At 42.2% G+C, this 72,089-nt stretch overlaps 3 protein-coding genes across 3 annotated transcripts in view; 1 reads left to right on the forward strand and 2 right to left on the reverse strand.

Moving 5' to 3' along the window:
• Positions 1–8,946: 8,946 nt before the first annotated feature.
• Positions 8,947–33,598, forward strand: LOC309670348 (lutropin-choriogonadotropic hormone receptor; the record flags this gene model as incomplete). The annotated part of the gene is made up of 11 exons (XM_082481248.1): positions 8,947–9,116; positions 16,840–16,911; positions 19,808–19,882; positions 22,042–22,116; positions 22,682–22,756; positions 22,851–22,928; positions 25,621–25,689; positions 26,348–26,422; positions 27,641–27,826; positions 29,729–29,809; positions 32,356–33,598. The coding sequence occupies 11 exons, from the start codon at positions 8,947–8,949 to the stop codon at positions 33,596–33,598; spliced, it is 2,199 nt and encodes a 732-aa protein (XP_082337374.1).
• Positions 33,599–39,841: 6,243 nt separating this feature from the next.
• Positions 39,842–52,004, reverse strand: GTF2A1L (general transcription factor IIA subunit 1 like; the record flags this gene model as incomplete). Its single annotated transcript, XM_082480295.1, has 9 exons — positions 39,842–39,949; positions 41,891–41,980; positions 42,749–43,045; positions 44,578–45,176; positions 46,406–46,499; positions 47,714–47,769; positions 49,427–49,550; positions 49,847–49,948; positions 51,984–52,004. 9 exons carry the CDS (start codon positions 52,002–52,004, stop codon positions 39,842–39,844), a joined length of 1,491 nt encoding a protein of 496 aa, XP_082336421.1.
• Positions 52,005–62,809: 10,805 nt separating this feature from the next.
• STON1 (stonin 1) overlaps positions 62,810–72,089 on the reverse strand; it is a gene marked incomplete at its 3' end in the record, with an annotated part of 11,876 nt that continues 2,596 nt past the window's right edge. The window contains exons 2-3 of the mRNA XM_082480294.1: positions 63,228–63,430; positions 62,810–62,884 (exon numbers count right to left, since the gene is read on the reverse strand). Of these exons, the coding sequence (XP_082336420.1) occupies positions 62,810–62,884; positions 63,228–63,430 (278 nt within the window). The remainder of the gene's footprint in view (positions 62,885–63,227; positions 63,431–72,089) is intronic.

The raw sequence follows: 72,089 nt of genomic DNA on the forward strand, positions 1-72,089 counted from the left end.
CTGATGAGCCTGAGAAAACTTCATTTCGTGCACAGTAGGCTACACTTAGCGTAGGAACAAACAGGAGCATAGCCTGATGAGAAAATAAGTAGTCAAGTGCCTTGTGACAGTGTGGCATCTGCTGTGCCGGGGAGTGGGGTGGTGACTCCCACGGCCCGAGCACCCTCTAGTGGCACCCACCGCCCTCCCAGCCCGGTACTCGCCGCCACCACCTCCTCCAAACACCAACATCAAGCGGTTTGCCCTAGCTTTCTAACAGGTATCTAGTAAGCACAAATATTTTGGGAATAGTACCAATGCCAGCAAAGAGCTAATTAAGGAGTTGCAACCGTTTTTGCAGCTATCGCAAGCTTGTCCCAGGAAAGTTTTGCCATTGCCTTCCATGGGGTCAAGAGTCAAAACCCTTCACACGCACACGCAGCCCCTAACCAGCGCACCCTCTCCCTGCTAATTAGGGGAGGACCATTCACACAGAGCATAGCCCTGGAGTAAGTGATCAAGCTCTCGTTTGGTGCTAACCAAAAGGAAAGGGGGGTCCATACCAGTTCTGACTTCCAAGTAAGCAAACCCTGAGAAACTAAGGGAAACGGTGAAGTCAGCTGGAGAAGACAGTACAGGGATTTAAGTGGAAACTTTTTTCATTCTTCAATCAAACAATATCTGGAATTCCCACTTCAGACACAAAAAAAAACTTGCAGAGAATCGTTCCAGACATAACTGGGTGAACACCCATCTTAGAAGGATATTAGCAATAATAAATACAAGGAATGGCAATAACACCACATCAGCAAAGACCCCTCGGCTAACTTCAGTGAGAAATTATAGACAAAAATAAGAGCAGCCAAAAGTTACAGCAACCTAAACCACAGAAGAAAAATTAGCTCTTACCTTCCTTTCTGCGAGGCAGCAGCTTACAGGTGCTCAAGCCCCAGCCAGGAGCTTCCCCATTCATCTGGAATATGGGAGGCACGAATCCAAACCCCCTTGGAGCAGGAAAGGGGCCAAACCCAGGCTCCCTTCCCCTTGTAGGCAGCAGTGCTTCTTTCTCCTGCGGAAACTCTTTAAAAAAATGCCAACCAGCTCGCAAGGGTTTCTTCCAAATAATAGATGTAGGGATTTGCAGCTCTGGATCCTGAATGGATGCAGCTGTTTGCCTTCAGCAGCCCCCCTCCAGTGTGAGCTGGGCTTCATAGTCATGCCTCTGCCCAGAGCTCCCCGGCATGCTCTGCATGGCTCTTTATACAGCTTGCATAATTTGGGACGACTTTTTTGGAGGTGCCTAATTCTTTCCATAAGCTTTACAAGAAGCTTACAGACCAAACTTCGGAGACGGATGCTGCTGCAGTGGTCAGATAGGTAAAAGCTAGGCAGACAAGTTTGGTATCGGCCCCAGCTCGTCAACCTCAGGTGATACTATTGACTTTTGCAAAAACATGTCACAGCTGAACCCAGTTAAGGCATAGAAGAATTAGGGTCAGTCACCTCCTGGGCCTGTTCCTAAGCGTTACACTAACTCCTTATCCACACTAGTGAAGCACTTCTGAAGAAAAAAAAAAGAAAAAAAAAAAAAAAAAGAGGAGTATGAGGTTAATCACAAATAAACTGACAGTGCCTGTCATTTAGAACTTGATTCCAATCTCACTTCATGTTGGTGTAAATCAAAATGTCTTTCATTTTTCCTGTATTTCTGCCAGTAATCATTAAAAGGTTTTACAAAACAAACTTTCTTTAAGGCTACTAGGCACTGTATACTCAGGGAGATGGTCTGGTTGTCAAGATGGTTTAAAACATTCATCTTTCTGGATTTTGGCCTCACAATGCACACATCTCCTCCAAAAACATAACGTCTGCTCTAGCTCATTACCTAAACAGCTGACAAACTCCATTAATTTGACGTTGAGTTGGGGAAAAGCAAGCTGTACACTTTGTAAGTCGCATAAGGACAAGCAGAAAACATTCCTACACGCTTTATCAGTATTAAAGCATTTTCTGACCAATGGCCAATTACACAACGTCCTGCACCCTTGGAGAGAATCACCCTTGGAAATACTGACCTTGAAATAATGCAACCCTACTGGATGTCAGTGGGAGAGGTAAGAAAGCGAACAAGCTGAGGGTGGCTAACACTATTCCTTTCTGAAATGAACACTAAGATTTGGAATTATTTTCCCTTATAAGTCTACATATATTTCTCTATCTCAAGAATTTCTACTTTAAGGAACTCCCAGAAAAATATGTATTAACTGCTTTCCAACCCGCTCCATAATGTTTATAAAAAATTAGAGTTTTTTTAATCAATATAGTATGGGCAGTTCTAATTTTTTTTTATCAGCAGATTGTGTGCTATCATTTTTATAGACTGATCTTGTATTAACTGTTAAACCAATCTTTAATTATTGAAATTACTGCAGTCTTTTTAGACTCTCTCCTATCCATCTCTGCATTGTGGGAATCGCACAAGCTCGCCTGCAAGTGAAACTAGATGTAATTGCCGCCCTTTTGAACCTGAAAGTCCATGAAATACTTGAACCCAAAATCTCAGGATCTAGGCAGCATGCCATTATTTTTCATGCAGTATTCAAATATCATGGGAATGGCAAAGTGTAGAAACCCCAGTGGAATTTTACCAATCTGGCCACATCTAGTGTTAGAATCAAAAATACCCATTCTGCTTAGGACCGTTAAAAAGAGATCAAATATGCCATAGATACTGTTTTTCCAGGGTGACGTGCCAAAGCACAGAGTCAGTAAGAGCATACACACAGATAAAATGAACAAGGTCAGGTGCAAAACTACTTCTTACCTTATGAACTTCTGAAGTCACATTTTGATCTCATTTGCAGCAATGTTAATCCAGAGTTCAATCAAATTCAAATTTATGCTGTTATAAACGAGAGCAGAATTTGGCTCTTAAATTACAGCAGCTAAGTACAACAGATTTTGTTTCCCTTGGAGTGTTTTTAAGCTCCTGATAAAGAGACAGCTTTTATGTCTTTTAATAATCCCTTCTTCCTCAATTCGACGAGGTAAGCATCAAACACGCACTCAGAAGTGCAGGGCTTCCTTCATTTCTCATGATGGCTTTAATGTATTTTAAAATACTTTCTAAATCAGTGCATAATACATGCTAAAAGCGACAGAGGAACCAGCCTCAGACTTGATTGCGAATGGCTGTACCACCCTCTTTTGACATTTTGAGACAACAGACAAAAGACAAGTAAGAATGTGAAAGAGAGTCTTCGGAAGAGGGACGGAAAAACTACACCGTACTTAATTATTGCATTTACGATCCGACTGACATACGGATTACTGGATCAAAGACCACGGGTTTTGCCATCTAGCGAGTAAAGCTTACAACTCATCCTCCGCTTCAAACCTTATCCAGGCTTTAGGCTTTTGCAGTCTAATGTGTACACATACAAATTCCCAGCCTGCCTTTTCAGCTCCGTGCCCCTTCCAGGCACTCAGACGTTCTCGCAAACAAGAAACCCCACCCGCCTCGTTTAAAACCTGCAAGCGTGTGCTCACAAACAGTTATAAACAAGTAAGGCTTAACTGATGCATGCCAGGCAACTAATAGGACGGCCCAAGGGAGAAAAATCCCCGCTCCCTCGGCTCTCCTAATTTCCTTCCACCCTCCACGGCAGCTCTGGTCCCACTGCTGAGCACCCCCCCCTCCCCGGGTTAACTCTCCATGGCGCCCGCAGCCTCCACACCAGGACGTGTAACGCTCACAAGATGGGTCGCGGTCCTCTCACTCATAAAGACACGCGCACTAACCGTACGACAATATAGCCATGAAGAACCGACGGCTCCAGCGCTACGTTGAAAGCACGTAGAGTAAAGCGCTGGGGCAGAGTGACACTCGTACAAACAGCCGACCAGAGCCAGACTCTCTTCCAACTGCTCACGGAGGAGCCACGGGCTTCTTTCCCCCTCAGCATCCTGCCTCCAGGCTTCACTGGAGGCAAATCACGGGTTTATGTGCCCTGGCCAAAGCCCTGCCCAGAAGTTTAGTAATTTCTTTTTTTTTTGTCAGGAGCCGCCACAGACCATCGCGCAAGACTGCCAAGCAAACTGGGAAGAGCGAATCGATAATTAATTGGCTAAATAACAGAGACCCGCTTTCTATAAACAAACTCTCCCATTAATCAGTAGTTAGGAGGATGGATGCGGTCCAAAGTTAGTTACTACTTGCTGCTTTGTGACTATAGTGACATATTTTACAATAATGTCTTTACGAATGCATTTCTTTTTGGCGTTCTGGGCCTGGTTAAGGCAAAAGAAAGCGAAGCATTAAAAATGCGATAAAAAATAAAGTAATAGAAAGGAGCAGAAGGTTTGTGTTAAATTTGAAGCAGTATTTGACTAAGCTGGCTCAATCACTGTCAGCTCTAATTCAGCTGTAATTACCATAGTTCAGCACACTGAGCAGTTTATTAGCAGGACTACAACAACTGCTCTGGGACGTCTTGGACAAGGCAAAGTTAAGCTATAGGATACAAAATAATGAGCCATTTTAGGTTTAGTTCACTATAGAGTACACCGAAGAGCACTTCGGCTTTCCAATACCACAGGGAAAAAAAAAAAAAAAAACCAACCCAAACCACGCAGAAAGAAGCAGTTCATCTGTTTTATCTGGTAATTCAGTGAACGAGAAGCACCTCAGAGCTGAGCACGAGCTCCTGCGATGCCACACTGCCTGTTACCTCCACGCCCTTCTTGGTACCACGTCCACCCTTAGGATGAAGTATGCACTCAGGAACAACAGGGTATGAATTACCATTGCATCGTTATAAGTCTGTCTGCATGAAGGAGTCTGAAGCCAAGGCAGCATAATTCATCGTGACAGATGTATGCAGCATCAGACATTTCGAACGGAGTTGGGGTGGAAGAAATACTGGAGCATCTGCGGGCTGCTCTGCTCTTCAGGCAGAAAGCACAATCCATGGCAGCGTACATGCCCGCTGTTATCTTCGGGAAACTAGAAAAGCATATGGTATAGCAGATGCTGCACTATGATTTCCCCCCTCGGACTCTGTTAAGGGCATTCAGCTAATTGTAACGCCGTAATTAGCTGTGTTCTGTATCTCAAAAGCAATTTTTTCTACACATGAGTATTCCGCTGGCACTACTTCTCCGAGGAACTGTAAAAAGGCATGTTAAGGTTAACAAACGGAGGAAGAGAGGGGAAGATCGTAATTTAGAATAACTGGCCTAAACTGGGTCTACCAGGAGTGCAACTCATGGATTGCTCCGGAGCAAAGTGGGCCGACGGGTTCCAGCCCTGCTGTTAGATGTCAGAGCGAGAAGCCTTGTACCAGCTCCTCTGAGCCCAATCTCTCAGTCCTTGCTCCGTCAACCCCCCCGCCTCAGATCAGGGGGAGATCCGATGGAGCGAGGACCGACCGCGGGGTTTTCCTGTTTACATTTTTCGCCCCTGCAGAACAAACCTGCAACCCACAGCTGCAGCCCTGGCGGCTGTTATCGCTCCGGCAAATTTCTGCCTGCAGAAGGGCTCACGTACGCTTCTGCACGGCGGCCTTGAGGCAAGGATTCGGGAAAGCGCTCCAACATGTGTAAAGCGATCCCTGCATATGCCAGCGCTGGAGCAGAGGACTAACATCAGGCGGATCTTTAATTCCCCGTGACTTCAGTCAAACTTCAGCACATCAAAGTGAAGCTCCTGCTTAAGTACGGCCACAATAAAGATGGTTCCCTGAACAGTAAAATATGTGCAGTGCCACTCACTATGATTGTATAGCCATGTATGAATGGAGGTGTAAAACTATTTGTATGTGTAGTTACAGAGACATATAAGGTTCCTCCATGTATGAGCTGCTGGTACTCCTGCATATCTGAATTTAGCTTAAGACCATGTGCATATACGCCTATACTTGTGCATAATTACTGCCTTATTTTCGACAGATATTAACTCAAAACCAGATGTGCAAGACTTCCAAGTGACTGTGTCTGTCTATCAGAAATAGGTTTTTGTTTAAAATTCTAATTTAAGTATGTTAAAAAAAAAATAGAGCATGAAAACCTTTTTATATACACAGCTAACATCTCTCAGCGATAGTTTCTGGGGAGGGAGTTTCAGGGATAGGTACCCTTTCAGGGGGGTAAATCTGATTCTCCCTACAATGTGTACAAGATTCCCTGTGACAGCTTAGGTGAATTAGTGGACTGAATGCAGATCAATGGGCTGAACGCAATTAAGGATGTATTATTGTTACAGATTATTAAATGCTTTTTTCAGTTATACTGCAAATATACTCTGTACACGCGAGAGCATAAGGATGCAAAAAACAAAAAACTGATGCATAATTACATGGCTAATTGTGATGCTCTCCTGTCCTCTGATGAACTTGCTGGAAGGGGGAAGAGAAGGCTCAGAAATCTTATAGACCTTGTTATGGGCACAAACCTACCCTCCGGTGAGCCTTAGGTCACAAAACACCTCACGGCCACTGGCACTTTACTTTGAGGACAAAATAGTGTAGGTAAGGAAAGAGAAATGCCTATACAGCCTGTGGTAGGTCGGCAAAGATGTGACGGCAGCTCATACCCAAATCAGCTTCAAGCTAGTCGGCTCCAGTAGGACACCTGCAGCAGGTATCTCAGCCCCGAGGTGTGACCAGCCACTTACACGTGACGCAGGCACAGCAGTGCCACCGCTCCGGCACTCCTGGCAGGCACTGCACTGAGAAGAGCAGTCAAGTCCCCAAACACCACATGCTGCTCTACCACCCTCGTTAATAATATCATCAAAGGCGTCTGAGCATCAGCGAAATTCTGCAAACCACCAAATGCTGCAGATAAAGCAGGCAGGACTCTTTGCCAGGCAAAGAGTGACAGCAGGTGTCACTCGGCAGTGCTGCTCCCCATGCGCTTCCAAGCTGGTTTGTCAAATGAATTCTTTTATAGAGACGCGCTGTTTGGCCTGACTTTGGGAGTCAAGGCAGCTCCGTGGACAGATGAGCTATCTGGCAGCAGGGAGTTTGCTTCCTGACGTCAAGTCTGCACGCAGCCGATTCAGGAACCGAACTGCTTCTCAGGAACCAGCAGCTTGGCAGGAGGAGTCTCGAGAAGGGACTTTCTTGCTTGCCTTCTGGCTGCCTCCTTCCCAAACAAATGTCTATAAGCACATATAAATAACACAAGAATATACCCAGATTTTTCCTCACTGATTGTTCCTCATGTAGGAAACCAAGCTGCAGGACCCCAGATACCTGCTAAGGTGTACCATACAGACAGACCTCAAGGAACGTGCACTTCACATGAGCAGGTCCTCACAAAGGCACAAAGTTATCCTGCATTTGTCAGCTGTCACAGTTCAGTTGGTCCCTCGCTCTCACAACCTCACCACTTTCCTTGATTTCAAAGGTGATGGGGGGGAGGGGAGCGGGGGGGACAGATCACGGTAAAGGCACATGCTAGCTGGAATTAGGTAGACCATCCATCAGAATAACCCTGCTGCAGTGGTGGAGAAAAAGAGTATGCCAAGCATAGCAGGATAAAGTGATGGAGTGCACCTCCTAACCACTGCAAGGTCAGAATAAGAGCTAACATCAGTATCAGTTAAAATGGAGCAGATGATGCTGAAGGAAGAAGGTTGAGCAGACGACAGCTCTCCCCAGAGGGACAATAAAGCAGGGCTTTGCCACCCTACCCTTCTGCGCAAGATTTGGTTCCAATTCTCAATCCGGATGGACACAGACCATGCTGTTGACACCAGACCGCAGGAGTTGCTTAGCGCTTGATATCTCCAAACCCCCTACAAGAATACAGGGATGCCCCTGGACCATACACATCTCACATGCCTCATTCCTGTCTCACGTTTTAGTCCAAATCTGTAAAAGGCTTTACTATTTGATTCCATTATTTTAAATCTACAACTGGAAGAATCACCTCAGGCAAAACCTGTGTTGTACCGGGTCATTCCCTCCTTTACTCTCTGACTTTTTCCTGGATACACTTGAAGACAGAGGCAGCTTTCGATGATGTACCCATACCCTTATACTTAGTTCACAAATCCTGCTCTGGGGAGCAATTGTCTTTTTTGGTGCATTGCTCCATCAGTCACCATAAATAGGGTCCTGATTGCTGACTATAGTTGTAGTAATAAATAATAATAACAACAGCAATAATGATAGTTACATGGACAAGAAGCCCTTACAAAATGAATGGACCCTTGTGAAGATAAGTAGCCCTGAGAACATGATTATTTCTTCTGCACTAAGGGTATAATTGATCACAAAGTAAGAAGTCAGGCACCCTGAAATGCCTCTTTGGTCACCCAGCAGGCAAATTACGATCCTTCATCAGCGATACAGTAACTGTGCGTGGAACCTTAAGAGAGCATTTGACAGGGACATTTGTATCCCAACCATTCCCATCCACTAACGAGGCTGCTATATCTGCACAATAAGCATTTACACCATTAAGGGAACTGGGATACATCCACCGCCAGACACAAACTCCCGAAGCAGCTGATAGCCAAACGGCAGTTTCCAGGCCCCACACCTCCACCTTCTCAGCCTCTCCTCAGCCCGCACGCAGAGTTGGGTACGCGCTTTGCACCGACACCACCTGCCCGAGTAACCCCTCTGGGGACGGAGAGCATCCCTGCTGCTCCCCAGGGGACCGTGGGGTCGGAGCCGGTTGCAGAGCCCCCGAAACTCCGAGGGAAGTTTCCGCCGCCCCCGGGTCGGCTTTGCATCCAACTTCTCCAGCCAACATCCCGCCGAGGCCGCCTGCTCCTCCGCCAAACCCCGGGCGGCCGAGGTGCGGGCGCGGCTCCCCCGCGGCGGAGGGGCGGAGGGCGGCGATCCCGTCCCGGGGGCGGGAGGAGCCGACGGGCTGCCCGGCCGCGTCTCGCCGGCGGCCGGAGGCGAGAGGAGGGAGAGAGAGGCGAGAGGAGAAGCGTAGGCGCCGCCGGCCATGGTGCCCACGCTGCCGCCCCTCCTGCTGCTGCTGCTGCTGCTGCCGCCGCCGCTCCTGCCCCCCGCCGCCGCCGTCGCCGCCCGCTGCCCGCACCGCTGCGCCTGCAGCCAGGGCGCCCTGCGCTGCCCGCCGCCGCCGCCGGGGGCGCGCCCCGCGCCCGCCCGCGCGTAAGTACCGCGGGGCGCCTCGGGGGGTGTAAGGAGGGAGGGGGGGGAGCGGGTCGGGAAGGAGCGGTGCTCGTCCTGGCGCGGACCATCGCTCACTCGTCCCGCGGCGGGAGTTTCGGAGCATCCCTCTCTCGCCCCGCGGCGGGAGTTTCGGAGCATCCCTCTCTCGCCCCGCGGCGGGAGTTTCGGAGCATCCCTCGCTCGCCCCGCGGAGGGAGTTTCGGAGCATCCCTCGCTCGCCCCGCAGAGGGAGTTTCGGAGCATCCCTCGCTCACTCCGCGGAGGGAGTTTCGGAGCATCCCTCTCTCACCCCGCGGAGGTAAGAAGGGTCGGTGGTGGACCTGGGGCTGAAGTTTTACTGGGGCTTTGAAGCCCGCCGTGCGCGGCCCCGGGAGGCTGAAAGCGTGGCAAGGACCCCGCGGCAGCAGTGTTTTCCTTGGGAAGAGGACGCACACCCTTTCGGGAGGTTTTTCTCGATGGGAAAAGTGTCACACTGTCGAAACCACATGCCAGCAGCCTCGATGACAGGGAGAAGTGGTACAGCCGTCCGAACTTGCTGCTTTCTCCCACCATGGCAGGAGGCAAAAGGCAGCCTTTTCTATTCCACAAACAGCGCCTTGAAGTGCTGTAGAGAACTGTAAAGAAACCTGACTGAAAGGTTGATATTTGGTCTTAAACCTTCTGTCAGTTCTGGGGTTTGTTTGTTTTTTCCTTTCACAAATCTGACAGACTTCTCACAACCTCTTGTCCCAAAGCTTGTGCAATTTAATGCCCCCAATATTAAACCATCCAAACCTTCCCAGCAGCGCTCGTTGCCTTCTTTTCGAGGTCCAACACATTGACAAGTTAGTGGCTAATCTTTTTTCCCTCTCCGGTAGTAAAAAAGCTGCTGAGAGTTTTGACAGCTGTTGGGATCTCTGTAGGGTGGTCCATCATATCTTTCTGCCTAATGGTACTCTGGGAATTAGGATCAAATGATAACAACAGGGAATCACAGGCTCCCACCCCATGCTCCGAGCTAGCTTTAGTAGACCAGACCAAATACTTGATATACGTAGGTATTCAAGTGTTGTTGTGTCGTTTACAGGCTCAATTCCAGCACTGATCTAAACAATCATGGCGTCAAAATATGGAGTTAGACAAACAACAGGCAGCATAGTTGCCATTTCTCAGGTCCCTCGGTTATCTGTGCATGAATTGAGCTGGGGTTTTCTTATTATGTGCCTTTTGGTAACAAAGCCTGTGTTTTCTATTTTCATCTGACTTGTTTGTAAATTTAACATGCTCTTGAAATTCCCCAGGGATGATACTACCCCCGATCTCCTCTTTCCTTTCTCCCTAGCTCCAGAATAGATAGATAGGAGCAAGAAATACTAGTTTGTATTAATCTAGAGCCATGTGAATCATTCCTCCAAAGTCAGCTTTTAGAAAAAATCTCTGTCCTGAATTTGTTTCCTCCCTATTTCCCAATGTTACCTTAGTGTCAGAGAAAGCACAGCCCATGGGTGCTGGAGAGACTCTCCATAGTTATTGCAACAAGCACGTTTCTTCCCCATTGGTCATACCACACGCAGAGCAGACAGTGGATTGCTCACATTGAGGATCCCTGCAGCAGCAGAAACAAATGGGGAAGTCAGTTTTTGCAGGGATTTAGCATGTTTATTAGGATGATGCACATCACAGCCCAGAGAGGTTATCAAAAGCTCTAAACTTCTGTGATTTTCTTTTCTTTCTTTTTTCATTTACTCTTTTATTTTTCCTTTTTCCATCTGTCACCTCAACAAGAAACCACATCCTAACCTCAGTGATCAGGTTAAGACAGATAATGGGCTTATGGATGCTGCCAGTGATGCTTCACTCAGATCAACAGGACTGGATGATGGGCAAAAATAAGGGAAGAATTTTTTCCTTCAATCTTTAATATAACATTTAATCTTTATGATTGTTCACAAAGTCCAGCTATTAGGCTGGCTGTAGACACCAACTTTATAGTCAGAAAAGAGTTCAAACAAGAGTCTGCTCAATACTGTACAGAGAAAATATTTACACTCAGATGTCAAAAAAAAAAAATCCCTTTGTCTTTCAGTCTGCATTTGCACAGACATGTCCAACTCCTTCTCCTTCCAGGCCACATCCAACCTGATTTATATTGAATCTGAAACTATACTATTAATTTTCCATTTCTTTATATTTTGGGTTTTTTTTTTCCCAGAAAGCGTACATTCATCATACACTTACAAAGCTGTACTGATGAATGTAGTCTCTAAGCCTACAAGTGTGCATGTAGTCTCAGTATTTTTTTAGTTCTTATTCAACATCTTTTGCTTTCCTTTCACCTCTTCCTTTGATTTTCATCCTAGTGTCTTCTTACCCACTTCGCTGCTGTTTTCCACTCTCACTTTTTCTGCCCTTCCCTTACTCTCTTACTCATACCGCTTTTCCAGCTTTGTCATTTTACTGATGACTTCTGTTTTTCCATACCTCAACAGTATCTTTTTAGCTCTCTTCTCCCCCTGCACAGCTCTGTGTATGAGAGACAAAAGCAAGAGAAAGTTACTTTTGTCCCCCGATAGTCACATCTGTACCTGTCTACACCAGGGGAATTGCAGGGTAGGGCTTGCAAGTGCACTAATGATTTGGGGGAAAAAAACGCTGCTCCAGGTTGTTGCAACACAGTTCCTGGGGTGCCCGCATCCTTACACTGTGCCACTATAACACAGACCAGACCTGAGAAGTCCTTCTTACTCATATGGTCAGTCAAGAAAATAAACACCAATGTGTAACTCCAGCTATACCTGAGTAATTCAAGCCCTGATGCTGTAATGAGCTGTGCTTCCAAATGTACTTTTGATAATTTGTTTTTTTTTTTTTTTTATCCGAGTTATTCTTGCCAGTTCATACTATTGCTGGAAGAGTTTTTCAAAATGGTTAGACTTCCAACAAGTTGCAGAATGATGTGTTTTATACAGTCTTGAATTGACCATATTTTTCTCAGGCTCCTGGTTTTAATTTGGACATTACACAAACACTATAGAAACTTCATTATCCAACACCTTCCTATGCCATTTTGGCTATAGCAGCAATGTGTCTTCTTAGTCTCAGCAGAAAAATAATCTTTAATACACCTTGTATTCTGAAACAAAACATTATTTTTCTTTTTGTGAAGTCTCATACATACTTTTGGGTTTGTTTTTTTTAGCAAAGTCTAAATGGATAGGCACGCAACTCCACCTGCACAGTAATGGGCACTGGATATCAAATATGCTTCTGCCCCTTCAAAAATCTTATTTCATAGCGGGGTCCACTTTGCTGTGTCTGGGTGCGTGCCCCCGTATGTAAGATCTCTGCTGTAGGGTGAGTGGCTCGTGATTAGTATCAGCCACCAAATCCAAAGCCTTGGGGCAAAAGCCTGAACAAATAAACATTTCTACCATGTCTTCACTGTGGGCATATTTGGCTCTTTGGGACTGACAGAGGAATTCAGGTGCAGGGCCAAAGCGTCTTTCATAAGAGGTAATGTATCACCCATCATCACCTAGTGGAAAGTACTCTGGCTGCTTGTGTGACAAATCCAGCATCATAGTTCGCATTTCAGGTAGATAATGCCTGATATACAGGGCTTTACAAGTCAATGCAAACACTTTATACTGCCCCCAGAAGCTGATAAAACCCCTGGGAAAATGGTGGGGTTTCAGTCTTAGTTTAAATCAATATTCCCACTTTTTTCTGATTTAAATCCAAGGACATGGCAGAATAAAACGTTTGCCATTCTCAGCAAGGGTCTACCTTGTGTGTTCACCTTTTTGGCATTAGAAAGATGGGCAATCCTATAAAATAGAGACACCAAAATATAACAGACAACCCAGCAACAGTAGTACATTCATACCTATTGCTGTAGGGCCGGTGTTTTGTTTTGTTTTTTATTTAATATTTCAACGAATCGCTTTTTGCAAAAGGCCAATTCTCTAATATAGAGATTTTCTCCAGTCGTGTGAGTGGGCTTTGGCTTTAATTCCTCGTCTGCAGGACTGCAGGTGGTCCTGCAGTCTTTGGGCATCTAGACCTCCCAAAAACTTCCCTTGGAGCTTGAGTCTATGTGGTAGTGCAGGAGCAGAAGCTTATCTTTTAGCAGATAAAAATTGTTGTCAAGTTGCCTCTGCCATATCCCAGAAGCAGGAGAAGGACTATAGTGGTTTTATGTTACTGTATCCTTGGGATAGACCATGAACATTTTCTAAAGAGCTCTAACTGCTCCATCTACACAGGGGAAACAGAAAGTGGTTCGCTCTCATGGTCCCTACTGGCCCCGGTATTCCTAGTAACAGAAAGACAACCATCCCTGTGAAAAATCCACTCTAAATTTATGATTTCAGAACAATAACAAAAAAAAAAAAAAAAGGCAAACCAACCAAAAAACAAAACAGGAAACAAACACTAGCTGTAGAGAGAAGGACAGTACTTTAGCAACCAGACAAGGCCAGGATTTGGTCAAGTCTAGGCGCTGTTCCTGCCTGTCTTGATGTTCTTGGATAGTCTTACAGGTATTTAGCCTGGCCACTTCAAACCTTACTGCCTAGAACGACGTACCTTGAAAACCTAGCACGATTTATAGAAATGCTAAGGGCTTGCAAATGCCAAAAAGGCTGGCTGGTCTTTTCTGCCCATCCTTTCTCCGCGGATGAAAAGTCCCACAATTATCTGGAGCCGCAGCATTGTCAGCTGCTGAACGGCAGGAGGGAGTACAAGTGTACAAGTTGTGGTGTACTAACAATGAAAGAAACATTACAGTTTGTCTCAAAAGTGCAGAAGTTCATCCTTTAACTAACAACACTCTTTCAAACTGGTGTTGGAAACTTGTATTAAAGATGGATGCTTCCCACCTTTCATGAACTACAGAAGTCAGGCTAGCAGCACGGGCAAGTTAGATGTTTAAAAGCTTTGTAGCTTTGTAACCCCCAGTTTGTTCTTTCCTTTTTTTTTTTGTCAAAAGCTTCCTCAGCTCCGAGAGATGACTAACTGGTCACATCTGAGCGCCACAATCTGAGTGCTATCAGAAAGAAATCAATATTTAATTCCTGCCCAGTACCTGCTTTGAGTTTCGTTGTGTGCTATCAAAGACATCAGTCATGTTCAGTAGCAGAGACTTCAACGCACGAGATAAGGCCTGGCTTTACTCAGCACTTGGGAAAGAATTAAGCCTGCAAGAAGCAATTCAGAACTCTTGTTAACCTAAATGCTTATACATATACACAGGCTGGATTGTGCTTAGCAAGCGAAAGGATCTTCTTCAAAATGTTGTAAGTATAGAAAGAGACATCTAAATGGACATGTTTCCCTTTAACACAGGCAGGTTTTGTGATACAAACCACAAAGGTAAAGTGGGCAAGAGTAGGGATGGGAACATTTACCTTTTGGGTGAATTTAAGGTGTCTTTATCGATGTGGAAGTGTCTATGTCAGGGGAGTTGGAACTCGATGATCTTCAAGGTCCTTTCCAACCTAAACCATTCTATAATTCTAGGTGTGCTACACCAGTATTTTGAGGCTTAAGAGAGAAGGCTGATTATGAATTGCCTTTTTCCTTTGTTCTTCCTGTTTTGTGAGATGCTTGATGGGACGAGGCAATGTCAATGCAGATGAGTACACAGTTCCAGCTATCGAGGTGAATTCACGAGAATTAAAAAACAAAACCCAATGAAGCTGAAATACAGAATGGATTAAGTGCCGTCGTGCGGTTTAACTACAGTACATATTAAAAGTGCTGGGTCATCCTACTTAAATTTAATCACATAGCTGAGGTGGCTGAGCTCAGAACACTGCTGCCAAAGGCTTTCTGCAGGCAGGGGGAGCGGGTCAGTCCAAGCCACGCACTGTGGCAATTTACAGCCACCACGCCGCTCACCGGCACGTCACAGAGAGGTAGGAGGCTCTTGGGCCGAAGGTGATTTTGACGGAATTAAAAGCCAAGACCTGGTTTTATTCTTTGCGCTTTCAGTCGCATTTCTATTTCTTTTGTAAATGATAATATTTTCTGCAAACAGTTTCCCAAAAGGTATGTTTTGTTTTCCAGGCAGCCCCAGCCGGTGGTGCAGTTATGAGAGGTTCCTGCTGCCAGCGCTATAGAGCAGGAATTTCTCAGCTTCTACTTTTTACTTCTTCCTGAAGTTCTCTCCCTTTTTTGGCTCAGAGTATCGAGCCCTACTGCACGTTATCTCTACCTGCCTGTCCCCTCAGGGCCAAATAAATTTTTCAAGACACATGACTACATTTCATTTCATTCCTAGGTCAGGCTGGACGGGGCTCTGAGCAACCTCATCTAGTTGAAGATGCCCCTGCTCATTGCAGGGGGGGTGAACTAGATGACCTTTAAAGGTCCCTTCCAACCCAAACTATTCTGTGATTTCTGATTTAACCAAACCTCACACACAACACAACACGCCAGCATTCATCTAGAGACAGGTGTGACCCAATCACAGTGGCGTCTAAAACATATATATCCTTACAACATCCCTTTTAGGTAAGGAAGCATTATTATTCCCAGTTTGCTGACAGGGAGTCGAGGTGCAAGGAAACGAAATTATTTGCCCCAAATCATACGGACTATTTGCAACATAGCTAGGAATTGTCTGCCAGGCTCCTTAGTACCCCCAGATTCGTAACCCTAAGAGACACGTATGTGTGACAGCCTGCCATTATATTGTGTAGGTATGACATGTGTGTATACATACAAAAAATACATTTTTATATATATATATAAAAGTTGATAAACATTTTTAATTGCCTTCACCTAAAGGATTATGACAACAAAGCAAAAAAGTGGGTTATATGAATAGCACGGAAACATTTCAGTCAAAAAACCTTGGGGGGGGAGGGGTTTAAGGATGGGAAACAAATGTTTCTGACTAGATATTTGTAATTATAAAGCAAAATGGAGCAATTATCTGTTTGCACAAAGATAACGTCTTGAAATATGTTAAATATTTTCCTATGGCCATTATCGGGGAGAGTGCGGTCATGGCTAGATAAATTGGCTGGTAAAAGTACTGCGATTCAGATGTGGAGTAGAATGGTAAAATGAAGATCTGTCTCCCACATCATTATTAACTTCTCAGTCAGAGTAACTAAAAAATTAAAAAGGAAAATACACACTTGCTTTTAATCAACTAACTACACTGATGCAATTTGTGTAAAAAAAAAAACAAAACAAAACAAAACAAACACACCGTATCAGGCCTGATTTGGATTTCTTCTACACTTGTACGCAGCCAGAGCATTGCCAGTGAATTCGGGGTGCCACACTGCAATATTACAGGGATACTGCTGGGAGGAGAATGTGGTCCAGCGAATGCAAAGATACTGTTTTATAGAGAAAGCTTTACGTGAAAACCACTTTTTATGAGGAACTAACTTGAAATAGCCTATAGCTTCCTTTGACTGTGAATGTAGCAGCTCACTTCCATCAGGCTATTAATTTACTTAATACATTATGATTCTTATTGATTTGGTGGTGATTAGTCTCAAATTTACGCTGTTGAGGAACTGACCAAAGATCCTTTGAAGTCCATTTAGCTGAGATCAATGGTAAATGGATCAGGCCCAAGAGGTACAGAGAACCGCAGGCAAATAATATGCTTTATTGTTTTTCTCCCTACCGTAATGGTACAATCCGTAAACAAGGAAAGCCCATGCCTTACAATCCTTTCCTCCCTCTCTTCTTTTTTCAGATCGTTTACTCATCTCCCTGTAAAAGTAATCCCATCACACGCATTTGAAGGACTTCGAGATGCCTTCATCATGTAAGTTGACAACATTTTCCATAGGTTTTTCCTTACTTTCTTGTTAGACATTCTATCATAAACCTCCATCCCAAACAACATCTTTTCACAATAATGTGAAAATGTGTTGCTAAAACACACTATTGGGGAAGAAAAACACTGGGGAAGGATACACATAGCATCTCTTCTAAGCAGCATATAAAAGATTCTTTGAAAAGGTGTGATTTATAACAGTTGTTTAACAGATCACATAATGAAATATTAATCACGTCAGAGAGAACTGGATAAAGCTTAATAGCTGATGATAGGAGCTTTTGATTGGCAGAGGAGACAGATTTCTGTCACCAAACATTACCACCGCAATGATAGCTACGGCATTCTGCGATTATGCATTTACATAATACCCAAATAAGATATTTCTTTGGCATTTTGCACCGAGAGATAAGCTTGGCAGGGGATCAGTAGGACTGAACCCTTTCTTGGAACCCTTTTTTGGTTTACAAGTGCTGTAATTTTGCACACCAGGTCCATGTTGCTTCCCCCCCGCTCAGCTTGGTACCTGTTTTAGGCTAGGTAGACCTGTTTCGAGGTTAGACCTGTTTCAAGGACTCCGGTCATAAGGCTCATCTGACCACTCTTGCCCTTATTTCTGGTTTTCTTCCAGCTGAAAGATGGCATGCTTGAGCCTCCATTACTTATTATTTTTTATTTTGTCTGCATTGAGTGGTCTAAAAGGATGAAGCTGATGACACACCGGTGCAATGCAGAACAGGGGAATGACCTCCCCAAGAATCTAAGCAGCAGCACAAGTAATGCCACTTCCTTTTCAAGGTGCACTTTTTATACTTCGCTTCACCTATGAAAAACACATAGTGCACCTGATATTAATATATATATTAGATGTTACATAATTTATTTTCAAGGAAACAAAAAGAGAAATTAGAAACCCTTTCGTGGTGCATTCTTGAAGGCAAAGACTTGAAGGATGAGGGTAATGCCAGTGCTTGAATAGACTCAACTGGGCTGGTTTAGCTTCTAGTGCCCAAAGGTTAAACAATTTTGGCCAAATTATAAACTTATGTGTTCCTGTAGCTCTAGCAAGTAGAAAATAAGCTAAATTCTGCTGCACATATTCCACTGCAATAAAGTATTATAGTACAATCCAATGACGCTGTATTCTTGCATTCACTTGCATCTTAATGATTAATGAGAATTTATCATTTTCAGATGGGAGACCGACTTAAATCTACAGTTCCTCCTACCTGTAGGACTTGAGGCTAAACTTTCCCAAACTGCATGCATATACTGTTCTTCACAGAGAATTTTTTGTTCATTGACATTTTCCCTTCCATAAAGAGAATTTAATTGATTTCCTTGCATCCTTTTAATGTATCTCTCCAAATTAACAGCTTAGAAATCGATGTATTTGTCTGAAAGTAAATCTATAGAACACTTCATAGTTTTATTGGGATTTAGTGTTACTTTGAAAAATGCATATTTTTAAATAATAAATCTCTAAATCATCTATTTGGCAACTCATCACCAACTGCAAATCAGATGACAAATTATTCTTACTGCCATAACTCATTCAAACATATGTAAATAGGGAGCCAGCAGCAGACAGGAGGGAGCCCATGGAAGGACCATGTTTCAGACCCCAAACCTGAAAGAGTCTAAGTTCTACGAGCAGTCACTGATCCCTCCCAGCCCATGAGCCTCTGAGGATCAGGCGCTCAGCAGACCACTTGTTCTATATCCATCTTTCATTTATGCAATTCCAAAAATAACAGTCTCACTGAATTCTGATTATGGAAAAAATCATGAATATTTCGGTAAGAAATACAGACATGTTTAATATAAGATTTCTAGTGTGCATCCCCCTTTGCCACTACAAATGAAGAAAAGATTCATTCTGGTTTCAGGGGTTTTATATCAACACCAATAGGAATTGTTTTCTCATAATTATAATTGAAATAAGATAACTCTCAGGACAGTGACAATACTGAGTCTGATTTTGTAGATGCATTCCAGTTGCTTAGAAAAGATTCTTTTCCTGACAGTGTATAATCTTGCATTTAGTTTGTGTACCCTTCCAGTCAATTCTGTCAAGAGAAAACACTGTTATGAAGACCTTTCCCCTATACATGCATCAATATATACTATTTACTTTCAGGCGTCAATTTTGTGTAGCCCCATTAATCTTAACCTAGCAGGCATCTAACAAGCATCAACTAAGTGGATCCTTTTTCTTTCTCTATATTCAGCATTGGTTATTCCTAAGTACATGTGCGGAATAAGAGCATCAGTATATCAAAATCTGACAGTGCCTACAAAAAGTCATGTTGGTTGGTGTAATGATGAAAAAGAGCCACTTCCTTTCAGTTTGCATGCATGTAATGGAAATGGCATTTAAATCTGAAAATTATTCATAAAGTGCACTATATGCATATTTGTGTATTTCTGCATCTGTGGATTAGATGACCATCACCCTGACTTAATAATAGTGTATGAAGCACCGTGAACATTATCTACATCCTTGCCCATGCAAATAAACTCACTAAGTGGGACTAACGATAGGAGAAAAAGGCTCACAGGCTTGGGCTCACTCCGTTTACATTAGTTCTGGCCCTTAGTCGCTACCTTACCTACAATTTACTGAGAAAATGGAGATTGGCTGTTACGGAGATATTTATTCCAAAGCGTTGGCATACCCCTGTGCCAAGACAGCAAAAGGCTGGTCTCTGCCAAACCCTACCGGCACCCGCTCTCAAGAGCTGCTGACAAACAAGAATTGGGGGGGGGGGGGAGAGGGGAGGTTGAACAACTGGGTATAAAAGGAGGAAATAGAAAGTAGAAAGCTGATTTCTGGTATCTTTTCCGTTAATGCATTGCTTTGTGTCTGCCTTTTTCGTTATAGTGAAATCTCTCAGACCGACTCCCTGGAGAGAATAGAAGCGAGCGCATTTGACAGCCTTCCCACATTGTCCGAAATGTAAGCATCAGTTAAAGAAAGGCACCCACATTGTGATTTAGGATCATCAAGGAGTAAAGAGTCTGCAGAGAAATATTCTTGGACCAAATCTTTCTCCGTTACTTCGGTTGGCTTTGGATTAGATCTATGAGGAGAAACATGTCTCTCCAAAGTACCATATAAAATAGCGAGCACTCTGTAAGGTGTAGCCTTGGAGATCTAAATCATGCAAAGACATCCATGCGTAGAAAGTCCCAATGCTCTCAGTGAGCTCAACGACAGGAGTGGAGCGGTGTCTCTACTTCTACCAGCACTGTCGAGCTTTCTAAGCTGGGAAATAATTCAAGATGACAACAGATGAGAAAAATCTTCCTTTTTGAAGATGCAGTTTTTCAAGTCCTACAGTATTTAAATACAGCTGCTTAGTATGCATAGCTCTTCTTTCGAGCGCTGAAATATTACTCAAACAGAACATGTACTGATTTTAAACTTGACCTGCATAGCACAGGCATCTGAGAGAGAGAGTTAAAGCAATGACTAGGAGAATGCTCTGAAATATTTAGTGAAATTGGAAACTATAAATCTGATTCAATATCTCATTACTGCCTTTTTCGCACAGCATGATCAGCAAGTGCCTTAAAAATGGTGCAACTGAGTGAAGACAAATAAGTCTTTTTTTTTTTTTTTTTTTTTCCCTTTTACATGAACTCTATTGAAGCCAGTTACTTGCTCACCAAGCAAGAGAGAGAGAGTTATCCACCTCTGATTGGGTCCAACTTCCACTAGACTCAATGGCGGGTTTAGGGAAAGAATAACAGATTTGATTATGGATAGTTTGTCATTTGCCAAAACCAAAAAGCTAAGCAAGACCATTAAAGAGCTACAGGAGGCTTGCAAGAAAACCTGTTTGAGTCCTTGAATGCTCTTCAGGACTCAGACTGTAAGGGCTTAATGTCCCCAGATGCACTCAAGACCATTTTCAATGGATGATCAGGGTAGGAGGGTTCAATGGCATTCTTGATTTGAATTCTTGTTGCAATTTCATATGCTAAAACCTTTGAATTTTGTAAATCATGCATAGGGAGGGAGCTGGACTACAGCTATTGGGCTTTTATGCAAGCATACATGTTTACCAGATAGTATAGCTGCAGAAAGTGCCCCTTGATTGAGAGGGTCTGTGCCATTTTTGGGGCAACCACTAGCAAACAATATTTCATAGAATCACTTAGGTTGGAAAAGACACTTAAGATCAGAGTCCAACCATAAACCTAACACTGCCAAGTCCACCACTAAACCATATCCCTAAGCACCACATCTACACGCCTTACCTCCAGGGATGGTGACTCAACCACTTCCCTGGGCAGCCTGTTCCGATGCTCGACAACCCTTTTGCTGAAGAAATTTTTCCTAATATCCAATCTAAACCTCCCCTGGCACAACTTGAGGCCATTTCCTCTCGTCCTATCACTTGTTACCCGGAAAAAGAGACTGATACCCACCTCTCACATACTTATCTCCATCTCCCAGTTTACACCGATCTAAGCAGGCATCTAGCCACTGCTCTAATAAAGACCATGGCGCACTAAGAGGTTAAACCATGTCAGGAACTGCCTTTCCTGGCTAGGCAGAGCATCAGTAATATGACGGATACAAGGTATGATGCAAAGGGATCCGATTGCAGGGCAAGGACCAGCCACACACACACATGCACAGAGCTCAGGCTCCTCGCTCAGCCCCACCTCCAGGACCACCAGGTGGAGGCACAGTCATCGTGACAGTAGCATGCTCGTGCCTCTGAGCCCATGCTGTAAATCTGAAGCCGAGTGCATTAGGCATGCCATGAGCACAGAACATGTATCCCAAAGAACCAGCAGACGACGGCAAAATGCTAAGTCCCACCAGTGACCAGGATATCCACACCAGATCATCTCAGCTCAGTGAACCATGAGAATTCAGGAGCTGTTATCTTTTGTCAGCTACCTAACAATTACAGGCCATTTTTATTACCAGTAGTGCTTCAAAATGCACTAGTGGTATATTTTTAGGAAGTTTAACAGCAGGAGAGCCTTGTGTGATATTCTGCACTTGACTGTTTTCTGACAAGGCCAATCACTAGCAAAGTTCAGAACCCTCCCAAATGTATAACAATTATAATACTAGGTTCTTTTCCCTCATTACAGATTAATCCTGAACACAAAAAATCTGTTGCATATCGAGGACGGAGCGTTCAGAAACCTTCCAAGGCTAAAATACTTGTAAGAAAGCATTCTGTTTCTTTTCTGTTTGCCTGTTGGGTTTGTTTTGTTGGTTTTTTTTCCTCTAAAAGAGTGGACAAATTACAAAAAGGAGTATAAGGAAAAAAAAAAGTTTTTCATGCATTACAGTACACTGAAAGTACATACATCATTTACGATAGCTTTAATGGGCAGTTAACCAATAGCAAGGTCGTTCAATAGGCAAGAAAATAAAGTAACCCAGGGCAGGGCAGTAATGGACAAAACAGTAGTGAAGTCTGCAAATTAGTTCTGTTAAGTGCTTGTTTCTAGAATAAAGCTTTCAGCTAGACAAGATACCATGCGAAAAGGGTAACTAAAATCTATTCCTTGTGCTTAATGTAGAGAGAACAGGACACTGCTTGAGGATGCTACAAAACTTAATTTTTACAGGTCTTACAAACACAATTGGAGCCTAGTTAGAAAGTATGGTATTTGTCACTCGCATTTAAATACATCATTAAACTCGTACCTACCAAGTTGGCTTCTTGTTGCATCCCCTCTGGTAATCTTTTCTCCTGCAAATAGGAATTATGCTTTTCTCTAGGAGCATTTGTAACACTGGAATAAGACAATTTCCAGATCTGACACAGATCTTCTCATTAGAAGCTCATTTCATTTTGTAAGTAGAGACCCAGCCTAACCCAGCTGTGAGTCTTTCCCATCTTGTTCCTGGATCACTGACAAAAATACTTTTTTTTTTTTTCCTCCCAAAGGGAGCTCTGTGATAACTTGCGTATGACAACTATACCACAAAATGCTTTCCAGGGGATGAACAATGAATCGCTAACACTGTAAGTAAAATAGTCCTAGCTCCGGTTCCTTCTGTGAGGATAACACTTCTGCTGAGGACAGCAGCTCAACTTTATAAAAACCTTGCAATTACGTCCCCTACAATACATGTCTGTATTATGAGTTAAATTTGGAACACTTAGGAAATAGAGGGGTGTTCCTCACGCTGAAGACCAGGGTTTTACCCAAAAGCTAACCGCTTCGGAAAAAAAAAATGTGAGGAGGAATCCAAACCCTGATCTTTCATGCAATGTTGTTTTTAAAAATGCCATCAACAGGGCATAAACTCCAAAAGCTGCGCTGGAGGCCAAAGTCTCTCTCTTTCCCTCAGAGATGCAGTTTCTTGAAATAGTGCTTTCAGGGACTGACCAGGCTGACACTACAGATCTAACACTCCTGAGCTTCAGCTGCACAGGGTCCCTCTGAAGAAGAGGAAGGGAGAGAAGAAATTGGTACAAAGTGCCAATGCTTGTTCTTACCCTGATTTCTCCTGACTCAGCCTACGTCGATTCCCACCTTTTAGCAAACTGTGGATTCATTGCTACAGCCACCTGTGAGACAGGTGGACTTGATGCTAAGTGAGATGGCCTACCCGAGGAACAGAAAAAGCAGCAAAAAGCCAAGGTGAGGAGTCAGCTGCCAGCACAACCAGAACCATGTATGGATTTTGCAGCACCCTTGTCCTCCCAAAAACTTCCACAAAGAAGTGCTGAAATAGGAGAACAAATGACAGACTTCACTGCAGGATGCGGCTGAAATTCAGGTCTCTCGAGGAAGGACCAGCTGAGCAATAGAGGGCAGCAGCGGGCCACCTGCTTTGTGTCGTAGCCACAAACACCAGTCTGGAGGCCATCAAAGACAACCTTTGCTGACCAGTCTGATTTTTTTTTAAAAGGCAGATGGGGAGCCTTGCCTTGAGACAGGTGTTGTACTAAAGCCCCCGCACAAAGCTCCATGCGTATTTGCAGCCGCAAATGAGCTGTGCACATGGGCAAGTACTGCAGTTTGGATTGGGCCCTTCATCAGGCTAATGTGCCAGCACGACAGTAATTTCGACACAGATTTTATGTATTGACCAGTACCTTCTGAAACCATTAGAGGCACTGAGCATAAACGTGATTGAAGACTACTCCATGCAATGTTAAAGAGGAGCAATTGCTTAGATTAGGGCATCATTTTCTCTTACGAGCCTCTTTCCTACCAGCAAGTTCTCAAAATAACTTGAGCAAAATTATGATTCTCTTAATGGTGCAAGAAAATGAACATACAAGAGATGGAGAAAGATGCTTAAAATTTTTACTGTCACCCTAAAGTGTAATAAATGGGAGGGAGTCTAACTCAGTCACGAAACAGCCAAAGATCATTTTTCTGCCGTCCTTTTGTGACAGGGAGCTCACCGCAAGAAGAAAAGAATTACTTTATCAGCAGCTGTCTAATAGTAGAGCTACATGTTAACTCCACCCCATGCGGTTAACTGTAATTAGCTGAAGTAATTCCAGTTGTCACAGCACGGTCTGGTGAAACACAAGTAATCTATGAAGGTGTAAAGTCAGCCTGCAGCAATACTTTGCACTACAAATAGCTAATTTAGTCTTTCCAACAGTTAGTGTTTCATGTGGATGGGGAACCAATCCTACATATCATTGTGTTTTTTAAGCAAATCACTGATTTCAGCATTGTGCTGGGATAGACCCCTTCTATCAAGAGGTGTAGCCGGGCACTCCCCACACTTCCAGCTTTTCTTGGGAGCAGGTTCTATAGCCCCAGTTTCTGCTCTCCCCAAAAGAAGTGGAAAAGCAACAACAGAAGTTTTGTGTAATTTATAAACTGAGCCAAATTTTCTATTAGGGCTTAATATTAAAGAAAAAAAAATCACTATATACAAATGATTATATTGAAATTATATTGGAAACATTAACTTAATATGACAAATGGATTTTTCTCAGTGAAGTCAGACCCATAGGTTAGATCTCCTAATGCAGGAAAGGAGCTGGTCTTCAGGTGGAGCAGAGAGCCCAGCCTTAGGTTTCTGGTCCCAGGGTGGGGAATCAAGAACCCAGGGTGGAACCAAGTGTCCCTGTGCAGCACAGGGGACAACAAGGTTTCCACAGCACAAATGGAGCCTGGCAGCAGTACTTTGGAGGAGCTGATAGCTCACTGACCGCTGGATGATGCACGACTCACCCCTGCCTCTCCGTAAAGCTGTCTCTTAGGCTGCTGGAAGATTTGTCTGTCTGCAGAGGATCTGCAATCCAGCAGCACCCTCGGGGCTTTAGAGTCGCTTTCCTCTTCTCTAGCCCTTGCGGTCTTCCATTTACACGTGCTGACACCACAAAATCCAGGTCTTCTGCCTCCAGGTTGTCGTCTGCATGCCAGGAGCTTACCTGGACTCATGTCTTGTTTCTGCATCACAGCCCAAGGTAGGCACAGGTGAGCCCCTCGGAGGAAGAAAGAGCTGTAAGTAAGCAGAAGTTCTCTTCAACAGCTAAACAGGAAGGTGCTTAGGGAATTTAAGCTGCAATTTAACCTTAGGGTGGTTAATGCAAGTCACGCAGTAGTTACCTATGTTCTTTGTGAGCCAGACCCTCTAATCATTAAAATGAATGCAGCATTAAGTCTTGCAACCTATTAGTATAGAACATAATGTTGTCTTTTCCAAATCCTTTTCCCCTGCATGTTTTTTTTAATCCCCAGCAAATTATATAAAAATGGATTTGAAGATATCCACAGCCATGCCTTCAATGGGACAAAGTTGAATCAACTGTGAGTATGTTTCGCCTCCTCAGTGTTTTTCTTAAGCAGTAAATAATAGTTCAAATGCAGTCAAAGGCTCTTCCCTCAGCTTAACTTAACTGTATCTTGCATTTCCTGATGCCCATTAGAAAACCGCATGTTTCAGTGTGATTGCAACTCCATTGTTAATCCTACAGCACTTACTGCTTTTCCTGAAACACCATCCCATAGAATGCTGCAGTTTTGGTGAGACAAGCTCATCATTTTTAATAAAATTTAATAAATTCTTAAACTTAGCAGCAACAGTGGAAAGCTTGAAACCATAGCCCAAACCGAGGAACCTGCATTTTACATTTGGAAATGGCCATTCGTTTTTAAATCACTCTCACGCACTCTGGGATTAGCCTCTTGGTTTGGGCAGCCCAGTTTGGGCTACTGCAGTGCAGGAACCAGACTGGTTGGTCCTGGTTTAAATCAGAAGAAATTGGAAATGATCAGAATTAAGTGTAGATTATAATAGTCTGATGGCATCAGCGGAGGGAAAGGTCGCATGAGAGTGATGAACCAGACGCTGCAACAGCAGCTGCTGTGCCAGGAGAGAGGATCGAGAGGAAATAGGCAGGCAGAAGAAACCAAAAAAGGCTTATTCTAAAATACAGATGTAAAGAGTTAATGTTTGATTCCACAGAATCCTGAAGGACAATAAGAACCTCAGGCGGATACACAACGATGCCCTGAGAGGGGCCACAGGGCCAGATGTCCTGTAAGTACCCCCCACTCTGTTCCCCGGGCTTATAGGAGTCCTACAGGAACTGCGCTGTGCTACGTGGGCTGCGTCATCTCAGCAAACACGGGCTTTGAGTCTGGAAGGAGTCTCGATCTTTTGTCCTCTGCTTGTAAAACAGAAACACACCAATGAGATGCCATGAAATTACAGGGCGGAAGGCACAGTTTGCACCATGACAAATGGTGCACCACGACAATGGACAAAAAAAACCCCCGAGTTCTAGCACTGGTATTGACCTCTGCCCCTTAGATATTTCATCCTTTGCTTTATTTATGTCAGATCCTCCTGATCCTACCCTTGTGCCTTATATTCTGACATTACCAATAACTTGCCTTTTGGTAGGAGGACTTTGTTTTTACAAGATATTATTTATAATTTTGTTATAAAAGTGAACTAGCTGATTGCACGGTATAAGCCTGTGCTGAATAAAACACATTATTATCATCCTCATGCTTTATTAATCAAGTACTTACTGGAGGGCTGCAATGGCTGTAACTCCATGCAATAAAACACAATGGGTGGCTCCGTAAATAGCACTCTGTGCCTCACGTGCCATTTTGTTGCTTTTATTGGTGCTTTACAGTACATGGCATTACTAATATGACTTTCACAATTGTAGCCTTTTTTCCCCCTCTCTAATAGCCTCGCTCTGAAAATCCTTGGTCATGTTGATGGCCTTTCCTCACACAAACAGCCCCCTTGAAGTTACTCTAAGACAAACTGCTTAAGTTTGACTTGGCAAGAATGGTGGACTCTTATATGTTTTAATGAATAACCGTTAATTAAAAGATTCCAGGCCAAGAGGAGAGACAGGAGGGTGTCCTACCTGTAAACTGGCTGGAGAGTCATCTTTGCCCACTTTTTCTCCCTTTCCCTGACCTAAAGATCCATCACTTGCTCCATGCACGGTGCCTTTCAAATGGAGAGGTCAAAACAACCCCTGGTGTGGTGGGTTTTGATTTCTCCAGCACAAAGCAAGCTTCTTGCCACACTGGGGCTCCTGGGCACAGGGATGTTCTTACCCAGCTGCTTTGTAGTTTCACAGACCGCGTTTCTGAGCTGGGTATCAGGTGCTGAAGTGGCTTTGCAGATTTAGACCTTTGTGAAAAACTGAGTCGCTGTCACCTACCATCGTGCTTTGGTGGTATTTTTATACATGTGAAAAGAAAAGAGAACACTCTCTTTATTTTGCAGGGATATTTCTTCAACGGCGCTGGAGTCCCTGCCTAGTTACGGGCTCGAGGCCATTCAAGTCTTAAATGCAACGTCATCTTACTCATTAAAGAGACTGCCACCGCTGGATAAATTCAGTAGTCTTCTGGAAGCTGTTCTAACGTATCCCAGCCACTGCTGTGCTTTTCGAAATCTAAGGACAGAAAAGTAAGTCCGAATAGCACATTATTGCATTGCAGTACTTCAGAAGCTCCAAAGTGGCAATTCTGTTCTATTCAGCTCACGAGGTTTGATTATCCTTATTCCACTTATAAGGAAGCTGTGGTACGTAGCAAGGCCTTGCATGAAACAACAGATCTCAGCTAAAGCCAGCAAAATTATTTCCATTTATTTTTGAACAGAAACAGATCTCATCCTTTGCCCAGGTTCTGCCAGCAGGAACATTATTCTAAAGTTTGCTTAAAGCTTATATTTTTCTTGGTATCTCAATTACAAAAAAAAAAAAAAAAAAAGTCTACTGGCGCATGGAAGACCTACCTCCATCAAAAGCAGGTTGTCCTTTTTTTTTTTTTAAAAAAAAAAAAGAACCCCCTGTAGCCTTTAGCCATGTAGCTTATTTAATGCAGGTGATATGATGACCTTGTAGAAAAGGCAGGCTTTCAAAAGCCAAAATTAGGACCTGACACAAGCCTACAGAAAGAGGTTACACAGTTTAGTTCCAGTGCTTTCAGATAACAATAGTCAGTATTGTTCTCCCTAGAATTGGAAACCATGGTGCAGAGAAAGCTTTGCATCTACTAATTCGGGGCAGGCACTCTGAGAAAACTGGAGCTAATTTTTCAGCATTTTTCTTTCAAAGAAATCAACTCTTGGTTGGCTTTAGGCAGCCAAAGCAACTCCAAATGACTTTAGTTGAAGCTGTGAGGTTGCCACTCTTCTCATCTGTCTCAAATGAAGGCTACAGAAAAGACGGAGCAGTCATTTGTGGGAAACCTGATCTGTGTGACTTGCATGCCATCGCATCAGGACTGCATTGCAAAAGCAGGAAGAGAGTCCAATGCTTTAGGGTAAAGTTAGGGGTGATGCTATGCTTTCTCTGCCTACCTCATTTTACTCATTGATTCCTGCTTCTGCAAGAGTAGAGCAAAGATCCTACAGTCAAAGGTTTCCATTGCTACCAAACTCCAATTCAGTCCTCAGACCAAATATTCTTGAGATTTCTGGCTTAAAATTACGGTGTGCTCACTCCCTCAGCCATGCAAGAGAGGTGGAAGAAAGCATTCAGTTCCCTAGACCTTCTTCCACTGGCCTGAGTGGCGGGAGGGGAGCAGGTTATACCACACCTTCAAAAAATTACAAGAAAAAACAACTTCTGTTGCAATCCCATTATTTATAAGCATCACATAGGAACTTAAATCGGTATCTTATGTCTGTCATTATACATAAAACTTTCTATAAGCTTCCAGGTGTCTGATTCTCTTAAGAGTACACAAAAGAGCTTTGTGGTTTTGATGGCTCTTTCTACTGTCACAGCAATGAGGTCAGGCAAAGCCATTTCCATTCGCACCAGTAGAGTACCTGGCCCATACTTTCAAAGCCTCAAAAAGATGTATTTGGCAATACCTCTGTCATCTTTCAACTTGTACTTTTCAAACTGCTTTACTTCCAGCATGTAGTCTACCTCCAGACCCAAACAGTTTCTAAAATAAGAGTGTCTTGTCAGATCCCCAGCATTTGTTAACGTGAACTTCTCTAAAAGCCAGAACAACTGCTACCATTCATACTAGTGGAGAACCCGACCCACTGCAATACAATATTTCATGAGACAAAATATACCTTTTAATTCCAGCTCAACTTATTTCACTATAAAAAAATACATCATAAACAAAAATGGAGCTGAAAGACCATCCTTATACCCCACCAAGAGGTACTGCCTATTGTCGCAGTATTTGAAGCCTTCTCCTCCCCTCTTCCAGAGGTCTACATGAATGTTCACACTGCTGTGAGGCCAGCTCTAGCTTACCTTAACACATCTGTGAAGATCATTTGCAGATAAGATGAGAATTTGGCCAAAATCCGAACTGAACTTTCTTTTCATCCTTTTTTCAGACAAAATTCCTTGCTTTCCATTTTTGACAACTTCTCCAAAGAGTGTGAAAGCACCATGAGGAAACCAACTAATGAAATATTGTAAGTACCTCTCTGCATACAGATGCTGGAAGTAGCAAATACAGATCTCCCCCTCTTGCTGTTCATTTATTTTTTCTAGAACAGCATGTCTTTTGCTGCCAATTCAGTCACCCTTGCAAGTTGCACAGTGCTAATTTTACTATCGTTAAACCAAGATTTGCGATTTTGATGCTCAAAAGGAAAGGAAGAAAAACCTAATTTTATGAGCTTTACTCACTCCACCTTCTCTTCTGAATTCTTGAAAGACTTTAAAAACAGTGATTAAATATTTAAGAAAGTTAATGACCTACATGGAGACTTTTCATGCCCCGAGACAATTGCAGTTGTTTGTGTGATTCAAAGAAGAGCTGTTACTGTTAACATTTTTTTGCCTATAGAAAAGACAATTAGAAGTCTGTATGTCAGTAGTTTTCCATGGCAGAAAAAGAGCCCCCGAGTTAGAATTCTGATGACCCCATGCAATTGGTTTACCTCTTCCAATTGTCTTTCCATGCATTCATGATTCTGTTTGACAGTGTTCAGTGGGACAACGAGAAAGGCTAACATCAAAACTCTTGTGTTGGCCATGCTGGATGACACAGCCTCTAAACCAGTATTTAATGGAAAAGTTTAAGAATTTGCTGTTTTCCATCCCTCTACAGCTAAATGGGTGACCTTGAGACTTCTCATCAGCCCTGATGAGAGCATTGTAAAGTCTAGAAAAAACAAGGTTATGGTCACAAAATTCCAACAGATAAATACAGCTGAAATGTGATTGATTCATTGGGATCCTGACTTCCTTGGACATTATCTCAATTGCTGGTTGGTGAGGCTTCCTTCATTTGCCATTTGGTTTTATTTGGCCTTTTGTAAAGCAACAGCTGCCTTGATTCTCTTGTCACCGCCTCTTATTTGCTGCCTGCCTGCAGCACCTTCAAGTGCCTCGCTTCATCGGTCCTGTCTACTCCACTCCTAACTGCAAAACTGAAGCACTTCAGGACTACAAAAAGGCAAAGTCCAGGCAGTCAACAAGACTGAGAATATATTGCCTCTATCAGGGGTGGCTGTGGGGAGAAGCAAGGTGAGGCAAGGAGGTAAACACAGAGCATTAGATCACATTATAAAGGCAAGTGAAGTAACACCCCAGTGAGGAATATGATCACACAAATCACCAGTGCCTACGACAGAGTAATCCCACTGCCTCGGATTAGCATCTGCTGCACTCCTGCTGTACATTAACTAGTCTGCCTAGACTATTGGCTCCTGAAGCCTTTTGCTTTGGTAAGTCCCAATCCCAGCAATTCTCCGATCAGACATTACATTTAGCAAATGGAAGAAAGCTCATAATTCATGGGCTGAAAGGATGCAAGTTGAAAAGTTCTGTAACCACAGCAGAAATCAGCTGAACGTCCTGAGCTCTTATTAGAAGAAAAAAATAGCTTGCACAGGGCAGCATGTTTACATGGCCTTGCGGAAAATCACAATTTTTTTTTATTAATAGACTCAAACATATTCCCTACACTTCCAGTTTAACCTAGGCAAGTAAAAGCAAGATATTGGGCAGTTTTTAATGTAAGGAGAGAAGAGTTAGGATAACAAGACTGGGAAGTTATTTGCCCAAGAGGAATAGCTGAAAAGCAGCTCAGCCTCATTTGCCAGTTAAGACCCTGTCTCAGAAAAAGAGTTTAATGTACATGCTTCAGTAGGTGTGAAAGTTTAAGCGTGTATTTAAGTTACCTGAAAGGTACCAGTTTTCTGAAGAGTTGTCCTCAATAGAGATGCTTTCCAAGTCTCGCACTGCGGACTGAGTTTTTGCCCACCAAACACTCACAGTTGAGATGACTGGATAGTTGTGCCATAGGTACCTGTCCTGGCAGGGAATCAGAAGGCACAGTGCTTGTTTTTAATATGTTTCTTCTTTGGTAGGCTTATCCCCACACTAACGATGTCCTGGAGATTAGAGAGACCTATTTTAAACATCTAGAAATACTTATAATTAGGCACTGAATTCAGTCTAAGCTTAATATATTCCTAGCAATCGACATTATCTAGTTAACCACACACTTCTACTCCTCACAACATCGAATTCCTCAGCACTTCCCACGTCATACATAGTCTCAGGACTTTGTTCGATAAGGGAGGTAAGGGTGCACAGTTAAAATCCTTAGGTTACTTTAGTTTGGCTTCCATAACTGCCAGATAAACCTGTATGCATCAAACCTATAATCCATCAATTTGAGCGTTACTGTAGTTTGAACTGCAGTCTACCGGCAGCACGAGAAAGATGGCTCGCTTCCAAAGGAATGAAATACTTACAAATAAGTAAGTTGTATAAGAAAGCATTCCCATGGATGTGACTATGAACTCTTCTGCTCCCCATGGCTGCCACCCAAACAAAAGGCAACCTTACAAGGCTTCATTATGTGTCAACACCCTGCAAAATCACATCTAGGAGGTAACTGTTTTAAAACAAATGTTATGCGTTGCGTTTTATAAAAGAGTGCAAGCAGCATGTAACAAATAGTTCACTTCTATGTGCGGGGGGTTGTTTTTTTTAATAGTTACAGAGATGACTCTTACAACGCGTCACTGTGGTCAGCAGAAAAGAACACGTACCTGTTCACAACAGATGAAGAAACCTCTCCTTACAGCTACTCAGCCATTTTCGATGACAGCGAAATGACCGGCTTTGACTTTGAGTACGACTTTTGTCAGCCAAAGATACTCACGTGCACTCCTGAACCAGATGCATTTAATCCCTGCGAAGACATTCTGGGATACAGCTTTCTCCGAGTCCTGATCTGGTTCATAAACATCCTTGCCATCGCTGGCAATTTCACTGTACTCCTTGTTCTCATAACTAGCCATTACAAGCTCACTGTTCCTCGCTTCCTCATGTGCAACCTCTCCTTTGCTGATTTTTGCATGGGACTTTATCTGCTGCTCATTGCTTCTGTCGATGCCCAGACAAGCGGTCAGTACTACAACCACGCAATAGACTGGCAAACAGGCAGCGGCTGCAGTACTGCTGGCTTTTTCACCGTGTTTTCAAGCGAGCTCTCAGTGTACACGCTAACGGTGATCACCATAGAAAGGTGGCATACGATCACCTACGCCATGCAGCTGGACCGGAAGCTACGACTGAGGCACGCCGTGCCGATCATGCTCGGTGGCTGGATATTCTCCATTTTAATAGCAGTGCTGCCTCTCCTCGGGGTCAGCAGTTACATGAAGGTCAGCATTTGTTTACCCATGGATATTGAAACGGGTCTTTCCCAAGCCTACATACTGCTGATCTTAGTGCTAAACGTTGTTGCCTTCGTTGTCATTTGTGCTTGCTACATTAAGATTTACATAGCTGTTCAGAATCCAGAGCTGGTAGCTGCCAATAAAGATACCAAGGTCGCCAAGAGAATGGCGATACTGATCTTCACGGATTTTACCTGCATGGCCCCCATCTCCTTTTTTGCCATATCCGCTGCCTTTAAAGTACCTCTCATCACAGTGACAAACTCCAAGATCTTGCTGGTTTTATTTTACCCCGTGAACTCCTGTGCAAACCCCTTTCTCTACGCAATTTTCACCAAAGCATTTCGGAGGGACTTCTTTCTGCTGATGAGCAAGCTTGGCTGCTGCAAGAGCCGAGCAGAGCTGTACAGGATGAACTATTTCTCTGCTTATACCTCCAACTGCAAGAACGGCAGCTCAGCCCCAGGCCCCAGCAAAGCCGCACAAGCACTGCTGCTCTTGTCGGCGTTAGAGAAGCCGTATCCTGCAGTACGAGACAAGATGTCTTGCAACGAAAATTAAACCAGAGAGCCAAGAGATGCAGCACTTTGCAAGGCCAGCTGTAATTATTCTAGCGACTAGGGATTATTTTATAATATCTCGAACATTTCACAATAAATAAAAATGCCAATTGATAATTCTTATGCAACGTAACTGTTCTGATGTGCAAAGTGATATTTTCCCCTTTCTGCTTTTGCAATGATAGGCATGGAAGGTGACCATTAGGCAAAACTCTTCTTTGGGGGGAGCCAGGGGAACCCAGGAATAGTCAAGGTGCTCTTGAAGTTAACAGGTACTACAGCGACTGCAGTCTGGCTCCTTTTTCTCCAGATCTGCTTCCCTGGGGTAGTTAAAGCCTGTCTGCTACCTTTCACACCTTTTTCCATTCCGATCAGCTATGCTGGCATTGTTGGGTTAAAGAAAGGGACACTAAACTAGATGTCTCCCTTCATTTCATCAACAGAAATTTCCAATTACACAGCCACCTACACCCGCTTAAAGAACAGTGTTCAAGCGGTAGGTTGTAAAGATGTCACCAAGGAGAAAAGTTGACCTGCTGAACTTTTGTTACTAGCAATTTCACAGTTTACATTAGATCTCAGTCTGAGCTAGTAGGTAATTTACTTAAAAAAATTAACCCACACACAACCACGTACGATTTGGAAATGACAAAAGATGCAATAGCTGTAAAACCCCACCTGCTTCACACCGGACTGTATTTTATATATCATACATGCAGACACACAAATCACATAAGCTGTAAATGCTCCCTCTCAGCAGCAGGATAGCTGCTGCCTGCTCAGGCAAGTAATTGCTGCCTTGTTTTCTCTCCAGGGACAGTCTCATGAATTATTTTCATCTGCCCACTCTCCAGCATCACCAAAGCCACGGGCATTCAGGATGCACTGGGGACCCCTCAGCACTCACAGTCTGACTCCATTTCCAGCTGATCAAGCAGAGTAGTTACTTTCTAGTGACTGTTTTCCCATAAAAAAAAAAAAATCTATCTTTTCTTTCACCATGCCTAATACTAAGGAGATCTAGATTTGTGCCTGTGTTCCTAATTTAAGTAAGAATTGAGCATTCCTTTGTTATTGCAGTATATTTACACAGTCCACAGAAAATAAGCTGTCACCCTTACGCAGTTCACTTGCTGTGAGCAAACACCACACTATACTGGAGTTGGAGATTCAGATGTGTAAGCTCTTACCTGCACCATATGGGCCAAAGAATCTGTACTGGGTGACAAGCTGCAGACTGAACCGAATGCCAAGCAGGATCCCTGTGGGAGTCCACCCCAGGCACGTCCTAAGGAGACCATGTTCTGCACTGCCTGGTCTTCTGAAAATAAGCTGTTGGAAAGTTTATAGTCCTGTGGGCAAAAACAGATGCAAAAGCTGCAGACTGCAGATCAAGCCTCCTCTTAGGCTGCTTATTCTTCACGGGTCAGTTACATTGCCTTTGATGGGAGGAACACACAAGTGCCTACATTTCATCAAACCAATGTGGTAGCGTAAGACCTACACATGGCAGTTATCGTTCGCAGAAGGTAAAGCAAATGCATTTTATTTGGGCTCGTAATCAAAGTTTTAGCATCTTAGATCACATCCTATAGATGATACTCACGGTATCTGAAGACAGATCCTCAGCTAGTATAATACACACTTAGACTGCAGTCAGCAGAGCAATGCAGCTGTGTGAGATCTGTGCTTACTCCAGAACAGTCACAGCCTAACAGTTCTTGATGGCCACCGAAAGCGCAGACTGATACATAAGAAGATGGTATTACTACAATCACTTTAAACCTCTTACATTTCCCTTCTCAACCGAGTCCTTTGCTTTCAAGTCTGTGACAGCAATAGAGTAAAAATCTGCGTTCCAAAGCACACCTTTTATTGCCAAAACACTGCACTGCAAATTAAATTTGCTTTGCATTAATGAAAGTGATTCTTTGTAGTAGTGACTGGTTTATCATTAGCTTATAATTGTGTTAATTAGGAATAACATCTCTGACCCTCTCTTACCTTCAGCTTAATGCCATGACTGCAGTCAGTATAAAAGCTCTGTATGTAAGCATAGCTGTACTCAGAAGCAGTTTGCACACACATGGGGAACAAAGCAGGACTGAGAACAGGAGACTGTCAAAAGTCTACAGTTTAGCAATCAGTAAGACTTCAATATGATGCAGTTCTTTATACACATCAGCTCCTGAGCTTAGCAGATGAGCAAATGAGACTACTATAGGATATTTAATTATAACAGAAGCTAAAGACACTGATTAAAAAAGAAAAAAAAAAAAAACAACAAAAAACCTACCTGGCCTAAGGCTTCTCTGTCACTTAGCTCAAAAATGATTTTCGAGACTCATTTCTTCAGATGGCATACAGAAGAGTCCTGCACATGTAGCAAAACAATGTCTTGGTGGGCAGTAACTGATTTACTTACATTATGTTTCAACAAGACAAGAGCTTGCAAACACACCCTTCCAGTCCACCTACTACATAACATTATCAGGAAACTACATGCAAGAGAAATGAGGTAGAAGTAGCGGCAACTGATAGTGCCTGCCTTACAATGCTGCTTAGGTAACAACAGAGGTATGAGAGCTGTGGGCATTTTTCTTTCTGTACCTGCTGTAAGTTGAGTGAAAGCTACCATTTAGAAAATAACTGCTGGTTTAAAAAAAAAATAAAATTCACAAACTAAAAACGAGAGTAATTTGTATACTTCAATTTTTTCTACACACAGAAGTCAGAAAATAAGTAAAAGCAAGACTTTAATAAAGATTCATGCTAAAGCTTCTTATACAAGTTACACTTCTTATTCTATCTCATCATCTTTAGTAAACTTACCTTCTTTCTGGTGTAACGTTTTAGACAGCCATTTACTGAAGTATCTTCTATGGCCGTAACTGGTATTACACACCTCTTCCTATCTAAGTAGCAGCAATCAAAAGCATTAATACGATAAACTATTCAGATCAAAAACATTCTGATCTCATTACTGCTCAAGTCAGAAGCTACAGTAATTAGCTAACTGAGCTTACGTTTTAATAAGTAGCATTTTTTTCAAGTATAAAAATGCCCGACTTCAGTATTTTTAGTTGTGTCTTATCCAGAGCTGTTAGTCTTTGCCAACGTTCATTCAAGAATGCTGGAAACAAAATGTCGGGCAATTCTTGTATGCTTGGACGTAAGAAAATCAAAGTCAGTCCTACTGCATGAGTCCAAATAGACAGTCCATAGCTCTGGACTGGGAAAATCACTGCAAGCACTCACAAGAAATATATCTGCAGTGTAGTTTGGAGGGAGCCAAAAGATCTGCAGTTATGAATTCAGTAGCCATTTTCTCAAATATGGGAAGGGTTGAGATAGCAAGAGCAAAACCTTACGCTAATCTCAAAAGCTTCTATATTTGATAGCTCAGGAAGGCACTGGATGGACACCACATTAAGGCTCCTTCATATTGAGAAGGCGGTGGGTTAGGAAACGAGACTAAATGAAAACCCAGGGGATGCTTGATGGCATAGCTAAACCATTTTCAGCATCCCTTTTGATGCAGGTCAGCTTTGACCAGGAGTAACAGCCAGCTATGTATATTGTCAGCAAAGCTTCAGGAGGAACAAAGGCAAACAGGCCTTTGAGATTTTAGTTGCTGATAGTACACGTGATTTCTGAAAAGCAAAAGAGGATTAAAAATACCACTAATGCCCAACCCATAAATCTTACAAAAAGTTTGAGAAGCAAGAGGCCAGTGTTAAAAAATACTTCAAATTCCTGACGTGCAGTCTATATAATCAATATCACAATTGGACTGCACAGAGGTCACAGCACGCTGTCATAAAAAAGAACTTACAAAAGATCCAAGTACAAAGCATTTCAAGAATGGAATAGACAGGCAGATGAGTGTAATGCATAGAAGGTACGTAATAAGTATGAATTGGTAAAGCTTAGAAGAGATGGAGGTGGGGGGATTGCCACTCTCGTACTTTTATCCCACACATCTCAGCACCCATTCACAGAGGAACAAGGTTCTGAAAAGGAATGGAGGGGGAGGAGATAACCTGGTAACCAGGAGTAACCTGGTCTAGTGGAAGGTGTCCCTGCCCACGTCAGGGGAAACAGAACTAGATGATCTTTAAGATCCCTTCCAATCCAAACCATTCTATGATTCTGTGATGAGATGGGCAGTCTGACTGAGGAGCTCTGACTCCTCATCTTCACATAGAGGCAGTCTTTAACACCACAAGTAGAAAGATGCAGCAAAGAGCTGCTCATCTTTAAAACTAGCTAAAAATTAAGTACTCCTCAGCTACTTCATTTTATAGTGACTAGCGAAAACAGATCCTATTCTCAGAAGCAACATTCAGTGACCACATGGTGCTTAGTGAATGCTGCATATCCAGTCATGTCCCATGGATTCCTGTGCTGCGCTACCTCTGCTTCCAATCTTTTCTGAAGCATCACTATGCTGCCAGAAGATGGTCCCACAATTCATAACGTACACATTTATGAAGCATGAACACCTCGGAGCCTGTGAGAGAGTGCTGAAATCTAAAAGCATCTATCATGTAGTAAGAGCTGCATTTCCTGTGCGTTTATGGGTCTGAAGTGTAGCATCAGTGCAGCTACAAGTCAGCTGAATGGGAAAAAAGAAATCATAAACTGTAATATTTTAACTGTCTCTGTATACACAATTCTTCACATCCCAGCAACAATATCTATAAAAAGACAAAAGAAATGCCATGCTTGGGTCAGGCCTTGTAGTTCAGCGTCCTGTCTTTGATACTGGACAGCAGCAGATGTGTCAAAAAAAAAAAAAAAGCATGCAAGAAACTCAATAGTTGTTAAAAAACTACATCTCTATTGTTTATGCCATCAGCACAAGGGTTTGTAGCACTATCAACAAGGGTTAGCTCCCCCCCCCATTTCTTCTATATATTCCTTCTCTCCAACTCTCCCCTTTATTTCCCTTTTCTCAATGCCTCTGTGTCCTCCCAGGGAGTACAGACAACCAAAATGTCTCATGATGTCTTCTGTCAGCAGAGGTAAGAGAAGCAGCTGGAAGGCGTGCCATACCCTCGCATATAGCACTGCCCTTCCAGCAAGAATATCCTGTTCTGAGTCAGCCTGGCTGAGGCTTTACCATTTAGTTTCCAATATTGTCCTACAAGGAACAGGAGCTAGGCAGGGGAAAACTGCAGCTCCAAAGAGTGAAGGCCCAGACCTACAGGTGCAGAACTTCTTTCTGACCTCTATTGCTATAGGAACAAACAAAAAGCTAATGTTGAATACTGCTGGGAATGCACTTCTCATGGCAGGGTGAGCTACTGTCACATGCATGGCTTGTACACATTTCTCTAAGCAAAGTTTATATTTAGGGAACACAAAAACAACTCTGCTAGAAATGTATATGAGATGACATTTTATTATTATGCACAATTTGTATCATTCACAGCTTACTGGTCTGTACTCCTAGGATGTAGTGGATATGTACAAAAGCAAACTTAAATGACTTTGCACTGACAGTGAAAATAAATCACATTTTAATGTTAAATCACACTATTCATTGCATCTCAGTAGACATAGAAGGCTGAGAATAAACAATAATAATTCTCCTATAGTGAGAGCTCAAGGGTCTTCCACCCACATTTCCTGACTTGCATCTAAAGTGCTTGCCTTTAAGCCAAAGTCAAAAACCGACAAACAAAGGAACAGAAAAATAAAATCAAGGGAGGAAGGAAAGGGGAGAAATAAGTACACAGCTGAAACCGCCACAGGTTTCAGACTTGCACAGATGTTGCTCTTCCTTTTTTACTCAGCAGCTTTTGAAAAGAAATATATAGTATCACCAACAACTGTGTAGTTTTATATTCCAAGTCACACTTTAGCTCTAATTTTAAAAAGCAGAAAGAAAACCAACAGAACTGAAATTTACTTAAATATAGTCACTTAGTATTCCAGGACTTTCTCGAATTACTCACAGATTCAACATTTCAGTCTTTAAAGCTATTCATTCCAATGATGTTTCTTGAGTAGAAAAGTAATGAAACAAATCAGAAAAGAACAGCAAAGATAGTTGAGTAGCTAACAATACAGTGTTTCAGTTTGCATGTATTAACAGCACTGATTTTGCATATTTTTATCACAGCTTTGTTGGTTTAGTTTTTTTTTTTTATGGCAAAACAATAAAAGTCTAGTTGTTTCACAGAAGGTTCATACAGGAATAACAGCACAGTCTTAAAGTATATACTTCAGTGAGGTTTCACCACTCTGCATCTCCAATAGCTTTTGCAAAAACATGGTCTTTACCCTCAAAGGACATCACTCCATCTTTTAAGTAGAACTTCCATTTGTTCTTACTTCGATGTATCTGATGGAAGAAAAAAAAAAAAAAAAAAGATCAATGCCCACCACCACCAAAAAATATATATTAGACCGTCCATTAGAAAAAAGAAAGTTTTTAAGCACAATTTTCTTTATAAGCCTTGTTTTTCTTTAAAAGTCACGATAGCCCAAAACATGTGAAACACTGCCACTCAACACACCACAAATATTCAATACAGGCAGTAGATTTCAGTTGTTTATAATGAATTCCCTGCCCTATCAAGGGAACAACCTCCTGAATCTTAGCAAGCACACACACACACTCGCCCACCAGCCACCCCACCCCCCCCAAAAAAGTGGCACAAAGGTAGCTGCCTGACAGCTCAACACTGGCAGGACAAGACAATAATGGGGCAATTTCGTTAGCGTATCAGTCCCAAAATATACTGCACCTTGCAAACAAGTATGGCTTAACTGAAATGCAGTGCTTTCCTTCTCCCATACACATTGCAAAGCAATATTGCGTGCACAAACATGTTAGGATAAGGCTAAAAGCAGGAAAACTTTGCTCAAAAGCAAATATTGCCATACAAAACAATAAGAAAGAATGTGCATATTCTGCTTCTTTGAAAAGGCCTGTAGAAAGTTATTGTTTAATACTAAAAGAAGGAATTTTAAGCATCTCTAGAAAATTCCTTGGATTTTAAGCATCAGTCTATTTTCAAGTCCAGAAAGAAAAAGGAGGGGAAAACCAAAAGAAACGGGACAATAATTTTGCCAACAGCATTCTCTTGTATGTAAGAAGGTAGTTTAATGGATAACTGTTTCTATCTGCTCTCTACTAGGCCTACACGTTTTATTAAATCTATATAGGAGAGGGAAAAGTTACCAACATCTTCCCTCAACTTCTGTAACTATTAATTTCTAATAACATCTGATCTTAAATTTCCTATAGGTATGTCCAATGCTGAACTTCCTATCAGTTTTTAAAAATTTTCAATTAATTTTTCAGCTTATTACAGACAAAACTTTCTGTAGATAACTATATCCACTACCTATAACATCTCTAACATCAAACTGAGTTATGAAGCTTCAAAACTTTGTGTACCTTTTCAATACAATATAGACACCGTGGCTTAGTTTCAGATACATTTTCTACACACATCCTTATAACTACATTTTCCAAAATAACTAGTTTCAGAAACACTTAATCTGTTACACTTCACTAAAGAAATTTTCTTAGCAGCTCACTGTTTCCTAAACCACAGGCACCATTAAGGCAGGCCTAGTTGAACACACAAAAAGTTATCACTTAGTGACTTTTGAAAAAATAAATGCCAAGGCACACTCTTAAGCAAGCTATAGACAAAGTTTTCCATATTTGTTTCAAAATACTTTGTTTTGTCAGCTTTCCAACTATTGACATATAAAAGTGTCCAAAACCATACCGGAGTTAAAAGAACTTAATTTGATCTTCAAGAGCTCAAAAGAAGGTTGAATTTTAAACATTAAACTGAAGGAGGACAAAATGGCCCTTAACAACTGTTTTGATTTTTCAGACCCAACAGAAAAATCTCTCACTGAGGACTTCAAAGACAAAAAAATGTAAAAGAAAGTGCACACATTCTTCTTTCTATTAACCATTTCAAAGGTTTTAATTCATGGCTGAGGATGCATACATACACCCATGGAGCTGTTGATATTACCTAAAAGTTAACAAAATGCATAAACTTCTGCAGCTTTACAAATCTTAGTTTTGCAAGATTTGGACCCCTTTCCTTTAATAGGACATTACGAACCTGTTGATTATCCCCATTTCAGAAAACAGCAGGTAAGTCTTCAGACTATTGTCAGCTAAACTTGTAATTTTAACAATTATTACAGCATTAAATTTTCTTTAAAAGGCACTGACAGTAGACCAGACATAGATTTGCTGAAGATATTATTTAGAATGATTAAGGAACAAAGATAAAACTACATACTGTACCTTGTCATACTGACAAACTATCACATTGTCGGTGTCAAACAAGTCTGGAGTGTCCTGTTCACTGACATCATCACCAGAATTTAAGGGGTCCTAGAGATTAAAATTGTATTTTATTCATCTTTCAGAATACCACTGAATATACATGACATTAAACACACCTAAAACAATAAAGGTTACCATTGCAAAAATCAAGACCTAGAGGCTATGAAGGCCATGTTGCACAAAGCTTACTTATAAGCATCTTCATCTGCTTACATTCTCAAAAACAAAAACACCCTAAACAAAAACACGGATCAAAAAGCAAGACTGCTAACTGACAAAGCTGACCCCAGCAACTGGAATACTAATCAACTGGTATTTATTTGAAGTCCAGATGCTATAAGTTGATTCTCTTCTGAATCTCTAGGATCCAAAAATGCACATCTTTAAGAAAAGCCTTTTCCTAGGAAACATATGTACTTGCATCACATTGATCTCTTCTTTGTCTAATCCCCTGTGGTCCTTCAGAAGGATAAGAAACCCAGATTTGCATCCCAATCTTACTTAAATAAAAGGCAGAACTCCGTTCCACTGAGGCCAGGGTTTTACCATAGAACTTTAATTCTGGTAATTAAGTACTTTAATTCATCAATTCATCCAATAAAAATATGACTTCTCAGTATCTTTTTCATTTGTCCACGCTCCTCATGATGAGTTCCCGAGTAATTTCTTAGCAGTCCCTCCTATCTCAAGAGCTATGTAACTTAACTATGCATTCTCTGCATTAAACTTACCAGGAACTGTTCTGGGTCCAACAATTCAACAGTCAAGACACACACACTATTGTGATGTGTTTCACAAAGGTTAAAAGTAAATTACCTCCTCAACTATATCTATTTGGGGCTCTTCATTATCACCACTACTGCTGCTAGACTCCATGTTTGAAATACTGTCATATTCTTCATCATCGTCTTCCTCATCCTCATCCTCCAGAACTTTTAGATCCTCTGATTCAATAATGCCAATGAATTCATTTTCCTCCCTGTCTTTTGTATGTGGTATTTCTTCCTTGGGAGAAACATCACCAGTACCATCTAGCTGAATTATGCTTTCAATGTCACTGCAGATCTCCTTCTCTGATCGTAAATTAGATTCCATCTGCTCAGTAGGTTCCATCTGACAGGGATAAAAGAGACCAGAGACAGCTTGTGAATTAACACCACATGGTTTTCAATGTTCAGTACAAAGCCCGAGATTTTTGTTTAATAAAGAAGAAAGACTGGGGCACTAAAATGAGAGTTTTGAGTCCTGGCCTACTTGTAAACCCTGAATACATTTGCAAATCTTGTTCTTACACCTAACCTTAAATGGAATCCATGACAAACAATCCCCAGCAATCTAGAAAGACATTTTCTTCAACTTTTCTTTAAACACTATTGTATTCAAAAAACTTCTTAAGACAAAGACGATCAAGTGGGCCTTAAGAATTTCTATTGCAAAGAAAACTCAAAAAACACAACAAAAAAGAGGAAACAAGCTACTCCCCCATGCCAAAAAAATAGGGGTTTTCATTTTTTAAACATAAGTCAAGATTAATTCATCCCTCTCCCTCAACTCAATCAAAATGCTTTGTTTAAATAAGGTATAAAAAGCTGAGAGAGACAGTAAATATTTCAGTACTTCAAGTTAGTGTTCATAGAAGTGCTAGAATTCCTGAACAGATCGTTCACAGGAGCATAAAAGAGCTTTAAGATTTCAACCATCTTCGGTTTCTCATTAAATCTTTATTGTAGCACTTAGCTCGCATCCATATACACTTTCTAGTTCAAAAAACCCAACACTTTGTTTTGACCTTCCATTCTTACTACGGACAATCTTCATCATCCTGCTATCAAAGTTCAGATGAGCGATATAACATCCTTTCTATTTACAGTCATTTGTCATTACTGTCATTAAATTTGCATTTATTAAGATGTGCTTCAATCACATACAAGTGTTACAACTCAAAGTCAGCAAGCCAGCCTGAACCTAAAACATCTGCAAATAATTTTGGAACAAAAATTAAATGAGGTCAGGAAAGTAGCCTGTTAATTAAAATCACTGACATTTTCCACACAGCTCTAGCTGAATTCCAGTTTGTTCAGGATTTTTTCCCAAGGAAACACATTTCCTTCCAGCAGATTTTCACTTCCCAAATCTGACTTTTCATACTCGTGCATTCTCAATGCAAGTTAAATGCTCTTCACACATTACAAGTTAAAACTAATCCCAGCTGACACCGTAAAAGCAATTTGCCCACAACTGGCCAGTATCCATGTGCAGATTCAGTGTCAGAATGATGTGAAAGTTCTCAAAGGGTCATTCATGTCTGCTCAGTCGCAAAAAAAAAAGAAAACTATTACCCTCCAAAATAGTCAGTAAGTCTAAGAATACATTCCAGCTATCCATTACACTTTTAACATTTTTTAGATTTACATTCTCTTCAATCCCAGTATTTCAACAATATTTGTGACAAATTCTTAATGTAAAAAGAAGCAAATACTGCTATTTAACACAAGCTCAAGAATGAACTTAAAAATAATTTTATTGTTATAATTTAGAGGTGCTACTTGTCACTTACAGATGTGTTTGATCACATCTCTTACGATACTTCAAACAACCATCTCCAATGGATGTCTTTTCACCAGCTGATAAATAAAAGCTCTTACCTTTTCAGAGAAAGCAATGCTGTCCTGATCGTTCAGAACAGCATTATCATCCAAACTTTTGCCTGTGATAATCAGGTTGATATCATCAGACGCCTGCTGTTGCGCTGACCCCTGAGGCTCAATGTCTAACCGGCCCTCCACATCCAGCACTACATGGCTCGAGTTGTTTGCCAAAGATTCAGCAGGAGAAAACCCTTCAGAGGATTCTGGAGTAAACACAGCTGTGTGAAGATTGCCATGCTGGGATTTTTCTGTTGAGTCTGCACGCTGATTCAACACTGCATTAGCTGCAAGTTGCTGCTGACTCACAGAAGGCTGCTGGACCAATGTAGTATTGGCAGAGTTCTCCAGATGGTTTTTTTCCATAACAATTTGTTGAAATACCATGCTCTGTCGGACACCAGTCTCCTGGGGCTGCAATGTTTCAGCAGCTGCCTGGGCAGAAGATGCATTCACCTGTGCAACACTGGCAATGTTGGCTTGCAGGACTGAAGGCTGCCCGAGGGGCTGAAATATCTGCTGATCAGTATGATGTAGAATACTTGCATCTCCGGGGGCCTGTGTAACCATAACAGGCACATTTACCTTATAAAGGTGCCCTACAGAGGGAAGAGTTGAAAACTGCTTCAGCAAGTTAAGCTACAGGTTCATCCAGGCCACTGTCCTGTTACCACTATAACCAATAGCAAACACTCAGGCAAACTATGAGAAACCAGATGTTTGCAAAGCAGTACTTCCTCCAAGCACAATTTCAGCCTTTGAAAATTACGTGTTCATAGGCTTTGTCAGTCAGAGCTTCTATCCATACCATCATGTGTAATACATCTTTTTGATTTTGGCCTCCACAATACCCTGTGGCAGTAAGTTCAATAATTTAATTACATACTGGATTAAAAAAAAAAAGAAAGAAAAATCCTGTTTTGAATGTGTTTCCATGTCATTTCAGAAACTAAGGAATTCAAGATGAAACAGTAAACTATTCCATATCTACAGAGACAGTTCACTCCTTTAAGGACCCTTAGGTATCCCCTCTAAAAAACCTGACTAATTTAGTTTATAAAAAAGAAAAAAAAAAAAGGGGGGGGAGACTTGTAGATTATCTGTCTTCTCACTGTATGAAAACCACTCCAAATACTGAATCCTTGAAGTTATCAATGTTAGAATTATGATGCCAGAGCTAAGTTCCCAATTTAATTTAATTATTCTTTCTCCACACACATGGTCACTGAAACCAGCCTATAGGTCTCAAAACCTTAGGAATTATTCCTGAAATAGGTATCTAGTGACATCAGTTCTCATCAAAAAATAGCTGTTTGAGGAAGGAGTCAATCTATGGCTGAAATAAGCCGTCTACTCATCACACCCTAAGCAGTACAAGCAGTACAGGCAGTTTTATCCACAAAGGCGTGTGAGCAAAAAGGTTAGTGGACGGTTTAATTTTATTTGAATAAGAAATCAATTTGATTCTGAAGCACCAGAATGTCTTTACCTTTTTAAAACATGGAAGATTGTCCCTCATATAGGAGGGGATACCTATGTCTGGACTGACAAAGGAACACATTTGTGAGCAGTTGTAACACAAAAAAATGGCATCACCTGGCAGCCCATGTTAACTGATCTTGCAAGTGTACATAACTGACACACTAACTGCTCAATGTAATTACTTCCCCCATGCAGCAATTAAAAACACAAACTACAAAGGAAGAGGACAACTGGCTCTACCCACCTATACTTCACATTTGTTTTATCTACAGTGCTTGGCACCATGTTTCAATATCCACGTACAGTCAATGCAGTGTAACATTTTACATCTCCTCTTTAATCTTACCAGCTGCCGTCTGTAGCATCACTCCAGCTGGTACATGTATAGGATAAGCAATACCCGAAGGGAGAGTAAGAGTTGCACCAGCTTGTGAAGCACCCTAGAGACACAAGAGCTTTATTAAGAAATAGTGCATACTTTATCTCCTAGGGCCCTAAATGTCACACTAACATATCCAGACGAAACACGAATGAGTGCCTTTTTGTGATCATCTTTACTGAAGAGTTGCTTCAGACTTTTGAGATTTAGACAGATAAAGAATACTCTATTGACAGGAAAATGACTTGCCCTAACTGTTTCCTATCTTCCAGTTATCCCATTCTCTTTCTGTTAACAGAACACTTTCCTGTCCCCCCTCAACGTACGCACCATCCAGAAAGGTATTTTTCCCCACTCAGAGCCACTTTTACCTAAGCTTATGATTACTCCAGACAGCATAAACTCCTTGACTAGGCCTATGAAGTGACTTCACATTCTCTCTTCCTCCTGGAAAGCAAAGAGTTGGACATACGGCTCCCTTTCAAACTAGCTGTTCCAGGGAAATCCAAATTTTAAATCAGGAAACTTGCATGTTGTACAAACATCTTCCCAATATTATGTTTCAGCTTGGCAAGCTAGTTAGCCTAAGGCTCCAGAGGAACTCAATAAATTCATCAAGATCTGACAATTAATAGCCCCTCCCCAAACAAATATTGCCATTCCCAGAGTTCAGAACCTGTCAATTCTAAAACCACTAATTTTCTTCTAGATTATTTCTATACCTCACAGATAATGCTGCTCCCAGCTTCACTAGTGCTAACATTTCCCAACCATACATTATTTTAACACCCCATAATAAAAAAAAAAAAAAAAAAAGAAAAAAAGATCAGTAGACATGCATTTCTACTACGCTTCCATCCTATGGGCTAAATATATGCAACCATGTCTTCCAACACATTTCTGGCAGCACTGCTTGCAAAAATCAACTGGTAGATCCTCATCCTTTTTCACTGCTCAAACAGAATCAGTAGAGTTACAGCTCTCTTTGTATGGTTTTCATAAAAAAAAAAAAAAAAAAGGCTAGAAGTAACAACTGTGAGTTTCTTCAGCTCTTCATTCTCTCTCAGCAGGACTCCTGCTCCCTTGCCTACTATACCTTATTGGACAGATGAAATTGTCATGACTTTTTCAGTCCCTAAATGCTATCCTAAAGCATCTATAAATGGAAAATATTTAATACTTGCCCCCCCTTAAGCCTATTAACAACTGACAAATTTAATAATTTAGAATTCAGAATAATCAAAATTGAAATAAAATGTCACTACAGCTACCTACCAGGTCTCCTGCTGTGAAATGCTGAAAACCTCTGCCAGCTGGGATGACTAAAGAAGCTATAAGGGGAAAAAAAAAAAAAACAACCCACTTTACAAAAAATATTAATTTCTCAGCCACAGTTGATCTTTCAGTAATTTACAGTAAGCACTGCTGAAACTAAAGGCATCTAACTTCAGTTCATACTCACTAGATCAACAAACAAGTAAGCACATCCAGGCTCTTGAATATACTTCCCTTTACGTTCCTTCAAGCTTATGCTGTACTTGGGGGGGGGGGGGGGGAGTATGCCCTGAATTTATAAAACTTATATTTTGTGAAAAGCTGGTCTTGCAGATTTTTTTTTTTTGTTTTAAAAATATTTCTATTTAACTATTTGATCTGTTTAAGTTACACTGTAAAAATTAAGCATGTCATTTCTATTTATTATATCAACCAGGACAGATGTGCAATGCTACCATTTTAACATGACCAAAACCATATATGTAAAACTGTATTGCCTTGTCAACATGAGGAAAACGTGCAAGTATTTTTCTGCACCAGAGCAAATCCAGTGGTGCTAATGGTAGGAACAGTAGGGTGTAATTTTCAAAAGCACTCAATACAGACTTCAGTGGGAGAAGATAAGCTTTCCCAGGCTTCAAGAAGCAAACTATGTAGGTAGCCATAACTATTTGAAAATCTCTAGCCATAGGACAATTCAAATCCAATTAAAACAAAAAACAAAAAAAAAACCCCACAAAACAAAAACACAACACTGGCTTCAACAGATCGTTTTACCTTAATATTGCCCTTCCAAAACTTAGGAGTAACAAGGTAAAGTTCATTAAATATAAAGCCGCCAACAGGAAACAAACCCCAAAGTATATTCCCTTTCACCATATGGAATAAATACAACATATCTCCAAAATCATCTTCAACTATGAAGATTGTAAAAAAAAAAAAAAAAAAAAAAAAAAAAAAAAAAAAAGAGTGCCTGCCCAACCCTGAAGTGCACTACAACACGTATTTTCATTAAATTATCTCACATGGGGTTTTTGTCCTTTATGCGGAAAGGTCCTAATGGCCTCTCACATTGGGAGAGGCCTCAGCTGAGCATTACACTCTACCATAACATTCCCACAGTGGTCAGCTGGGCTTAATTGAGAAGAATGGGTCCTGATGCAGAGCCTGTGTGAAAGTCAAGTACTTCTCTGCAATGGAATACTGCTTTGAAGAAGCCTAACAGAAAGACAAACCAAAAAATTCCCCCAGAACTCCCACTCTTCTGTTTGAGCAACAGATTCCATTTTGTGCAGAACCAGATTAAACTCCAACATGATGTCAAAGCTGCATGGCACTAACATGTCACACCACCTCTGCACACATCATGCCACACATTAAAAGGGGAATTCAAAGCTTAACCCTACTGGTAAATTTGCAGTTGAAGGGCTATGCTTCTGGACTGCAGAGAAGGCGGCTAAAATTCTCTTCACATACTGGAAATAAGCAGCAGCTCAAGACCATGTAGACATAACTGCATTAGTTTATCAAAGTTTAATTCATTCTTTATTGGTCATAATTCAGTTGTCAAATAATTACTGGTCTCCATCATGCTAGGTATATACATAAGCATCACAAACCAAGATTATTGCAGCACCTTCAAGTCTTCCAAAAAGATTCTTGAATCACTGAGCTATTCTTAAAATGCATCTGCTGTGTTCAACAACATCTGACCTGCTGAAGCCTGCAGAACACGGTGAAAATTGTGCGGCAACTGCAGGGTAAACTGTGCAGAATGGTGGCTATGCCTGAAGAAACCTTCCATTGCTTTAGACTGTACCACCTTGGTTTCCCAAAGCTGCAGAAAGAATAAGGTCAACAGACGTCAGCTTTAAAAACAAACCACATCTAAAATGATAATCAGGTACTTCTAGTTTTTCCAAGAGTAAATCGATTGATTCTATCCAATAAACACAGTAACATTAACTACTGAATTTTGACTTGCAGCAGCCCAATAGATCATTTGCAGGATATCTGAAACTTTAAGTTAGGGCAAAAGTTTGCATGATTTGGAGAGCAAAGAAACAGACCAGTACCTCAACTCAAAAGAAAAAAAATACACAACTTCTATTAATGCAGGGGAACCCAACAAACCTGCTTCAAGTCTTTCAGAACCTGTTCCTCTACACCCTCTTCTGCAAAGAGTTCCCGCACACCTTCAATCACATCTTCAATAATAGACTTGTATAGTTTAGGCTATAAAAAAAAAAAAAAACCACACCAAGATATTTTCAATTTAAGAGGAAAATTAAGTCATTTGAAATGACAGCACAAAGTCTAATCTCGCTGCATTAAACTACTGTTACAAACTGAACAGCATGAAGAGATCAGTGTACTAAACGGAATACTCTGTCAGATGTGAAGGTCTGCAAGTCCACCAGATCTCTAAGTCCACTAACATCCCTGGGAACAGACATCCCTGGAAAAATACTGGATTTGAGCCTCAAATACAGATACAGAAATGCTTAAGAAAATCCTAGAAACATTACAAAAACAATTGCTGTGCTGTATTTTTAAACAAGCATATCTAAAATGTCAGTTTAAAACCAGCATTTACTGCTTAGTATCATTCTAGTGTCATCACCCCTAACTTAAAGGCCAATGAACAATACAAACTACTAAAAATGAGATGTGCAAGCTCTATCAGAAGCATAATGTAAGTAACTTGCAAAAATTTGAGTTTTTTTTTCCTTTGTGGTAATAGGGTGACACTTTACAGTAGTTTAGCTATAGTTATCAATACATATCATTCATCCCACATTACAACAAAACTCCAACCCAACATTTTATCCCTTCTCCTGCCCATGTCAGTATTTAAATCCTAATCCTCCAGGCAGACCTGGACAACAGACACACATAAACTTCAAGATTCATCCATTCAGATGCAAATGCAAGATAATAAGCTTTTAGCAATTTAAAGCTTATTAATATTGACTATCATTACCACTATAATATATAGTGGGAGCCTACACAAGGTGAGATTTTTAGGAAATATTAGAAGTTAAGATTCTGGGATATTAACTTACATTTTTCTAACTTAACATCAAATTACTACTTTGCTGCTCTAAAGTTGTTCTAAACTGCAGATGATAAAAAGTTTGTTCTAAAAAAAAAAACCTTGAAGTTATTAAGAAGTTATACTTTTTGCAAAAAAAGCTAACAGCACAACATAGCACTACTTCAAAATAACCATACTCATGTATGATTTCTTATGGGAGGTTAAAGATCTCCAAGAATTTCCCCAGTGCATTTCATGAAACTGAGGGGGGGAAGAAGGATGGCTCTTGCACCACTACATTAAAAGGTGTCGACTACCCCATATGTCAAATGCTTTGCCTTCATTGTTAATCCAGAAGAAAAACTGAATTTAAATCATCCAACCGGCCTATTCATCTCCCCAGGACTGCCAAGCTACACTGCAATAAGTAGAGTTTTACAGTAAGTACAAATATTTATTATGCTATATAAAAACAGTACATAGCAACTGTAAAATTCAAGCACCACATGCCTCCAAATTAGAGAAGACCGGTTAGAGCGCAGACATTTCTGTGCTCCAGTTTCACCCCTTCGCACACAGGCGCTCCTTTGCCAGAACCAGCCCATCCGTATCAGGAACCCCCAGCGCCACGAACGAAGAAATTCAGATTTTCTTTGTATGCAGCGAGGGGGTGGGGAGGGACTCAACAACACCCCCTTCCAGCAAAGCCAAAAGCACGTCTTAAAGTGAAGCCTACAGGGCCCCCCTGGGGTTGCCGTCATCTGAAGGACCACCCAAAGTCCCACGTAAGGAGAGGCAGCAGCAGATGAAACCCAGAGGGGAATAAAAGCCGCCACCTTTCTCGCTGGCACCACTAAGCTTACACGGCCCTCCGCGGCCTGGAGACGCGAGCCAGTGGCTCACACCAAACCCCAGCCCCGTGCTTTTGCCCGCAAAACGCTTTTTTTTTTTTAACGAACCCTCCCCCAAAAATAGTGGCTTTGGAAGCCACCGCTGGGCTTCCCGCGCCAGGGAACTGCCGGCGGCTCCCAGGGATCCTCCAGGGAGGCGGCACCGCCTCACGCCGGGCCGGGGAGTCAATTTCGCCGGCCCCCGCCCCGGCTCCCCTCCTTCCCCCCTCCCCCCCCACGGCGCGGAGGAGCAGCCAGACCCCGCCGGGCCGTTCGCAGCCCCCAAGCCCAGCCACTCGCCGCGGGTGCCGACACCAGGCCCGGCCTCGCCGCCGCCCCTCACCACGGGGTTAGCGTGAGCCATGGCAGCGCCCGCCATTAGCTCGCCCTCCCGCCTTAAGGCGCCGTTGCCGTGGCGACGCGGCCTGCCCGCCGCCGGCCACGCCCGCGCCCTCCTCTGCCCTCCGCCGGTGGGTTCCCCTTTTCCTCCCCGTCCTGTGAGGCACCCCGTGCGGTGCCACACACCTGGGCGTCCCCGGGCACCGGTTACTATACCCGGGTTTGTTCTTTCGGCTCCTGAGAGCAAAAAGTGGGGCCCGCTGCTGCCATACACAATGCGAGGCCGCCGAGGGGCCCGGTTTGGGGTTCCCAGCCTGAGCTCTCCCCAAAAACTTGGGCTTGTGAGCACAGGGGAAAGGAGGAGGCTCTGCCTGGAGAACCACCGTTGCCCCTCAGTCCGAAAGTATACCTAGGAAAGCTGGCTACAAAAGCGTGTTATTTTGCACTAATAAGCTCTGAAGCCGCTACTACCTCATAAACGGGAAGATGGCTGAAGCTACCAGTTAAGCAGCAGCAATCTGGTACAACTACTCAAATTATTGCTTAAATTTCCAGCAATCTGTTCATATCTTAATACAGAGATTTACCAATTTAGCAGTTACTCATCTGGAAAAAACGTTCATTAATCTCATATATGTAGGAGAATATATGCTGTGGTTTTTATACCCCTTCTGCCCATAAGTGGGTCAGTGTTACCCTGATGATTCTGAGACTCTGGAAATATCATCTTCTGTTTTTCCTATCTTTTTCCTTTTTTTTTCCATTTTTAGGTAGCTATGTAAGTTACGGTGTGATTTGGCTTGTGAAGAGGCGACTCACCCGTTAAGCTTTAATTTTTAAGGCTGACTGACTTACACATCCTGAAAAATGAAAGGATTTTAATGAAAATACTGACAGACCCTTAATTATATAGCTAGACTAACACCTACAACAACAAAAAAAAGAAGCAACATCCATAATAATATTGTAAGTTGCATTTTCACAAGTGAGACAAATGCAATTTGCTATCGAAGTAATTTTGCTCTGCGACAAAATATGTTTAATGACACTGTCTTGGTCTTGAATTAAGCAGCAATTGCATATTCAGCTGTTCTGTATTCCCTGCATCATCACAAGGGAAAGACAAGCCATGTTGCTTTTCTTACAGAATAATATAAATAATAAAACATATTTTTTAAAGCACAGTGCTCGTTTGAAACTGTCTGGGGTAGTGCATAGAGCATCATTATTCTTCCCCTGTCTGGTTAGTCCTGTCGTGTAAGCACAGATAGTGAGAAGAAGGTGCAGCCTTTAGGATCTCACTGGGCCCTAAAGGTTACCGATGGTGATCCTGCAGCTGGCTGCAACTTATTCCTGAGACAGATAAACCTGATGCAGAGCCATCTATCTGCCAGCACATTGTACAGCAGCTTTAGAAAGGTGGAAATGCAGAAAGATTTATAAATGAGTTCGCTGCTTTCTTCCACCCTTTGTTTATCTAAGGATTACAAAGTGCCTTGAAACTGGAACAATTTGTATGCCTAACTTCAAAAAGAAAGAGAGGTTGGGGAGCTTGATACCAAGCTGTCTCAGATAGTGGTTGGGTTACTTTGGCTGTGTCCACATGAAAATTTGCAGACCAAAGCAAATGCTCTTCACCTGCACTTCAGGTTGACAATGTGTCTCTGTATTTGCATATAGCTAGCACATCCCACCAGCGCAAGGCACTGTGGGCATACCCCGCGTGTTGTAAATTATACCTGTTGTATTGCCAGTGAATACCAAAGCTCCGTCACCAAGGTCAACGTGGCAGCTCCCTTCACACAAGGGACAACAGGCTGAACCTACTGATGGTACACAGCTATCACTGGGGAGAAAGTGAAAACTGGGAGTCACCATCCCTGGGGGTGTTTAAAAGACATGTAGATGTGCTGAGGGACATGGTTTAGTGGTAACTTGGCAGTGCTAGGTTAACGGTTGGACCTGATGATCTTAAAGGTCTCTTCCAACCAAAACATCTGTGATTCTATTCTTAATTTTCCAAACCACACCGGGAGGTTGCAGTGGGTGCTTCCTGCTTTCCAGGGCACTTACGCTTTCATCTGAGGTCTCTTACAAATTCCTAGAGAAGTTGCCTTTTCATCCAAGCACTGCGAGCGGTGTGTCCAATGAACAGCAAGAGAAAGCCTGGTATACATTGAAAAAATTAAATCATCTCTGAGCAAGAGAAAAATATCTGTGGATAGCATTGCTCATGCTGACTGGCTAGCTTTGATATTGGTGATCTTAACCTAATATCAGTGTCCTGCAGCATAAAGTGCAACCCTGTAGTGATTCTCATGCTTATGGATTTTGTTAACATTTGACCCCACATTTAAGAGAAGAAACTGAGCCACAGACACACCAAATATCTCGCCCAAACTCGCACATGGCAGTCAGGAGCAGCATTCAGGTTTCACTCGTCTTGGTTCAGCTTCTGATCCAGCTCTCCTCACGGCGGTCTCTTTAACAGCTCACAAGAGTTTTAGAAGTCAGACTATCGAAAGGATTAGCATGCTGTTCAAACCCTCCTGATTTTTCAGGGGTTTTGTCAGCATTTGGGAGGGTGTTGCTTAAGGGCACCGCAAACATCCTTTTACTGGACAGGTTTTAATTTGTAATTATTTATACTCCTCTTGCTACATGATGTCTAGAGAAGATTTATTTTTGGATGATGAACCTTTATTAATCATTAAAAAAAAATTACCGTTTTCAAATGCCTTCCCTCGAGAAACGGGAAGCCCTCAGCAAACTCAGATGCTTGGTAATGAATGCCCTCTTCTGTTTAAATCCAGCATTGCTGCTGGAGAGGAAAACGGCTACTCAGCCGCAGGACTGCAGAATTCTTTCTCAAGGCATATTTTACAAATACCATCTTGCCCTTCTTCCCCAGTAAAAGCAATCATTCTTAGGAGGAACTGGTTGTAGAATCCGGGCAGTCCTCATGGAGATGCCTTGACATGGGCAGAACTGTAATTTCATTTTAAAGGTATTCTCTAACATGTTCCCTTTGTTTTCAGCTGTTGACTCGTAGATATATAGCACTCTAGTCTCATAACCAATTTTATTAACAGCGTGATTTTGTTACAAGCGCTGTCATTTCCATCAGAGTTCTGAGACAAGTAACACTGGGACCTGTGATTTGTTCCTCTTTCATTTATCATGTGTGACTCCTTTTTCTTCAAGGGCCTCTCCTTTTTTACCTGATTTAAACCACTTTATTAGAGGAACCATAGAAAGAGCTGTCCCTTAATTCAATTTAATGACAAATTTTCAGGACATTGGGCAGCATAAGAAGGGCTCTGACCTGTACAAACTGCTATATAAAAATGGCAGTCCTGATGGATTGAATACACTGAATAGCACTGTGTATCATCTCAGCTCCTTGATAAGCCCAGAGACTTGTGTAGTATGAGTAAGCCTAATTAAGGATGAAATAAGCTTTGCCTCTCCTAAATACTCACCCTGATACATATGCCTTATGTGGAGAGAAAGCGTCAAAGGGAAACAGCAGCCACCAGCCACTTCACTGTCCTTATTCTTGTCCCTGCTTTCTACCACACTCCTGCTGGTGCCCAGCTCAGCGCTCACCTCCCATTCCCTCACTTCCTCTGCTGTCTGTCTTGTTTCCCTGGGTAGGATGTACGGATGTTTATAGCACCCTCTTTCCTCAGAGAGACCCCAACTGCCCACCCTGTGTCTCCAAGAAAAGCCCCAGTCCAGCTCCCTCTCCTTTTGCCTACTGCCTTGACCTTCATCGCTCTCTAATCCCCTTCCCTGCCATCTTGTGTTACCCTCCTTCATCAGTGGTTGAAATCCCACCCTCTCCTTGCCTGTCTGTAATTGCCACTGACGTGTTCCTGGGCTCCACGGCACCAGGGGAGAGGGAGTAGCTGCTACGGGGGCACAGAGACGCACACAGCGGCAGGGTGCAGCAGGAAGGTAAGAGCCAGAAACCTCATTCCTCCTTAGCTGAATTAGCTGCTGGAAGTTCATAGTCGAGCAAATGATTGCAGAAGTCCAGCAGTTTTAGTGCAAAGTTAAATAAGAGCAGAGCAGCATGGTTTGGTCAAGGCCAATTTTCTCTGTCTAACTTTGCATTTGGTAATTTTGAGAGGAGTAAACCTGAGCGACCACAGTAGCCCCTTTCGCCAGCAGGGGGTTTTGCAGCACTAACCACACCACTAAAATCATCCGGCAAGTGACTTTGACAGGCAGATTGAGGCACAGTTTAGCAGACAGGTTCTCCTTTTTACTGCCTAATTGATACTAGTTTGACTCTACTAAAGAATGATTCAGATCTATGGAGACTAACCTGCATTGCCATACCGGGTCTTGGAAGCATTTATGTGAGGACCCCAATATTTGCTCAAGGTCATCTTCCTGAGCCCTTTCAGAGCAAGCGTGGTTGGGCTCCCACTGTCATAATGCTTGCCTGTACACACTTTTTTGCTCTTCTGTTTTTTCCCCCTACCTCTACTTTCGAGTAGATCTACTGCACACCCCTTTTGACAATATTAACCACACAATTAGCAGCAAAAATACTCAGTAACTTGTTCCCATGGCTCTGAGGAAACAGTTTCAATTAGCACGCTGTGGCTTTCCATGAAGGAGACTAAAACAGCCTTTCACCTTTTTTCTCCAGGCAGTGGATGGTCCCACCATTTCAGATGAACTGTCATCTAAATCCTGGTGTCAGTACTTATATTTAGACAGTAAAATCTACTCAATGTTACCGATGACTTGACAGATGAAGGTCTCTCCCTAAAGAGCAGTCAAACCAGGTTACAGCAGTAGCGTACCTCTGGGTATCATCAGGGTAATACCTACATTCTTGCTTCAAATCCTCCCTGTTCCCCTGCTAGGTTTTATTTCATATTTTCATTGCATCTCCTATACCATGACTGTGTCATTTGTCCCCTACATGAGTAATATCTTCCGTTCCAGGAAGACTGGTTACCGTTACTGACAGCTGTACAGATGCGAGGCAGGGATGCTCAAGACAGATTGGGCAAGTTCTTCTGCTTGGAGTGTAATGGCAGCACATACTGTATGAACGCGGGGCCAGCTGCATGGCATGGCACTGCCCTGAGCTGTGGCACACCACAAGCAGGCACCGGCTTGGCTTGTTCAGGAAGAGCACCTCTCCCTGTGTCCCATCAGTCTCTCAGCCACCTTGTGTCTCCAGTGGCTCTGCCCATGTCCCCTCTTCTTCATCTCTTCCCAACTCCTCCTCCTCTCCACCCAAGAACATTTAGTTCATTTCCCCCCCCCCCAAGCTACTCGCAGCTTCTCAATACCTTCCCTTGAAGTCACTTCTCTGCATGAGTTCCTCACTGCTTTTCTATTTCAGTCCCTTTTATAGGTAAACTTTTCCCCTTGACTTAGAGAGGCAGCAGTTCCCCTTAGCCCTTCCAAACAAGCTCTGCCCTTCTGCCAACTCCCTGCCTCCTCCCTCTTGCCTCCACCACTGGTCACTCATCACAGGTCTCTTCCACTCCCAGCATGTTCCCGCTTCTGATTTTTGCCCCTCAGACTTTTATTGTTGAACAGGGAAATGGAAGTGAGAGTTACTCTATGTTAAACTGAAAAGGCCATCACAGTGCAATGGAATGCTAGACTGGACCTGCCTGCAACCAGAAATACCTAATCACGCTGGGGGTTGTCGGATGGCAAAGCAGAATTTGAGCTGATGCTTCTTCCTTTACTTCTAGCAGTAAGGCTTCAGCGGGGAGCAAGAACATCACTTACAATGTGTTATGATTGTTATTGTAAAAAAATTACAGGTTGTTGTACTAAGGAAAGAACAGGGCTATAAAATAGCACATACTAGGCATAGCACATACTAGGAAACTGTCCCAAAAAGAAATGCTTTAATGTTTTTACTTGTATTCTAGCAATTCACTTTTTCATGTACCTGAATCATATTGTTCGCTGATATTTTTAAACATTGCAAATTGCTGAAGCTCTGGAAGGGGACTATACTTCTGCTAGACACCTGCTTTCCATTTGCAGGTGCTCACTGAAGGACAGAACACCAATGAAGCGAAAATGGATGTTAACTGTATTTTGCAGTGTTTCCCAGAATAGCTGACTGGTTTGCTACAGCAACAGCAGCATAGGACAAGTGGCATGGTTATTTTATACTTTAAGCCAGTTCTTTGAATGCTGCCCCACAAACCTCTGCCTTATTCTTGTATTTCCCCACAGGTTTCATTATTTCCCTAGTAACAGCTCATTTTAAGAACAGACTTTGAAATTTGTGAAAGTGTTAAACAGTTGTTGCTACATTATATTCAAATAGCCCAGAGAGATCAGAGGAAGTACTCAATAGGAAAAAAAACACGGTATTCTTTGGCTTGCTATTGTTATGCAAATAATGCAGGGAAAGGGCTTGCCATAAATGATCATTATTGGAATATAGTGCATTGTTCAGCTTTCTGCAATTAGCTTTATCTAAGACAGCAGTGATATCCCCCACTCACACACAGAGTAGAACTGCTCTTTCTAATAAACTGCAACACCTGATGATCCGAGATCAAGCAGTTAATTACAGTAAATGTAAAACAAGCTTGATAAATTTCTAGCGAGGGGACAAGAAACTGCTAGTTTGAAATACAACTTTATTTTTTCAATCAATATGCAATCTACAAAATGTTATTACAAGATTATCAGCATGATCTGTTTATACTTATACTGACAAATGACCCAAATAAAATTATATTTTCCATTAAGAATAACAGAACTGCTTCAGAGTTATCAAAATTATGGCTAAGGACTACTAACTGCAGCAGTTAGTTACTGTGTTTAGTCAACAAAAAGACAAATAAATGTAAAATAGAGGTGTGGACACCAATACTGCCACTAAGACGTCCGTCAAGTAAAAGAAATGCAACTAAAAGCAACACGTGAAAACACGTTTTCAGAGGTACAGTACTTTTTGGACAATTAATACGGAATATGGAGAAAAAAAAGCTAGGAGCAGAAAGATGACAGCAGCTTGGCATCGTGTTCAATGGAGTGCACCATCATCCTCATTTCTTGAGAGCTGCTACACAGGGGCAGCTGGACCATCATTCCCAATCACTGCAAAGCTTCAGCCTTGACACCCAATAACACCTCTTTTCCTCTCTTTTGTGCTCCTTTCTGGTTGGACTAAGCAAGTATTGCAGGTTGCTTACTTACTAGCATCAAGAATCTTCTACAGTGTTTTTTTCTGCCTATTACCACTACTCCTTTCTTCTTTTTTTTAGCCTCTCCTTTATTCTTAGAGACTTTGATGCAGATCCCATTTCGTCAGTTAAAAGACTTCCATTGACTTCAATGGGTGTTTGAATCCAAAATTACATCAAGTACTATTTACCTACAGTAATACAATTAGTATGAGAAAGATGAATGCAAAGATAAAGTTTGTCGGTTTCAGCAAAGACAACACTTTGTAAATAAGGCAAACACACTATAAAAATAGCTGTTCTCATTGATTTCTGTTTAAAATATTAAACATCCCAAACCCTGCTGGTCCTTTGTGAAGGAAACACAGTTAATACCTAAATATCGCCCTGTCGTAAATGTTAGTGAAGTGTCAGGATTTTAAGTGACCCAAAGAGTTGGAAGCATTTCAGTGACTGCAGGCGCTAGCTGTGGGCAAGCAGAGATCAGATACGTGTGAAACCTGGTTCCTCACGTGATGCCAATGTATCTCATGGGTTATTTAAAGCTCCAGTCCTTCTGCTAGCTGGACACGGAGCACCACAACACCTTATAGCAACTGTTCCTTGCCTCCATTCCCCCCTCAAAACACAGTTAGACTACTTACAGCCCAGATTTCTAAAGAATCAAAACCAGTATGTTTACTCGCTATCGCCTGCTGTAGCCTTCATAGAAAATTTTAACAGATGAGTCTTAAACACTGAGAATATTTGTTCAGCAGGTTATACTCAAATGACATCAGAGAATGCAGAAGAAATATTAGAAAGGGGAAGCCAGGGTGTTTCTGCTTCGGCATGTTGCAATAGAATAGGAAGTTAGAATTTGATGGGGGAAAAAAAAGTCAGACAGCTCAAACTTTCTTTCATTAAACTGCAGCCTATTTTTAAATATTCCAACAGCAAGGCATACAAACATCAGTTTGAGACTGAACAGGGTAATTATTCAGCCTTAGGCTGCTCTAATTGTCAGGTTTAAACTGAAAGCCATGCACTAAACAGAGTAACTTTCTTTCAGTGTGGCAGTATTTCTGTGGAATGAACTCCCTGTGATCCCGATCCAATTCCGATTAAAGTTAATGGTGAGTCTTGCAGGCCTCAGATGGAAATCCAAAAGCCTGTGACACAGATAAAGCCATAGCTTGACCTTTTTACGTTAACGAGTTCGGTAAGGCTGAACGATCATTTGCACCATACCAGATATAATACAGACTCACTAGCAGGAAAGACAACTTGCAATGTGGCTGTTCATCACTTAAGCCATTCCAAACAACAGCTTATATCTTAAGGGGCCAACGCTACATGGGCTTCTTAAACATAGTCCGAGATACAGCAGAGACCTGAGAGGAAAAAAAGCAGCCTTTGCTCTGCAGGACCCGTAACACCACCAGGTAGCGAATGCCCAGGAAACAAGTGCTGTGAATGGGGATCCCAAGGCGAAAGAGTCCCAGAACAGCCTGGATGTCCCCTTAAAAATAGAAAAATAAGGGCCAGCTGGGCAAGATGCGCTGTGGACAATAACCACTGCTAACAGATTTACTGAATTAACGTCAATCAAAACAAGTCAGCCTCAGACAAAGGTTAGTGCAGGTATCCGCAACACGTATTTTGCTTCCTCTGCCTTACCAAGCAAAGAGGTTAATAGATTTCGTAGCTCTGGTATAACCACAGACTTCAGCGAATTGGAGAGCTTTGCCATGATGCTAAGTATAAATGCTTTGCCCTAGCGTATACTGTGCTCCTTAGTTCAGCTGAGAAGTATCATAAACCAAAATTAAATATGAATAAAACAAACCAAACATGACTTGAAGGTGCTAATGGCTTCTCCAGTCAAAACATGGATGGAGGATGCAACAGCTGAGACATATTTGGATCACTACTACACTCAAACACTTGCTTAGATTTATAGTAATATAATCTGCTAATAAAAAGAGATATATAGAGAAGCCAAAATACTATAATAGTCTATTTGGGGCTTTGGCAATGCAATACCCGTAAAAAACCTGCCCTCAGGACTTACTGTAGAATCTATTACCCATTTCATTCTCAGCTTTCAAATGGGGAAAAAGTTTATTGTGATGAACTAGGTTCATATTATGGCCTTCTGTTTTCTCAGACTGGTAATTTTCTCAGTGCATATCCCACATATTTCTACTTTTCGGGAATAACATTTATCTGTATTTTTACACAGTGTTCATATAAACAGTTACAAGCTGTGACAAAATATAAAGTGAGACTTAGTGCATTACTATATTTCTGTTCTCCACTAATTTCAGTTTGAAGTAAGGATAATTTTAGGAAAACTGCAGGGGCGGGATGGGGGGGACGGGACACGGACGACGAAGTATCAGGAGCATTTTTGTAATTTATCAGATTTTTTCAGACCTGGAATTACAGCCTGCACTAAATGACAAAGGGGATAACGGCTGAGGGGAAGCATTAAAACCTTTCCCTAAATGCCAAGGATTTGTTGAAAACACAGTTAACACATTGATACGGGATTAGTAGCTCAAGGTGCCTGCTGAAGCGTCACAGTGTCACTTCTCTTGCGATAGTCCATTCCTGCACTGTTTCCCCATAGAAAATGCCTTTAGAGACACCAGCAAGAAAACATCTCCCTTCCCATGCATGGAAAGGCTGTCTTAAAAGTTACTCAAAGCAAAAGCTCCTGCAGTTTCCAAACCAACGTCTGGAACTTGCATCCTAAAGGAGACCCAGAGCAAACAGTAGCAACCAGGCATTTTTTCAGTTTGTGGGGAAAACCCTCCGCTGGTGTAAATTCTCAAAGCTTCATAAAATTAAATGGGCCTGGACTGATTGGCACTTGCTGAGGATCCGCCCCTTGTCTCACTCACTGCAGTAGTGAATAAGATTTGTCTAATGCTGGCACAGAAATTTCAATCGCATCTGCCATATGTTTTTTTGCCCAAGAGATTACTTTGAGTGAACCTATAAAGTGCTGGGGAGGAAATGCTCGCAGCCACAGAAAAATGAAAAATATTATTGCAGAGGAACTTTTCCCATTGTACCAATGAAATCACCCAGTTTCCAACTCATTAATTGAGGCTCTTGTCGAGAATAATATTACAATTTGTTCTGCTCACGTATATCGAGGGGAGCAGAAACATGGGGGACTTCAGTTTTCAAACACCACTAAAAAATGTAATTGGTCCTGCTGGACCTTACACAGATGCTGGTCTACACAAAAGCGCTCTGGCATTTTTTACTGCTGAATATTATATGTCCAAGTGACATGAACTCTTTTGAGTAGCGCCATTAGGTTTCAATATAGAGCATGAGATCATTCCCAAGTCATAGATACGCAACAGGAAAATAATATATTACAATCAATTAAGTGCTCACATCCTGCAGCTCTTTACAAGGAGATCTTACTCATACCAGTATTCCCATGACAGGAAGTTTACTTAAACGCAGGCCAGTCAAACCAGTACTGATTTGCAGAATCAAACCCAAAAGCACTAAAAAAAGAAAAAAATTCAATGACCATGTTTATCCTAAACTAGGTCACTGCGCTGCTTCTAACAATAGAATTTCCTATGTAAATTGATTCCTACTAATATGCTATGACGGTGCCTCCTGTCCTCGTTTACTGCATTAGGCAGTTGCCAGCCTTATCTGGATCTTCTCCATCAAGCCTAATCCACTTCTTTTCAATTTCAACCTGTAGTTAGAAAACAAAAAAAAACAGGTAGAATTAGCAAAGGATTGGGCACTGGCATGAATAAAGCTTTGACGTGGAATCAAAACATTTCCAGACTCAATACATTTCAAAATCACTGCTCCCAAAAATAGCTCAGCTGAGGAAAAACAATGCTGCATTTGCAGTTCTGTTTTTCAGCATCATCTTTGATCAGACAAGGAATTATTTTTTTAATGATTCCTTTACTCAAAGCCATTATCACAAGTGCATGCAAGATAATGTTTGGAATACGAAGCACATTCGCCTTGCAAATGCTGTATGGGGGAGTGGAGAGGAAGAAGAGGAGGAAAAGCCCTGAAAATACCTGGCAATTGTAAAAAGCCTTCTGAACCACGTGTTTCTGGGGCTGCAGATCGCTTTCTATGCCCAGTGACTTGACTTCGGTTCCTGAGGCACAGGTATCGTGAACGACGAACTGGACAGTAGCAAATGGGTACCAGTCAGATGGAATTTCCTGGTCTGATCCGAGTTCCAGTTTGTACGACAGGCTGTGTGGATGATCTGAACCTTGGAAATAAATAAATAAATAAATAAATAAATAAATAATAACAATAACAATAATAATAATAAAAAAACAAACAAAACAAAAACAAAACAAACAAACAAAAAAAACCCAAAATACCACACCATCAGTTAATTATCTTTTCTTGTTTACAGTGCAAGGTTAATCTGCCAGCAAGAGAGCACAGCTCTTTTATTAATGCAGAGCTGTTGTGATGATAAAAGATTATTCTATCTATAATCTGTTGCTACTTGGGCAGAAGGAGGCCCCTTACTCATTTTTTTGTCTGCTTCAGCACGCTTTTCACAATCATGGCAGTTTTACAAATTAATTTGCACAAGATTTACTAGATCCTTCCAGCTTCTGGTTGAGATAAGAGTATTACAAACTTAAGAATCAGTTGCTAAATTCAGACTACTAGGGAAAAATCTCATTTTTCCCTTAAAAATACGCTTCTTACTCTTGTAGAAAAATAAAAAGGCGCCAGCTTTGGCAAGGCAGACATGCTGTCCTGTGTCCAACAAACACCCTTTCCAGAGCTCTCTGCTGTAGGAATTTTACTGGAGTGTTTATTTCAAGTACTACAGCTATCCTGTGTAACATCATTTATTACAGTATGTCTATGGCAGGAAGATAAAGGCGCCGCTCAGAGTGCTGCTCAAACAAGATATATCCCAGCTGCCAGCACAAGAGCTACCTGGACTCCCTTTCTAACTTGATTTGTTATGGGAGAAGAACATACCCCATTTCTTCCAAACAAAAGTATGACTAAAGTAACTGTCATGTTATAAAGCAGAGTCATGAAGGACTGCCCATGTAGTGCAGCGTATTTTAAATTGCTTTAATCCAGCCTTACATCCTAGGGATCACTTGCGTTAACGTTTCTTATACGTGGCAATGGTAATTTCTCCTCCTCCTGGCACACAGGATCACCAGGGTGAAAAGCCCGCTTTCCAAAGAAAGTGAGGTCAACAGGTTCACTATGTGCATGAGAGCAATATAATACAATTTAATGAAAAGAATCCTTTATATCACAGCTGCCTCTCCGAATTCTTCAGGGCAAATAGTAATTCTGCATTTCTCCTCCTCTCCAGGATTTTAAGCATCAGTGTGGACAACTAACTACCATTTGGCTGCAGGCAGGAAAAAAAAGCAGAAAAAGGATTGGCTGTATTTTGTCAAAGGCAAACCCGGCAATGTATATTTGGTTTTCATCCATTACACTGAACGACATCTCAAAGTTCAGGCAAACATGTCCCATTCTCTACGTACTGGCTTTCTCCAGTGGCAGGAATCATTTCTATCAGAATGAAGGAAATACTGAAGATGGAATTAACATATATGAAGCTTTATCCATCCCATGGGAAAAATCACTGTAACACGTCACATCCACAGGCTTACGGGCATTTCATAAGGCAAAAATAAATTTTAAAAGCTGCATCTCCATTGCTTCTGGGAGCCTTGGGCTGGGTGCAGCATCCTCTGGTCTGTGCTGCAGGTTTCCCTGCAACCTCCCTCACAGCCTGCCCAACCCACTTCTGATTTTAGGAGATAATTTATATTTGAGCAGTTTGATGGGCAGAGTTCTGTCACACATGTCTCCAGCTTCACCAGAACAAAGTCTAATCCAATAAACCATCCTCCAGATTTCATTCCGAGCCCAGCATAAAGTCAATGGGTCCCCAAAAATCAAGGCTTAAAGAGCATGAAATTCATGCTTGTCTTAATCGTACTCACTAAAACATTTAACATTTTGTTTTCCTTTTGATTCATTATATAATTAGTGTAATTAATAATTCCCTCCCTCTTCCTTGCTGTTACACTCAACAGCACAGTTAAAACTTGACTGCCTGGAAGAAAAGGTGAGGGAAGGGGAGAAAGGAATAGGAAGCGTCCTTCGGATTATCAGCCTCTAAACTTCCAATGGGGAGATCTCAAATTCTTTTTCTCCCCCCCACCCCGCTTCTTTTTTCCATGTTTAATAGCAACAACCCTAATCAGTAGCTTGTTTGCTGACTGCAAGCGTTCCCCTCGCTGTTCAGTTGACCCCAAAGGCACGCACACAGAAACCCAGCAGTGTTTACAGCCACCACTTTGGACAAGGGGCACGTCACTCTTCAAGTGCAGTCCTTCCCCATCTGGACTCTGTATGTGGCTGATTTACAAGCATCCCCTGCAGGCTGGCTTCCAGCACCACATCCCATTCCATCCTTATCCTAAATTCTGCTTCTTTACATAACTGCTCGTAACGTTCAAAGAAAACCTGAACTGGATTTCAGAAAATAGTGCTATATACACACCAACTAGAGCCCTGCACCATGGAAGAGGTCTCCCAGATGTCTTTAAAGAATCGCGTATCACAATGGAGAGCCAGCAACCGCTCCCCGTGTAGAACCAGCTGCTTCTCTCTACCAAAGCACAGCTCTAACACATGCTCGTAAGGAACTGGTTCCAGAAATCGTAGGAAAAGGTAATACAACTTGCACTCATAAATGCAAGGGGAGATCCATAAAAGGGACTGGTAGGGATCACTGCAACCAATATGTAGGTCCTGAGTTTGGAGAATGAAGCTCCCCTAAATATGCGTAGTACAATAGCACCCTTAAGGTGAGTGGGGAGAAGTAGGCGCCCAGCAATGGCCATCATCACAGCCAGCACAGACGGATGGAAACCGAACTGAGCAGGACAGGCTGGAGAGATCGGATGGAAAAACCTCACCCCTCCTTGCAGACTTTGCAACCCGCCTGCTGCACCAGTCAAGGCACAATGCTTTACAACCCACACACACTTAAAAAATGACAACCACCACCCAAACCATGGACCGTGACCAAAAGCAGCAGCACTGTCACCTCCTTTTTATCTAACAGCCTACCGTCTAGTTCACTTGCACATGAATCGGGCTCAGAGTCACCCAAAGAGCTGTAGGGTAAGGCTGGTATGGGGGTGGAGTGGGAGGTAGTGACAGTGATTTGTCCTAAATCAGTGCTACCGGCATGTGCGAGACATTACTCGCACCTCAGAGCACACTATAGGACAGAGTCCTTCAAGGCACTAACGTACAAAGATACCCGGTTTGCACACCCGTGAAGGTCTTATTCAAGGTCTTATTCAATGTCAGGGACACACAGCGCACCGCTAAAGTCTCAGGACAATAATACAGTACACAGAGACAGGTAAAACTATAACCTTAGGGACTTTATTACTGAAATAGAGGAGGAAACAAAGTCAGAAACAAGTATTACAACAACCTGCCAGCTCATTGAGAAGGAAGTTGGAGGAGGACTAAACAAGTGTGAGGAGATGGTGCTTCGTCACTGATGTACACAATGACAGGCAGATCTGTATACCTCTGTGATGTCGGCCTTGCCCATGATCTGCTGCTGGTCATCTTTTGCTGTGTCCAAGCTCATTTTTCCTGCACTAACACTCTCTTGGTCCGCAGTCCCTCTTCCAGACTGCCTGCACATGGTAGAACGATTCCCCTGTTGGGGTGAGCCTCTCCATCCTTGAATCTTCCCTTGTCCCAGCAACAGCTGTGGTGACCAGCAACACCAGTGGTGAAGGAGACCAGAAGCAGCACCCCATTCCACAGCCAATCTGTGAGACATCACCCCATCTGTGGTACCACAACCCACCCAAGCTGTGCTCCTTTTGGCTCCCAGGACCCGCTCCACTCTCCAGTGGTGGTGCTGGGATGCTGCTTGGCAAGATGCTTACTTGACTTGGTCTTTGTGCTGTTTGCTTGGTTGGGGTGTGCAGACTGCACAATGTCAGCAACAAGTGAAAGGTCCTTTGTAGCAGCAGTTGCAACACTAAGATGGTACATCATGGCCTGGCCAGTAAAGCGGTGCACTCTGCTTCTGCGTCTATGGTTGACCAAGGATCTGGGGAGAAAGGGTTTGCCCAAGAGCAGTAGCATCTTGTCTGGAGTCCGTTTGTGGTAGCAGGAAAAGGGTGTAGGCTTCTGGAGATCAAATTCAGCGTCTTCCTGTTGTGGGAGGGAGGCCTATGGAGAAAAAAGTAGCAGTGGGAATTGTCTGGAAAATTATTTTGCCTTCTGAGAAAGGGAAGCCAGAAATAACCACTGCTTGGAATTTTCCTGCACAGGTATCTGATGGTAAATGTTGGATGGTAGATGTTCATTTGAGCCAAGGCATAAATGGGCCATTCCTCTTGGCCTGCTGCTAAAGGCAGTGTTAGACATGGCACAGTTGCGGTTCAGTACTGTGTAGCACTTAAAAAAAACATCTCTGGGCTTATATTAGAGCTAACCCACACCCATGAGGTGGTCTCAGTGCTGGGATCCGATGAGTTCTCAGGTCCTTTCTTTCTCCTAGGTGGTAACCTGCAAAGGCAGAGATGATAGTTTTGGGATCTGGGTAAGAGCTCTTCTCTGGGTCCTCTGGAGCAGCCTCCACTGGACCTGTCTGCCTACACCCAAAACACAGGGTTCCCCACAGCCCACCCATCTCCTGTACCAACCTCAATGGCAGAAGGAGTTACTCACCACTTCACTTGCAGAGAAGTTCCTCTGCCCACTGCTGGGCTGCAGTAGGAGCATGCAGCAATTTCTTCCCATCAGCTGTCAGACAACAAAGCCATCAACCAGCACATCAGAAGATGGTGAACATATTGCCGTAGTTTCCACCTAAAACTGGCCACTCCTTGTCATCTCCGCTCTGTGAAACTATTGTTTCCCAGGCCTTGTATTACACTGGAGTTAGAAGAAGAAAGAGAGGCTGCATGTACAAGATCCTTTTGCAAAAACACCTGTAATGCTGAATAAGCAAGATATCGGCCAGAAAAGAGAAAAGGTAGTGGTGTGGAAAGACAAGTTGGATGAAGCAGACATGGTGTAAATCTGTACGGTTGCCCAGTAGACGCTAAGACAACATATTCTGATGTGAGCCCAGCCATCCAAAATGTGGCCCGTCAGCCATCGTGGAGACATGACCATCTGGCCTGATGGAATCGAATCACTCCCGAAAGGCAACCAGATTATTTGGGGAGATAACTGAGCTTTTACTAGCTAACTCAGGAGACAGAAGCCCTGTGGTTTAGGTGTCTAGGCAACTTGTTAAGAGTTTTGTGAAATCAGAGACCTAAGTCTTTCCTGTTTTACATCTGAAAATTTGGCTCTTATTTCCTAAAAGAGTTCCAAATTCTTGCTCTCTTTCTCTGAAGAACAACCACCGGAAAAGAGCCAAAACAAACAAAGAGTAAAACTATGAAACCAGATTCAAACTGTCATTTAGCATTCATATAGCACTTCACAAACAATCTAACTTTGCTGCATTTACTCACACTATTTATCCCTTATCCACCTGTATGAAGAGCATTCAAGCAACCTAGGTCTGAGAAAGGCTCACAAAGCCAAGCAATTTAGGCAAAATAAATGTGCTGGTTATTTTCGTTAAGTAGTAATTATATTTTTGCCCAAATAGGTCTGGTTCCAAAAGTCTTATTTGGAAAATGAAAACATAAACAATTACTAAGAACAGATTTACATTGGATTTACATAGGATTGTTAGAAGTTAACAACTCCTGCAGCTACATCTAAATGGGTGCATTTATCCAGCCTTCCAGGAGATGCATAGTAAATAGGGGAGTGGGGAAGGTACCACTGCCAAGAAGCAGTTTGCAATGGTGCTGGTGCCGGGAGGTGGCTGTGCAGGGATGGAGCCCACCTAACAAAGTCATGGCTTGGAGTTTCCACCTAGACAGTTGAGAAAACAAAAAAGTGGCAGCTGGAGGTTGCTGGGAGCCACATCACCTCCCACACTGGAGTCCACGCTCAGACGCCAAAGGCTGCCAGCAGCCACAGGCTCCCCTGGCTCCATTTCTCTGTGTTGCTTAATCACTGCTTCCTCAGTGTGGCTCCATGAGACAGAAGAAAAGGAGAAATAATCAGCTGAAAAATTGTTGCTTTACACAATGACCCAAGGATGGAGCTGTCCTAGCAGGAAACACCACAGGGCACAAATTTACACAGCAAGAGATTAAAACGCAGCGTTTCAAGGTCTAGTCTCTTCCCAGCTCCCTGGGCGATACAGATGTATACAGTTTCTCCAGTGCAAAGACTGGCCCCAGTACTGTGCTGAAATCATAAAATGTTCTACATTTCCTTATATGATGCCCAAATTTCACAAATGTAGACTCAATTTCCAGAAATTTCACTGGATCAGCCCTTCAAAGTCTACAGCTTTTTCACCTCTTTTTTTTTTTTTTTTAAATAATGTTAACGCTCAGGCTACAAACTCTCCATTTATATCTTGGAATAAGCATAGGCAGCTTCTAAAAATCTAGGGTATCTCACAGCTCACATAGACTTCGCTTGGCCAGCACTCTTCCATCGAAGCGCTTTAGTAGAATCCAGTGGATACTAACGTGTTTCGATGTCTATAAATGGAGTCACAATATAACTGTAGGCAACCTTTCCTTTTCCCTTTCTTCTTCTTTTTGAAGAAGCCTTGGACAAAGGCTTTTTGAAAGCAAAAGCCTTGGCATGTTTTTCTCCCTGCAGTAAATGTATTATGAAAGTTTACATATTTCTATTAGTTTGACTGCCTCCAGATTTTTGGCACGCCTTGCGACAACTCTATTTTTAAACTCTTAACTGCACACAGAAAACTTGATAGAGAGGTTTAAAATTTGTCCAGGCAGTATTACTACCAAAATGTTTTTTCGAATGCCTGAACATTTCAAGGATACAAATGATTTTGCAGATCTCAGCCAGAGGAATTATTCAAATGTCAAAAGTTTAAGCTACTGGTAGAAAATAATGTAAAGCTGTAGAATGCCACAAAACACAGTTCTTACTTTCAAAAATATAAATCTGAAGTTAATTGTGCACATCAAATCTTAAGGTGAATGAACTGCAGGGAATTAAAGACTTTAGAAGACTTATAATCTTCTTTAAAATTGCCTGACTAAATTGCTGACTTGATTTTGCAGAAGCAAACCTACATTAAACAGCAAAGAATATTAAAAGCTACCCAGTCAGTCCCGTAAGCCTTGGGAAAACACATGGGTCACAGCAGCACGGCGCAGATTCTTGATGCCTGGAGCGCAAGAAGCCCGTATCTACAGATTTTGAAAACTTGAAGAATCTTCTTCTGCCCACTGGTTCTCCCACATCTCTCCATCAGCTCCTCTGCCCTCCCTGTCCATTTTCCAGTCTCCCCAACCCCTCCCTTTACTGCCTCCCCTTATCTTCCCTCTCGCTGTCATTTCTCTCCCCCCACCATTAGCTCTGGCTTGGCTCCCTGCCTCGTGCTGGTCCATCTGCTGATGCTGCGTCTCCTCCGCTCTCCTGCTGCCCATTGCTTGGCAGCCACCGGCATCCTCTCCAAGCGGAGCGTGAGATACCCAGGTGACAAGCAGCATGCAAAAGGGAGGGCTTAGCCAATTCAGGAGGAACCATACGACATTAGCCACAGGTCCAAGCCGACCACAGCTTCTTCCAAAGCAAAAGAAGGGAAAAAACAGAGATGGCGTTAACATGACATCATTTCTGAATATGACCACAACGACGTTTGTGCTGTTCCTCCCGCGGTGCGCATCAATAGAAATCAAAAGGCACAACCGCTCAAGGTTTGAGAGACCTCATCGCCTAAGCAAGACCAATCTGCACGCAAAAGGCACCAGTATTTCCACGCAGCATCATTAGTAAAAATACTAGCTCTCACCTGCCAGTAGCCATGCAATAAATTACACTCTCAGAACTGCCACATTAGCATGTTGATGCAGGATGCTTTCAAATGTTCTTTTAATACCAAAACCAATCTAGTTCATATATAGACCCAGGATAATATTCCCTTTTCATTTCATTTCAATTTTCAATTCCCTCAGTTTTTCTATTGATCTGTTATTTATGTCACTGAAAAATCAATCAGAAGTATTCAAATATCAAACTGTAAAAAAAATAAATTAATGACCTAAACAGATCAGATTAAATACAATTTACAGTTAGATTAAAATTAAATATATATATATATCTCCTCATGAGTTGTTTTCCCTTTACTCTTATTTTTAATAGTTTTGAATGAGAACTCTCGCCTGTACACCCATCTAGCTGTCAAAACACGGGAGTGGATATGTCAACTTAGTATTAGCATACCTGAAGCCAGGGCTTAAGAAGCTTACATCTTTTCTGGACATTTTAAAGAGATAGTTAGTCCAGGCAGTTAAGACACTATAAGACTAGGCCAAGACATTTGTTAATACTACACACTTACCACCTTCTTAAAAGTACAGATTTTACAAGTATTTTGGGCAAAATGCTTTAATAGATGCCCTTGTCTTACACAGATCCCCAAAGCCTCAAGTACACATAATGCATATCCAAGGAAAGGATCAAGTGCCTTCACTCTACTGAACTTGAAGCAGAATAATATATTCCTCAATAATTTTTTATGCCTTTAGAAAAGTACTACATAGGGCTATTAATCTGGTAACATGACTAAAAACTGGAATTTTAAAACCATATATTTATATTTTCTTTCTCCCATCAAATCATATTTTCTCCATTCAATTAAGGTAAATTAACTATTTTACCTAGTGGGCAATTAACAACTCCCACGTGCATGACTCTAAACTTAGCTGGTTTTATTTGCTGCAAGTTTTTAGTGAGGTACCCCCACCTGAGAGAAGGAGAAATAAAGT

The sequence above is a fragment of the Vanellus vanellus genome (genome assembly GCF_965231255.1).
Source record: "Vanellus vanellus genome assembly, chromosome: 3".
NCBI classification, from domain to species: domain Eukaryota; kingdom Metazoa; phylum Chordata; class Aves; order Charadriiformes; family Charadriidae; genus Vanellus; species Vanellus vanellus.